The 72,089-nt window shown below is 40.9% G+C and overlaps 1 protein-coding gene across 6 annotated transcripts; it reads right to left on the reverse strand.

The window, feature by feature from the left end:
- Positions 1–23,712: 23,712 nt before the first annotated feature.
- POLD3 (DNA-directed DNA polymerase) lies at positions 23,713–54,249 on the reverse strand. Of its 6 annotated transcripts, none has more exons than XM_087679236.1 (9): positions 53,966–54,243; positions 53,716–53,824; positions 37,528–37,583; positions 25,876–26,000; positions 25,601–25,760; positions 25,091–25,482; positions 24,355–24,918; positions 24,159–24,276; positions 23,715–24,072 (listed from the first exon to the last, which is right to left on the reverse strand). In XM_087679236.1, exons 2-9 carry the CDS (start codon positions 53,776–53,778, stop codon positions 23,934–23,936), a joined length of 1,617 nt encoding a protein of 538 aa, XP_087535362.1. In that variant the 5' UTR covers positions 53,779–53,824; positions 53,966–54,243; the 3' UTR covers positions 23,715–23,933. The 6 variants fall into 6 exon arrangements, with proteins under 6 accessions (XP_087535366.1, XP_087535362.1, XP_087535361.1 ...); XM_087679235.1 differs by having other exon boundaries at positions 53,950–54,241; XM_087679238.1 differs by having other exon boundaries at positions 23,716–24,072; positions 24,355–24,900; positions 53,950–54,240.
- Positions 54,250–72,089: the final 17,840 nt, after the last annotated feature.

Here is a 72,089-nt window from a genome sequence, read left to right on the forward strand (position 1 = left end):
CCTAGAACCTCAATAGGCCCATCTAGCCAACAGGGGCAAAAAGGCCACACTGCCAAAACACATACGTGTTGCATTCGGACTGCATCTAGTCAAAGCGGAAAGCAACAACATCACGCTACCATAGCGAGAATGACTAGATATGACAACCCTGACGATAGATGCTCCTTGAATAGCACTACACTGAGGATCCAAGGCACCAGTGGAGAATCCACATCTGGCCATGTAGTTGGGGGCTCAAGGGCATTTGTCAGAAGGCTTAAATTTACAAGCCAGGACCCGGAAGATGAAGATATAGTACCACCTGCTTATCTTAGGGTCAAACTCACCGCGAAAAGAGAGCATACTATCGATGCTCTGATTGATGAAGGAGCAGATTTTAACATCTTGACCTATGAATCATGGACCCTACTAGGCCAACTAGAGCTCACATCGACTAGTGCAACTCTTAGCCCTTATGGGGGACACCCACAAGCACTCATAGGGAAGTGCAAAATCCTCGCGACAATTGAGACGGAAAGCTTGCCTATCCTATTTCATGTTCCTCCAAATAGTGCTAGCTGCAGGAAAGAAACCCTCCTAGGAAGACCCTTCAAAAGGGTGACCAAGTGTGAGGCTGACTATGTAGCACAGAGGATACACCTGACACTATCGGGTGTGAGGATAGTCACGACCTTTAGCAAGGGTGATCTCATCGAACCTCAAGGGAAAGGCAAGCAAGGTGCTGACACGATAGTCAAGCCTACTGACGAGAGCAGGGACTTGTTGGAAGAGTTAATACAAGCACAGGTCGAACAATGAGAACCAATGAGTGAGGCCATGCCGGAAACAAGAAGGTCAGGAAACAATGCCAAGGACGGCCTTTGGACTTACAAATATCATAGAAGACCCCAAAAGAAGCCCAAGCCTTATAGACCCAGGCATCAATGGAGGGTCAGCACAACGCCGCGATGGATATCCAAAGCGTTGCTATGTGCTCAAGGGTACTACGCAGGTAACCGATGGATTTGGGTACCAAAATCCCCTGCTAAACCGCCTCTATCAGCTGAAGGCCAGAGTACATCAAAAGCAATGACGCACAGGAGGGAATCTGAGAGAAACTCTAGGTCTCGAGGCAAGAAATCAGACATGATTGTTCAAAGGAAAGAGCCTCAGCCTAGCATGCTAAATAGACAGATGTCATATGTAGCCATTGAGCGTGCACAACAATCATTAGTACCCAAAGAGCCTTTGATTTCCCACGGGGAGAACAAGCATCATAGACACAACATTGCTCAAGGCAAGGCTGATCGCTCAACAAAACAAATGGCACAATCGTCTAATAGCCTCGAGCAAATCATGCAGCCAATGCCAAGTCCACCTAAGAGCCCTAGATCTACTACATCCTCTTTTTCCAAACGGACACAGGAAGCACAACAGCGGTTGTTAAGGGAAACTACTCAATTCCAATCTCTATCTCCATCTAAGCTTCCAAATGTCCAAGAGGTGGGACATGACGCCATCTATAGCTCTCGATCCCAAGAGCAAAAAACACGGCCACTTTCGATCGCCCTAGAAACTTGACACCGCAATCCACCAAGGGTAGCCAGCCCACTAAACTAGCTGCTACTACTTCCAATCAGGGATCACAGCAATTGCAACCCTTAGCTATGACAATGCCCCTTGTGGAACGTGTCCTTAGTAGTTTACCTATGGAGGGAGTGTCACAACCAAATCCCTCGACAACTCCAGCACTTTCAAAGTGCCTAAAGCCTAGGCTGGAGGAGTTAAACACAAGGGAGTTGGCTGGAAAGCTAGACTCTCCGAAAAGGGAGGTAGTGGTGCTCTCACAATCTAGCGAGGCTATTCAGTAGGCCACGGCCATGTCCCATAAGGAAACAGTAGAGAAAGAGAATGCTGAGGCCCAACCAAGCACATCAACGGTTGATCTAGTCCAGGGTCCTGAGTCGTGGAGCGATGCACCTTCAATGACCAGGAAAAAGAGGAAAAAACAACGAAGACAATAGCAATCACAGGCGGTTGTGGACCCCAAGAGCATTGAGACCAAGAGTGACGGAGAGCTGGGAATAAAGCATCAAGTCCATCCACCAAGGAACCCATTGATGCCTCTCCTGATAGTGGTGAAACCTCAGTCACATCTATGTGCTCTGAAAAATCAAAGCAGCTGTTGCCATCAACAATTGCTTTCAATACTCAATCCACCGACAATAGAACTCACATCGACCAATCAAGAGTGGATACAACACTGTCACGACGGGATGACGAATTCACACTAGTCATACCCAAGGAGAACCATGACACAATAACGAAGCCTCAAGAGAAACATGGAAACCCCAAGAGCATGAGCAATCCTAGCGTTGACCAATCTTGCTCATATAGGCCTGAACCCCCAGCTATGCTACTCCTAGAACCTTGCATGAGATAGCAACCGAGCAAGCCCTTGTTGAACATAGAAGTATCGCAGAATGCTTAGCTGAGTTGGATGCTAAGCTCAAGGTGTTCGCACAAGTCTACGTCCTTGCAGACGTGGACACAATCCCCAAGGAGTAGCTTGGAGATTACTTGCCCTTTCCTCTATCCTGGGAAGAGCAAGAACATCTTAACAAGCACTATGATAGGCTCCTGCATGAACGCATGCGACTCATCTTTGACGAGGAGGTTGACGAACTGCGCTTAACCGTCACATTCAATGAAGTGCTCTGCCGACCGAATCTCATAGACATAGAGCAACTAAAGCGACTGTCAGCAGGCCAGAGTCAATTTGAGCAGCGTTGGTGCGAACGCTGCGTTGCAATGGCCGAACTAGGGGCTCAAATCATGACAGTCTTTGAGGAACGATTGGCCAAATGGCGATCTCAAAGAGACCCAACCTATGTGGCACCAACTTCCCTTCGAGTGCTAACTGGCATTTGGGGTACGGACTTAGTTGGAACTAGCCTAGAGAGCCCTTTGATTGATAAGGTTCTCACTGAGGAGGAGTTACACATTGCCAGTAGACTCAGACAAGGTTCCATGCTGCTCGATGTGGCAAAATATCTATCGGTACTGAGTAAGCTGCCACGAGTGCTGGATGCGTGTGCCACGCTCCAGTACAACCTTGAGTTCTACAATTGGTTCTTATCCTCGTGAAGTGACATGGATTCATAAATATGTATATAAATAAACACTGATTTTTGTGTCACCATGTATAAACAATATCAACACACACAAGCAATGATAGTCAAGCGCAGGGAGAAGAGTTGGGTCTAACAGGCTAAGCTTCTCAAGTCCTCCTCTCATCACGCATTTAAAAGACGTGTGACCATCCCCACCTCCAAGTGAAGGGCATGCAACCCACATTACCGCCATAGGAAGCCTTGACCAATAACTCTGATGGTGTAGACAGGGTATAGTCCCTTTCTATACGCCTTCTTCCCTTTCCGGTCTATCCTTCCAAGGAGGAGCCCTGCCTAAATCCATGACCGCTAGCCAAGGTAACTCGGTGTGAACCAAGATCTGCTAATGGCAAGAGGCTAAATATACATCACGGGGGCCATCCTTCTACAACAAGCACTGCATGCCCCACCCCTCCCCTTCTCGTTCTATGTGCTTGATAATCTGCACTATAATCCCTTGCATATGAATGGTCTTATCTTGTGACAAATCCTAATCCTTGATTCGCATCTTACAGGCCCCCTGCGAGGAAAACATGGAAAACCAAGGGCATCTAGCTTGCAAGGACGCTCTCGCAGCCGACGGGAACATGCAGCACATGCCCCTCTGCCAGTGCGCTACGTGCCCACTCTTAAAAGGTACGCCAAGAAACGCGGCCCCAAGCGACACCGCCCTGGACGAAGGCCAAAGAATCCACGGGCTAGGGGAGTGGACGCTCCGAGAGGCACACAAAATGTGCCTACGCCAGTTGGACAGACCCCCAACGCATGCTCGGGCACTAGGTGCTCACGAAGTGACAAGGCGGTCAGGGATAGGGCAGAGTTTAATGAATTGTTTAAAGACATTCTGAAAACGGTAGCAGCCCGGGACTACACCATTCATGTCCGCCCCACACTAGCACCGCCCCGGTTGCCTAGCCAACCGGACTCACCCCACCTAGTACCTATCGACTAAGCCCCTATGCTGTACAAGTAGCTTGGCAAGTCATCATGCCATAACTTTTTGTTTTTGATGAGTAAAGGGGCAAGATCCCCACTTGTACACACTTCCTTCACCTACCGTTAATGTATGCAACCTTAACAAGTAATGGAAAAGGCATCATAACATTCTGAAAAACTATGTCTTAACATGATGGCATTGGTCCGATGTACTTAACGCAAGCTAGCATGTACTCTCACGAAGTGACAAGTTGATGCAGAATGACACAGGTCAATTTCTAGAAGCGATTGATATCCAAGTCACCACAAGACCACAAACCCCACAAAGAACCATTATGGAGGAAGTGACAGGAACACCAAGAAACAAAAGCCATGACGGAAACGCCACTGGATGAGAACCCAAGGACACCTCTGCAAAAAAAGCACATATTGCAACTGAGCATGGCCAAAGCATAATCATCGATTACCTCCTCCTTCTTGGCCAAACTCTATGTTCGGGCAGGAGCCACGCTCTCAACAAGGGCGAATGTCTCTTCATCATCCAGGATTCAATTTGCAAGATGCTCTGCCCTTGTCCATGCACAGCTCACTCCAAGTGCTACCTCAATTGTTCGATGTCTCACATGTTACAAAGAGGTTTGCAAATTCTCAAGTGTTTCTCTTCATCTCAACAATAGTTCCTCTAGCATCAAGGCTGGTGACACAATCATCTCTGTACTATCAATTCTTCATAGCCTTTGAATCCCAACATTTCTCAATCCAAATGAAAGGCTAACAGTCTCAATGTATGGCATTGATTGTATTCACTTTTCCCACACACAAAAAAATGAGAAGAAAAGAAAAGAAAAGAAAAGAAAAGAAAAAGAAAGAAAGAAAGAAAGAAAAAGAAAAAGAAAAAGAAAAACGCACACGATCACAGCACCACACCTAGGGGTCCTCAAATTAGGTATGCCCAGTGACCTTGGTCGGCTGGCTCCATCCCTAATTCCCTAGCCCTTTGTACATCCCCCACAATTGTTTAGGGCACATCAAGGGTAGGACATACCTAGGGAGCTCGCCTCGCCTATGGTTAGACCTGTCACCCTGAACCACTTGCCATTTCTTTTGCACTCCATCTCAATGCCATTACAATCAACAGTGGTAATCAAGGCATGAAGAACAATGGAAAAGTACACCATACTTTTCAAGCACTACAAGTAGTCACTAGCCACCAAGAGCTGGACATGAAGGAGCTCAATTATGCTACATGGCCTTGACAAGACCATAATGATGTCTCAAGCAATCTTCAAGTGTACTCCCCGTCTTCATCGACAAAATTTTACATCAACTTAGCCCCTTGCTTTACTGACCCAATGCTATACAAGGAACCAGTCCGACAGTCTTCTAACGAAGTAATATCTAAGTATGCACAAGCACTCACATAATACCTGCACCGAAGTATATTCCCAGTTTGGGTCCTCAAGTGCAGGACAATACTCTCAGCTTGCTTAGAGTTCGACATGTCTCCCAAACTAATTGCACTATGTCTTGTGCACAATAGAGAAGACTAGTACTACCCTTAGGAAAAGACCACATGAGAGGTTTTCAATTGCAGATGTTGAAGACTCCAACGAAAGTGTCGTTCGCTTTTCATCAACACCCAACTCTGAATGCTTATCCCTTATCATCCGACAAGCCCGCAAAGAATTGTCATGTGCAGAATCCCCAACAAACCAACACTTGTGCTGGCCATCAATGCAATCCCCAATACGGAATAGCCCTATCACCAACTCCAACAACTTTCCACCAGCCACCTTGGCCACCGACAGGCCCCGTTGACCTTCTGCCACACCACCACCAACACTACTCCATGGAAACCACAGGCGTCCTTGTCACCCACGTCTTCGATGCATGCTACAGCCTGCTACCTATGAGGGTGAGTGCCATGGGACTGGCACTCGCCTAGGAGGGGAATAATGTTAACCCTCAAACGAATGAAGGTGGAAAATCCAGAAAAGCTAAAGCATAAGACAAAGACAAAGGCCAAGGCAAAGAGAAACGGAAGACAAAGACGCACAAGGAGAAGAGTCCTAAATAAGGGAGAAAGGTGCACAAGGAAAAGCGCAAGTCAAAACTTTTGTAAAAGAGTGCAAGCGCATCATGGTTTAATTCAAGGAGCGCCAGGCTCTCACCCGCTCTCACCCGTGCAATTTGTAAATGTAGACGGGTGGTGAAAAGGAAGCTAGGAAGATAGAAGGACAATGGGAAAAAGGGCCCAAGCGGCCATGTAAAAAAAGGGAAAAGGGGATGACCACCCAAAAGGGATTTAGGGTTTTGTATATAAAGTTGAAAAGTGAATGAAAAGCTGATTCTTGTGTGTGGCCAAAAGTAGCTCTCCTCTTCTTCTTCTTCTTCTTCTTCTTGCTTGCTTGAGCTTGTGCTTGAGAGAGGGAGTGTGAGAGTGTGAGGGGGTGAGTGTGTGAGGGTGAGGGACCGAGGGGGAGAAGCTCTCCATCTTCTCCTCTCTTTTTCTCTTCTCTTCTCTTCTCTTGTCTTGCTCGTGGAAATGGAGCTTGGAGTGTGGAGCTTGAGGATGGAGAAGCTTGCACTTGGATAGTGGAGCTACCAGAGTGCGCGGGAGAGGAGGTAACTCGAATGGCACGGAGGTAAGCTCACTACACTCGTAGGATCAAAGGCGCGTCGGCTAGGTGAGAGATAGCCATTAAAGCTCGCTTGAAACGCTTGAAACAATAAGCGGTCCGTGGGTCTTGGCGGTTGAGCGAAAGCTCCCACACTTCTCTATTCACTTTTTGACTTTTATACATGCCGTATCTCCTCCTTGGGTGGCCATCCCCTTTTGGTCACCATCTTCCACTCTTTCTTTCATCCTCCTTCCTATTAACTAGGCTCACTTAAGTCTATCCCGCAGTGTGGAAGTTCAGGCCACTCCCACGAGGATCGACCTGAGTTTTTCTCGTCAAATCTATTACTAGCCACTAATTACTATTAGCAAATTCTAAAGTGATGTGAGTCAGTCTTTTTGGTTTCTAATAGTTCATGAAGTGCAATTTTTATTCCTTCTTAGAAAAGCTCTCATCTTACCAAGACCACCCATCCATAGGTTTGGATCCTCCGTCGGGGTTCCATCCTCCCACTTCCCTTGAGAGAGTAGTTTTAATTATCTAATTACCTACCACTTTAGGTTCAACATGTAAAAATAGCTTCTTTGAATTATCTCCTGATACAAATTCATTACACACCTTTTATTCACAATACAAAAAGAGAGTAAAGCAATTCATTACACACCTTTTATTCACGATACAAAAACAGAGTAAAGCAATTCCTTCTTAATAGTTCCTTTGAGAAAAAAAATGACCTTTATAATGTTTTCTATTCAAAGTATTATTCTCTCCAAGTTTCGTTCCCTAACTAGTATTGGAACTTCACGACACAATCTTAAAATCGAAGGGTAGTTGGCAATTCATAAGAGCCTAAGGAGTTTATGACCAAAGCCCCCTAGTATCCTCACCTCCTCCTGCCGACTAGAGTTCCCTACAACAAGACCTTTCACGTTATGATTGGTCTAAACTCACTAATGCAAAATAAAAAAATAAAAACCCCTTGGAGTAGGTTTTATTCATGCTAGCCTTAGGCAGGTCTAGCACCATCAAGAACACTACCTCACTCGGCATTTTGTGTTTACCGAAATACTACCTTAGTCAACGATTTGTACTCAATCATCCATCTTTTAACCTAATGATTTTAGGAAAGATCAGTACCTAGCTTACAATCACAAACATCTTATTTCGAATGCATTATACATAAAATTTTTAACAAGTTTATTTCCAAGATAAATCTTTTCTTTCCAAAAATAATAACATCGAGGCAAATTAGCATAAATGGAAAAATAACTTCGAGACAAATCAACAGAAGTGGCAATATCTTCCAATAGTCTTCCTGGAGTTCCTCTTTTCTGGGGATTAGTTTGAACTGAATTTAATCAAGAATTTCATACTTGAGGATAACTCCCTTAGAGTTTTGTGGGTCTTTGCCCGCAATTAAAAAAAATCTTGGCTATTTAAATTACAAACAATATCATTTGGAAATTACATCTCGAGGTCTCTTATATACTGAGGATTAGCGCATGTTATTACCCATTCGATATTTCATTTGATCAACACAAAAATCAAAAATATTAAATCTTTTAGGGATGCAGTACCTTCCCTATACTCACTTAGGTTTATCTTATATAGACCCAAGTTATCCCTTGGAATTCACGGTTAAGAATTCCTCAAAGAAATTATATGCAAGAATCGAATAAAATCTTATTTTACACATGCAGCTTCTGTTACCTATTCATGGGATAAAGGCATGCTAGTTGTTTTTATTCAAGAAAAATAGTACTTGAGGATCCATGATGGGTGCTTGGTTGATGATATTTGTGATTTTCTTTCTAATCCTTGTACTCGCCATTCCGCTTGTAGTAATTGTGTCTATAGCATTATTGGCAGCTCCTGCCTCTATTTTGTAGCTTTCTTCCTCGAGGCCATAGTCTTTAATCACGAGATTGCAAAAGGGGGAATTTGGCGAAGGAGCTAAGGGGTAATTAGATTAACGGAATTTTGATTGACGAGGGGGAAAAAAGTGATCACCAAGAATTTTGAGAAATCAAGAAGAGTCTTTATTTCACTGAGGGGAATAGGATAGAAGGGATGGAGGAATTGAATTCGAGAGCTCGCGGAGTATCCTCCTTGTCTTCTTGATGAGAAATTACAGTGCTCGCACTTCTCTTGCCCCACTCCCTCTTGCTCTATACTCCTGAGAGGGCCTCTCCCCTCTTGCTCGAAAGACTGCTCTCAAACGGCTCTCCATGCCTCTTATTTATAGCTAAATTAGAGAAGAAGGGTTGTGGCTAAGAAGAAGAGCTCTTTATGGAGGGAATCTTAACAAAATCAGCAAATCGAAAGCTTCTAAGATGCAATTTGATGCTCAGACCACAAATCTGATGGTTCCGTTGGTTCCAAAAGGGGGTAAAACCATAAGACACCTACTCAAAATTCTTCTAGATCACTCCTTCTTCTCCCTGTTTTGGAGTGTTGTTTGCTTCCTATAAACTAGGATTCGCGACGCACATGATTTTTCCAATTCTTCTTTTTTCATTAAATCTCCAAAACTGGTTGAAAAAACTAGTTTCTTTTTTTTTACATGACATCCTATTCTAGAAGTTTCCATAGCTTTTTAGGATATTTAAAACCTAGTATTTTTTGACAATCCATACTATAGACACAGACACTAATGACTAATATGGCTCATAACTCTCGTTCACGCTTAGTAACTTCCGTGACGACGGCTGGCTATAGTCCTTGTCAATCCAAGAAAATGTCATGTTACGATCCTCCGATCTTTTTTCTCAAGTTCTTCTCTATTTAACGATTTTAGAGTTCTTCAAGTCCATTTTGCAAGAAGTCAGAAAGATTGAAATTAAAGTCGGGATATCACATTCTCCTACATTTAGAATTTTTCATGTGCTTTGTGTCTTCAGATCTTTCTAAGTGCATCTTTGTCCTTCATCTTCCTCTTGCCTTGGGACTGTCTTCCACTTTCGATTTTCTAGATTTTTCCATCTTGGTCTTCTAAGGGTTAACAATGTGGAACCTCTCTTGTGCATCAAAGTCGAGTAGAGAAATATCAAGAGGACTAGCACACACAAATACAGGAATCACATGGGCTCTCACCATCAATAAAAGACAATGAACATGAGGTAAGGTCCCCTAACACTATTATTTCTTCAGGCCCTGCCCTTCAAGTGTTCCAAGCTCCTCTTGTCACAAAATTTGACTCTAATCCCATCCCTACAGCCACTTAGTACATCACCTCAACACAACTAGTTAGCCATATGAACAAACCACTCGTACCAAACCAAATTAACCTCCTAGATTAAGACCCCTTATTAAAGACCATCAATTTTATAGTTGGCTATCAATATGGCCTTGAAAACATCTAAAGATATCATCATGAGCATTTGAAAGCTAGATAATATCTTCACCTTGTTTGCTCCTAGCTACACAAGGCTAGACCTTAGTCTCTTAGATGATACCATTACAGAAGAGGTAAAATCTCTACCATGATCATGGGAAGAATCCAAACCCATTTTTACAAAAATAACTTCTATTACTGAAGAGTTGATCACAACTCAAATATCACAAGAGAAAGCCCTTCAAATATACCTCATCGCCTCGTTTAAGTGGAGTTATGTGGAAACTAGACCTTAGGATCTCATGGAACTAGATAAACTTGCAAAATTTGAGTTTGGAAGCTTGCAATGTTGATTCACTCTACATGTTCAGTGGGAGCACCTTGGTTGTCAAATTATGACCAATTCCAAACAACATTGTGTGGTTGAAACCTCTGAATGCGATCGAACATCACCTTTGCATCATGTTAGGCCCTTCCATTGACCCATAACAGGATTGAGGACAACGTTCTACTCTACCCTTACCTAGATAGAATTCTTAGTGAGGCATAGATTCATATTTCTAGCTAAATAGGTTCTGAACATGTCTTGAAAGATGTCTTGACCTATAAAATGCATGTCAAAATTTGCCCACATCACATGGATCATTACATAGCTTTTGAGTATAACCCTTACTTTTATGGCTGGTTTTTGCAACCCTCACTATGTGACACATCACCTTGTCCATAAATAAATGTGCTGACACACATGGTTTATTATTTGTAAATTACTTAATTCAAAAGAAACACACACATCATCATCATTTGTGATTTTGTGATTATATGCACTAATTGAGAGTAAAAAAGCTAATTTTGAAGTACCAGAGCTAGATCCCTTTTCATTACCGAAGGATCAAGTTCTTAATTTCCACTTAACCAGAAGATCTTCACACTAGCTAGATTCTCTGTGCAAATAGCAACTCAAGCACCACAACAAGGAGTCAAGGCAATCAGGGATACCAAATATGATGAAAAGAATAGTGTCTTTGCCCTGGAGAACAGCAATGGTTTATCTATCACCAATAGCATTGGAGAATGGGGAAGCTAAAGCTTCACCTTTTGGGAAATTTAGATTAACTGATAGAAAGCAGTAGCATGGCCCAAGAAGCTCATTACCAAACTATGGGCCTGCCACTTATGTCAAAGTAGTATATGGACCACCGCAATTATTTGGATGCTTGACCTTAATCCAAACCTTAACATCAAAAGCCAAGGTAGGCACAATCAATATTGGATAATAAGTTGGAAGATAAATTTGTCTAGTGGCCCTTACTCCAAAGTTGGTGGAGCTTGGCCTTGGCCTAAAGAAGAGAGAAGAAAAGTATAAACCAACAAAAAAGTAACATTGGTGATCTAGTGGAATGAACACATAGGTTTGAATAATTATGGCTTGTTGTTCGGTGCTATTCAAGACATGGAAACTTCATAGGCTACTAGTAAGTGTAAAATTTAGTCCCCCTAAAGGAAGTACAACCAGCACGACCACAACAACTACTCCCACACAAGATAGAGAGCAGGCCATAGGAGAACATGGCATAATAGGGACACACAAAATTAAACAAGAAAAGAGGAGAAGGGAGTGGGAATGGGAGGAAGAGGCTAATATAGCAACATAAGATACAGAGAAAGAGGCAAGAGAAGAGAAAAGGATAAAAGCATAGTATTCAAGACAAGAAAAATCCGATCTCACTCCAAAACTATAACAAAGGCTCTGATAAACTTACAATAAGAGCAAGCAGCACAACATGAAGACTTCCTCATAAGCTCACATTTATCTTGTCAAGAAGATCTATGAAAGAGAGAAGAAGAGTTGTATAGAAAGGAAGAAGATCTACACATGAGAAAATAGAAACTGGCAAGAATAATTGATGTGCAATTAGCAAAGGGAGGTGAAACTACAAGTAGGGGGAAGGAGAAAGTTAGTGAAGGACAACGAGAGCTACACCTAATGTTGACTACCCTTCAAATAATGCAAGGAGATTTATTGAAACTAAAGAAAGGATGATTTATAGAGGAGGTTGCCTCTAAAAAGGAGGGCAACAACCAAATGACTCCACAAACTGGCTCTATGAGAAAAGTGGTCAATTGGTATTTGCAAGAGGGAGCCAACTAGTGGTAGAGCAACCTTGTGATGTAATGAAAAAGGAGAAAGTCGGAGTACTTAGAGGCAACTCAAAATTACAAGCCATGCTAGACAAAGTACTATAAAAAATGTGCCAGGAGCATTTGACACAAACTACAATGCAATAATAGGACCTTCACAATCAAATAGAGGGTAAAAGCAAAGAAATAGAAGAGCTAAAGATACAAGTGCAAGGGATAGAAGAAGTACAAAAGTAGGCCAAGGAGACTAGAAAAAAATTAGTAGAAACTATAGTGTAGATGGAACAAGTATAGAATAAGGAAGGAATGAGGTGGCAAGACTTACCAAAGAACTTGCAAATGTTCAGTAAGTTGTCCTATTACAACATCATTATCAAACTCTAAAGCCTCCTCAACCTTTGATGAAGTAGCCAATTGTATATTTTTTATTCTTCATCCGCATCCATCCTTGCAACTCAATACCCCCTACCTTCACAAGTTGGCTAGCTACTCAATTGACATTTGTATGATTGATGATTAGCATCTTCTACTATATTACCTTTAATGCCACTTAGCTCGAAACACCTCCTCAAGCTTCCTAAGTATTGAATCCCCATGTGATATAGTGCTCTATCTCAACCCTACTCTATTTGATTTCCATTCTACTATTTCAATATGTATGCACATAACAAATTCAAAATTGATAAATTCTACTCAATTATCACCGCACTAGACCCTACACAAAATGTTACGTTTATGTCAGATTGAAAGTGACTTCCAATGTTCATCCAACGCAAACTATGAGCTCCTCCTACCATTTGATCCCTACCATAACTTCTAAATTTGATTGATGATTGTTAGCTTCTTACAAAACACAACCAAAATTGGCTTACTTATTTTCCTTTCTAGCTATGATTTTATGCATAATCCCAAATAAGGCAAAGAGAGTCCCTTCATTAAGAATGCTCCATTTTGAATCCCCTATTAAAAAGGGAAGTTCAAAGTCCTTCAAGAAATTGTAGACCTAGCATAAGCTTGACCATAATTGCATGTGCCCATACAATACTAATTGCCACCTCCAATCATGACTAGTAACTTATTGAAGGCTAGTTCTCAACCTTGACCTTTTTCCCCCAATCTTGCTCCATTCTCTCCAAAAACAGCCAATGTTCATGCAATGTGTTAGCTCCCTATGAATGCTTCTCCAGTTATAGACACTAAATAGTCATATAAATCTAGCAATCAACTACCATATGCTTGCCACAAAAGCACCAAATGGACAAAATGAGAATATGCTTGCTTCAGAACCAAATTTAGAAGAACATCATGTAGAAGCCTAAGAAATTATGGGATTTATGCTAGCAATATCTACCAAAATATAAGTTTCGCTCCTCCTATCTTTTCCATCATCTACAAATGAATTTTATTCTCCTTATTTAATGATCTACTATAAGGTACAGAATGAGAAGATGCCAGCTTAAGAATCAAATCTAGAAGAACATCATGTAGAAGCCTAAGAAATGATGGGATTTATGCAAGCAGTAGCTACCAAAATATATGTTTCACTCCTATCTTTTCCATCATCTACAAACAAATTTTATTCTCCTATTTAATGATCTACTATAAGGTTGTGCTTACTTTTTAGAAGGTACATGAAATTAGTATCATCAATTATAACAAAATAATGGCCTACAACATGATGCATTACTAATTTTACACAAATGCTACTTATTTACAAAGTTTTGTTATGCCATATGCATGGAACATGAGGGCCTTAGGACACACTCTTATTGTTTTCAAGAGCTTTGACGACTCACTAATATCATATGTAAACTTCTCACATAACCATGACAAGCACTCATCTCAACTCAATCTATGATCTACTATTCACATGCAAGAAATAATAAATGCAAACCGATAATTGTGTCATAGTGAACAAGAGCTTACCTCTTCATTATCCTTGCTCATTGAGGCTTGTGCCTTACTCCACGATCATGCTACTTAGTTTGATCCACACTCTCATTTTCACCTTCAAATGCAATATGGAGAGGAGGAGAAGGAGAGGAGAGAAGGAAGAGCTTCACAGCCCATTGTTCACTCTCTCTCAATTCAACCTCATATACACACCTTCAACATCACCTCTCACCATGAACAGATGGATAAGGAAAAAATAGAATGACAAGAGTTTCTCTTCACCAAGTCCCTCATTCTCACAATCATTCTCTCCCTCCCCTTCACTCTCACATAGACATGCAATAGATAAGCAAGAAAAAGGAGTGCCAAATTTTGCACACACATGAATAGCTTATTGTATTCTTTTTCATCCTTTTTATACATGAGCTTTAGTATTTCCACCCTTCTTTGGCAATCAACCCACTTTATGGCCTCATGATCAACCTTCCCTTATGTGCATGCTTATTCTATGGTTGATAACCCATCCTAAGGTGAAAACAAATAGATATCATTGTCTTATCCTTGGGAGTCTACCAATATTAATATATAATTTGGATGATGGTAGTGAGCTTAGCTAGTTATATTTCAAAATTATAATGCAACTGCTTTGTTGCAAGTTGCCAATGATGATCTTTAGGTTGTCATAGCACAATCCGAAAAGATACAACTTTGAATTGATGCTACTAGCATTTCTAAAAGCATCCCACCTTTCAAGCAATTGTTACAAGCAAAAATTCGACTGACAATTGGCAAAAAATAATGCTAAACTCATTTGAGTGCTTGGACATAAATGTCCCCTCTTCCATAGAAAGATCAATTAGCTTTTCCAACTTGTAAACCTAAGATAGCACTTTGCTTTTCATAGAGGTTATATAGGCTTTTTGAATTTCATATGCACCACTATTTATGTCCTTTACATTAAAGTAAACTAACTTAGAGAGCGTCAACATGATAGAAAAGCATGCAAGCTCATCCATATCATTCCAAACATCTTTATTCATACCTTCAAGCTTCAAAACTTCACACTTAATAGGTTTAACCTGTATTTTACTATATATTTATTCCTTTCAATACAAGAAGTTAGTATCATCTAACTTCTCACCATTAAGAAGATCGTTGTGTGAAGAAAATTATGAAGCCATGACCGCCAATAGTTGTAAACTAAGAAACAATTAAAATATTTTCAACTAGAGAACCAAGAAGACCAATACAACTACAATTCGTGTGCGACCACACTGGCCAACCAATTGTAAATACAATGCCAAAATAGCCGAATTTTGATGCCAAAATATAATCTAAATGCTCCTTAATGCATGTTCATTTTTTCCACTTTTTTGAGAATTTTACAAAGTAAAAATGTCTCAAATTTGCATAGATACATCTGTCGTGTCTTCTAAACAATCAGTTTTTTCTATAGTGTAAACATAAAATGACTAAACTAGTTCAGTAAAAGTACTAATTCAAGTCCTTCATAGTGAAAAACAATTTTTTGCAAGTGATTCTGAAAATAACTAATTTAATCCTTTGCAATGTGAACACAACCTTTTTCCAACTGAAATTCAAGTACCTCCAATGTAATTCTAACTTCAAGAATGACTAGTTCTTCATTTTGAAGTGTAAAAGCCCCTCTCCAAAAAGCCAATTCCAACCAATTACCAATGTGAAAAGGGTTTGGGTAAGGAAGTTCAAGTCAATTAAGTGTGAAAAGGGATATTGTGCATTAAGCTTCAATTAAAGCTTACTAGACTTATCAATTTCATCAACACGGCATTTCATTGTCACCAACAAATCTATCTAGGTCTAGAGCATCCATTTGTCACATTTGATTATGTTGAGAGCGTACTCAAGTAGCAAGAGATTAGATTTGATGAGCCAAGGCTAATAAATCAAGCCACAAAGCAATGCAACCTGAATATCTTCTCTCTCTATTTAATAGAGTCAAGTAGCTCCCCTACTTCTTCAACAAGCTAACCCTCTACTTGCTTGAAACAAGCTGCCCATGTGTTTGAAAGCCCCTATGCTTGCATACATCAATACATGAACCAAATATCTTCTCAAGAAAATAAAAAATTCAATTGATTTGCCTTGTTTCCAACCACTATTAACTGTCCAAACACTCAGAAATCGAGCTATGGCAATCTCGAAACTAAGCCTCAAGGACTTCCTTAATCAAAGTACTTGTTTGACTTAAATTAAAGGGCAAGGTCATAAGATTTATACCTATCTCAAATTCCAATAGTGAGTATCAATGTCATAGTAAACCTTGGCTCTTTGCACTCCTCGATCCAACCACAAGCTCCCACGGATGATGTTCCAATACTAGTTCAAAGGAAGTGATGGGTTGTAGAGTCCATGAATTTGAGAGAGCGAGAAGGGGCACGGGGCAGAGAGAGAGAGAGAGAGAGAGAGAGAGAGAGAGAGAGAGAGAGAGAGAGAGAGAGAGAGAGAGAGAGAGAGAGAGAGTCGCACAAGTTTTCTTGCATACTTCATTACCCTTATTCTTCCTTATATTTTCCCACAATTTGCATTGTCGATACGGATTGTGTTTGTACCTTTGGGAACCCGAAGCTACATCAAAAAAAGGACATTCTCAAACAAAATGATTCTCCGTGTTTAAGACACTCAAATCAACAAAGGAACTTATATATGATTGCATGTTATATACATGTAAAAGGGCTACCAACCTGACCTTTGGTCATTGGCGTTTACCCCAACAAGGAAAATCTCCTTACCAACACTTTAGCCAAGACTTTGTAGGCAATATTTAGGTAGCATATAGGTCCTAAGTTGCCCGAGTCATTATTATCATCCCTCTTGTGCATTAACTTTATTATCCCTCATCGATATTGAGGGAAGGGCCCCAAACCTAATCACTCCTTCCCAAAAAAACAAGCAAAGGGATTAAGATATCTGCCTAAACCTAGTAATCATGGCCTTGGCATTAGTCTTTTCAAGGCTATATGTCTTTTTACCTTTAAAAAGTCAAAGTTGATGTAACTCGACCCATGTGCACAATTTGGTTAGCTTAGAGCCATTTGGGTTAAAGGCATCAATCCTTTTGAGGAGTATCAATGAGCAACTCCTGATCCTTGCAAGCCAGCTTGAAGGAGCCTGCTGGCCTCTTCAACCTAGAATCCTTGCAAGCCAACTTTTAAAGAGCCTAGCCTAAATGGGTCTATGAGTTCCATAAATGTGACATTCCATGGCGAACAACTTGATGAGGCAAAGGACTAAAATTCACATGCATGAGGAGGGGATTCACCCAAATCAAACAAAAGGAAGCTCAAAGAAACTCCTAGGTCATTCCAAAGAGGCCTGACCACTATTCCCCTTTCCCCAGCTTCACTCCATGCTTATATTGCTATGATATCTAGTTTGGGAAATTTCAATGTTGATTGGGTGAGAAATTTGGGAGCAAAGCTAATTGTAACAATATCAACTCCTTCGTTAGAAGTGGGTGCAACCATGGAAGCGTAGAAGACTATAGACTACACAATACAAGAGAAAAAGAGAGAACACAAGAACACTGTAAGAAAGAACTTAGAGATATGCTCAATAAATTTTAAATCCATATACCAAATACAATATAGTCATGTACAACAGTGAGTCATGGGTTCTATGGGCACTAGCACGGGCTCCTCTCCAACAGAACTTGCATTGGAAGTCTGCAAGTGAAGATAATGACTGAGAAGGAGGCATGAATAAATAGGGATAAAATAATGACCAAAATGCATCATGTCAATCAGTAATAAAATAATCATAATATGATGGTCAATCATAAAATAATGCAAAAAACCACAAAAATTGGCACCAAAAAATGCCTAAAGTAATCCCATGTGCCTAGCCCACAAATACACATGCACAGACTTGCTCATGTGCTAACACTCTTAATCATGGGTGATCTAATACAAATACAATGATGCAATGACAATGACCATCATATCCATGCAACAAGGACTATCAGAATGGCACCACGGATACCCAAGCAATGGGTGATCAAGCCACAAGCAAGGTGCCTCGAAGAGAACTTGATGTCAATGTTGATCATACGAACTACTAAAAATAGAGAAGAATCATAGCAACTCTCAATGTCTATCAACAATGCCGCCCAATCGCATGCATGGCCAACCTACCAATGATGCATCAAAGTATAAATGACCATGGATAACCCACCAAGCTGCCAAAGTGTCCCCTCACGTGAGCTCAAACTAGAAGCCAATCTTGCTCTCCGTCAAGAAACAACCCATCATGAACCTAGAAGTTAATCCCAACTTCAAGATTTCAAAACTATCATACTTCAGTCAATGCGTCAAGAAAGTCTCTCTCTAGATCTTGCATACCTATATACCTGCATAGATAAGGCCCACTTGCCCCACCTCACCACCCTCTCACACTCTCTCTAGCGAAGTCATAAGGAATGATTGGATTACGTGCACAAGAAAGCATTCACGAGAGGCAATCAATCCCTTTCCCTTCTCTGAAAAAGATGACATATTCTATGTCTTGGTCCTCGCCTTGGTCAAAGAATCTAAGTCAAAGTCAAAGCAGGATGAGGATGACTCATAGAAAGAGTCTATACCATTCTTCCTCTCCTCTTCCTTCCTTGAAGCCACGTTGCAATCCTTGCATAGATGTCCCTTCTTATCCTAGTGAAAGTTTTGAGCCTTGGACTTGTTCCTGTTATTCCCCTTTGAAGCTACAAATGCTTCATTCTAATCACCATACTGAGATGGAAGTCTCCCCTATAATCTCAATGATACCTCATGCTCGAGCAACATCGAGGTGGGCCTGCAAAGCATTGGCTATTCCATCAAGCTCCAAAGGGAGTTTATAGAGTATAATCCCAACTAGATGAGCTTCTAAAAGCATAGACTCCATGTACCAAAGCTAATCATGTACCTTTGTAACACAAAGTAAAAAAGATTATATAGTATCCTTAGGCTCAAACTTCATATACTCAAGCTATCCATAGAGGGTAATGGCAAGCCTGGCCAAGGGAGCCTCGTATAGCATTTGAATCTTCTCACATATTACTAAAGCTATCCTACAATAAGCAATTGCTGATAGAACACTCAGACATCATCGTAACCCTATGTGAGCACAGCTTCCTCATGGTTGATAATGTCCCAATCATATGAAATAGGACTAAGGTTGGGGATGCTTAATAGAACCATGTACCATAATCACTTCTTTATAAGCCAAGCTTTCATGACAACACTCCATGTGAGATAGTCAAGAGCATGAAGTTTATAGGGTAGCAAGAAGGTTCCATTTGTAGAGAATTGGAAGAGAAGATTAAAAAAAGAAAAGAAGAGGAGAGTATAGCCAACCACAACACAAACTGCAATCGCATGAGTTATACACCATGTAAAACACAAAAGCTAGTCAAGAGAATAAGACATCTACAACACAAGAAAAACTCTAATAAAAAACACCCAATAGAGCATGCTTGTCCAACCTATAGGGAGAAACAAATTTGTAAACGTAGATATTGTACGGTAAATTGCAAACAAAAGTAGCATCAAATGTAGTAGGCAATGTTTATAATATTGCAAAAAATATAAACTGAGCAATCGAGCATAAAACACAACTTCAAAGGAAGAAAAAACAAGTCATTTTGCTCCAAACTAAGATTTCCTAGACAACAAGGAAAAGGATGATCGATAGCAAGAGAGTGTGAGGACCAATTCTCCATAATAGAAAACAACACCCAAGACCCGAACACAAACGTCTGATACCATATGCTACATAACACGAGAAAAAGAGAAAACAAAAGAATACTACAAAGAGAGAACTTAGCGATATGCTTGGAAAATGAAACTTTAAAGAGAATAACGTGCGTAACATAGGAGAAAAAGAGAAAACATAAGACTATTGCGAAGAGAACTTAGAAATATGCTTGAAAAATGAAATCCACATAGCAAACATGTACAACAAGGAGTCATTGGCTTTGTGGGCACTAGCATCACCTCCCTCTCCAATAGAACCACAAAAAGAAAGCCTAATTAAATAGGCACAAAATAATGCCCTAAATGCATCATGTCAACCAACAAATAAACAATCATAAAATGTTGGTCGACTATAAATTAATGCCAAAAACCACAAAAATAAGCACATGTCTAAAATAAGCCCCGTGTGCCCAACCCACAAATACACATTTACAAACTCACTTATGAGCTGACTAAACTCCAACATCCTTCACCTTATGAGCTCACATATTATCCAAGGTAAATGCAAAGAAGTATATGAAAGGTTGAATTTGGATGTGAAAGCTTCATCTTGATCAAGGTTTGATGTCAAGCCCACATGATCTCTTTCTATAATGTGAATTTGTATTAAGAGTAATATTTACTGTATTATAGTAATACTTACAGCATCACATAAAGGGATGCCCCAATTGCAATCTCACAAAACATTTACAGCTTTTTTAAGACCTTTTAAGGAACCTATCCTTTCTTAAACTCTCATTACGATAAATATCTGCTCTCCACCTCTCTCCTTAAGATCACCTAAATTCAGGCCAAATGGCAACTTCCCATAAACTTTGTTATTCTTTAAAACCCCAAATTAGCTTAAGGGAGTGACAGCCCTCAAACCATCAAAAGTTTAACTGATTCTTCATTGAGATCTCTAGGATCCCCAAACAAAACCACCTTTTCATTAATTTTGTTGTGAAATCCAGCATGAACCACCCATCTTGCCGTAGTCTACAAGATTTTTCACTTCTTGGTAGTCCCAAAAGAGGTGAGCAGTAGATTCATCAGCCTCTCTACAAAGTACACTCAAGGATGATATATTCCATCCTTTACTCCTCTCCTTAGCAGAAAACTTGTAAGGCACTTCTGCAAGGCCATGTTCAATTTTTTAGACGGAGTACTCTTTCCAAGTCAGTATCACCCTCCTCTTCAAGTCCTTATTTTGGTCTGAGGACATTCTTTTTCTCCACTGACTCCAGAGCTTAAACAGGGCTGCCCAGTGAGACAAAAAAATGCCAGTTTTTCCCGGCTCCATAGGGCTTTAGCTTCAACAGGTGGCCAAACACTTTAGAAGTGCATATCATGACACATCTATGAAGACAGCCAAGCATCTTCCCTTTTCGAAGATTCAGCAAAACAACCCATCCTTGTCAGAAAATTGAAAACATATGCACAGCTCATCTCACTACCTGAGCAATCCTGGCTCCCAAATATCATGTGAATGTCAGATGCCTTAAATATATACAGGTTTAGAAAGCTTGGGCTTCACCTTAATAGGAAAAAATTGGACCTTGAAGGTATCCTCAAGCAAATATATTACTTGCTTCAAGGTTAGATCTCCATGGCCACTAGCGATCCCAATCCACTGAGCATCATCACAAAATTGCTTCCAAACCTGAACTAAAGCCTCTGCAGATTCAGAGGATGGGATTTGGTGGAAAGATGCTTACATAGCATTCTATTCAACCACATTAGACCTGCCTGGAGTTCATCTGGGAGCCTACACCTGCTAATCTGCCATTTGACAATGTCTGCCCATAGTTGCACTGAGTTACTTCTTGTGAGCTGAGAGAATACATGTCTCTCAGCCTTCTCCTTCAACCTTTCAACCCCTAGTCCACCTTTGATGTTTGAGATGATTAAGTCCCTAGAAATGGCATGCCATCAAGACTTCCACCATACTTCCAAAAGAGATCCAAGCAGCCATAGTGAAACAGAATATGGCCATCACAAATATATCGGAACCACCAACATAGACCTAAGAACGACCGTCTTCCCATCTTAAGTAAGAGGCATATTGTTCCATTTCTTTATCTTAGAATTCAGCCAGTCAAACCTTTGTGGGTGATGCAAATTCCCAAAGGTCACCCCATGTATCCGGAAACCTAACCCTTTTTCAGCATCTTGAAACCATAAGAGCTCAACCAATCATGAGTATCATGTCCTGACAAGACGATCTCAGTCCTGCTTTTCCTGGGTACCCATCTTGCTATGTCAGCAAAGAGTTGGAAGGTATCCATTATGCATCCATGCACCCTTTCTCTGTATCAACTATATTGGATTTGTCACCCACAAAAAATGGTACAATATACTGCTTACTTAAAGGCAAATCAATACCTTTGACAGTCCCCCACTAAACCAGCCAATCAATTCTCTTGAGAAGGGAGCATCCTTGCCAAATGGGGGGGAAGGGTATTGACAAGGCACCATTCACATAGGCCTAGGCAGCAGCATTGCTAATGAACATCTGGACCATGCCAATAAATGCCAGTCCAAATCCAAGAACTTGCAAAGTACAAATAATGAGCTTCCAACTAATCTGGCCATAGGCCTTGTCCAAGTCCATCTTGACTAACACGATGTCTCTTTCAATGCTCAAAGCCAAATCCATAGCCATGACAAGGTTAAATATAGCATCTTACATGTTCACCCCCCACATCCCATTAGTTTTACCTTATTTATAAGACCTTTCAAGCACAAAAAGCCTTCAATAGATGTCAAAGGACTCCTGGAACCTTTTGAAAAACTACCAATAGAAAGGCACTTAGCTAAACGCTAAGGAGTCTATGCATTTGTCACACTCATGCATGGAAAATAAGCTGCACTTGCATAACTAGAGTGTCCTCACTCTCGCTAAAAGAACCCTACATTTCATGCTCACACGAAGCACATAGAGATTCACTCCCATGTCATTTGAGAGCGGATTGTGGATGCTGACTTAGTGGTGGCCTATTGTCCCACGAACGACAATGCAATGGATCTCTTCACAAAGCCTCTGTCTCAAACTTCCATTTCTTATTATATGAGATCTTTGGGTCTTCAAACACTCCCCAAAATCTGAGGGGGTGTTAGCTTGTATTATCAGTTTGTCAACTCCTGGTTGTGAGATCTGTCAGAGTCTGACAGAGCCATTGGAGTTCTCATTGTTTTCTGCCCATGTCAGAGTGTACATTATAGTGCATTTATACTTTCAGTGAGTATTTTAGTGTGTTCACACTGGCTGAGGCTATTTTCCAGCCCAATGCATTTATTTTTAAATGGCTGGAGGCTGCACTCACACTGGTGGATGAGGGCAACCAGCATTTTGATTGTGATCAGCATTTTCTACATTGTTTTATTGCACATTTCAGGTCGGTCAACATTAATGGCATGCTCTAGCAGCAGTCAGCCAGTTTCCAGCTTTTATGTATTTATAGCCCATCTCCAATGGCTGGTCGTCATTCTTCTTTTGCAGATTTGGCACACTCCGACATTCAAGAACTCTCCTCTGACATCCGGTGCTGCATTCTGTCACCAGCCTGATCTAGTGCCCTCATTGACACTTTGGACCATGTGTAGGGACTGATCAGTCCTCATTGTATTCAGCGTTCTCTTAGAGTTCAGTACAGATTTTTCTCGTCCATTCTGCTCTTTCATTATTGCAGTCTTTCCCCTCTCTCTCTGTGTTCTTGTTGTTTTTCTATTGTGCACTCTCACAATTCCATGGATTATATCATGGACGAGAGGTCAAAGCAGTGAAATAAAATCAACTAATGTATCATCAAATACTAGGATCAATGCTGGAGTTTATAACCTACATTAACAGACTGGCACTGACTACAAAGATCACAGACTAGCATTGTCTAATTGATATATGGAACAGGATGAATCGTTGACTAGCATTGTCTAATTTAGATGTGGAACATTGAGCGAGTAACAAATACACTTTGTAACGTTAGCATGCAACAAAGCCTAAATAGGGACTTCTTGGCTGCTCCCAGCACTCTAATTTTTCTGTGAACTCTCATTACAAACTCAAGTAGTAGAGGTACAACAAGCTTAGTATGTATGAACCCATACGACATCAGGTCTTCTTAAAGAAGGACAAAATCTTCCCTTTCTGAGAATCTTTAGATGCAGTCTTTCCAGACAATTTGGTATTCATTTTGCTTGGTGGATTTGAAGGTACATTTGCACCTTTGGCAGTACCAGAAGACAATGACCTGTCAAAAATGGTACACTGTCAGCTCAACTGTTCGCTATCTAGCAATATGACATTATCAAGAACACCATACAGAGACAGGTTTACCTTGCATTCAAAGATTTCAATGCCTCAACATGAGCATGAGCTTCTGCATCTCTGTTGGACTTATTATCTTCCTTCATACTCACTGCTGCATCATCATTCTCCCACACCACCTCTGACACTGCACGAAACAACCATGAGTTAAACTTCTGATAGTAACTAGTCAATCAGCATTAAGAAGTTTGTTCAGACACCTTACCTTCACGACCACGCTCATCAATGTGAGTTTTAATCACTTTTCTCTTCTTTGGTATTGGTGCAGCATTCAAACTTGCACATTTCTCAGTCACTTGTTTTGACTTATTTCCATCTTCAGTCTTGGGAAACCAATCTGCAGAGGGTTTTGGAGTTTCAACAACTATATGATCTGCCAGATTGTCTGCTTTTTCCCTGGGACTAGCTCCATTAGATGCCATGGGCAACTCAGTTGGTAAGGTATCTGCAACCTGCACCTGTCCTCTGGAGCTAGTTTTGGCCTTTTGTGCAATCTCTGAGAGTATTTTACCAGCTTGATCCTTCTGAATGGATGTATTGTCATATCTTTCTTTAGGTACCTCAGGTGATGCTAGACTAATAATGTTTTTATCATCATCCTCCACATCAGAAAGCTCATCCTCGAAAACCACCCGCCTTTTATGTGTACCACTGATTGGAGGTTGTCCACGACGAATATGAGCAAAATTTGTAGCATCATCATCATCACTGCTTGCATCTAAAGAAGTGATATGGGAATTTACATGGGCTTCTGCAGCACCTGAGATAGCTTCAGAAGTTGAACATGATTATTTCCAAGCCTTAAAAACCAATTTGCAAAGGCAAAGATAAACATTTTAAGACAATTCAATTCTCTGATTTGGTTCACAAACTGTGATTAGTAACACACAATTGTGAATGGCTTTCTGTATGCATGAACCATAGAGTTGAGAGAAATTTACCTGATAACAATTTTTTATCCTGAATGGTCATTTTCTCTCGTGCTTCAGAAGAGCTTGCCTTTGGCTTACTAGACACACGACCCCACAAATTTGCTAGAGCACCTTCACCAGATCCAGCGGTCCTTTTTTTTGCATTAACTGTGTTATTCCCTTTGCTCACAACTGCTGCAGATGCATCCCTACTATCCTTGGCACTTGCTTCAGCTGCACTTGGCTTGGATGCAATTTGAAAACCAGGTGTTGAACCAAGTGCCACCTCCGCTTGCACTAGAGAAGGTTTAGCCAAGCTGCTCGTCGAAGGAGTAGATACTTTTGGTGGAGCTGCACCGGCATTGCTTGACCTTGCTCCTGATACATTACGAGTGATGATTTCACAAGTAACTGCACTGAAACTGCAATAAAAAACGGGTATCCATTACTATGAGCAGGCAACAGCAATTCTGACCTGCAGGCTATAGTGCACACACAAAAATCAAAACACCCCATCATTTCTTGGCCTCAAAACTTTACCGGTTATCTCTAAGACTGTTACTGAGCTCAGGAGGCTGCTTGAAAAGCTCCTCTGACTGAATGTACTCTGCACTCCAAATCTCAGCAGAATCCTTTGGAATGCAGGGCTGAACACTGTACACATGGCTAGACACATGGCCCTCGAGCATATCCATACACTCTGTTAACTAGGAAAACTTCAGAACAGTGAAATTACACAAGACAACAGCAGGTGGCAGAAGGAAACAGACTCTATGCTGTAGATTCTGACTACTAAAACTTGAAATACACTATACCCTGCAATTTTGACTTCGGCACAAGTTGCACAGAATAGCAACGAGGTACTGTTTTGGACCATCCGGACACCACATATATGACATCTACATCAGTATTATGCTGCTCAACAAATTTTTGTAGCAACCTGCTGGGTGGCACAGGAACATTAGAATCAAACAGGAAAAAAACATGTGCCATCTTACAACTTTTCCAACCCTTTGACAGAGATTTGCATAAGCAGAGCCTAACAGGCAAAGTGAAAACTTTACAATCTCAAGAGTATCTGCTTCACACAAGGATGCAGTAAAGTACACAGCTGAATTATTTTGCTACAGGCACCTCGCAAAAGCTTCTCACAGAACACAAAGACTGAAATTTTTCAGAAGTGATAGTCATCTTAGAGTCTTCTCACAAGAGTTAAATTTTCACTCGAACTAAGATACCAGTCCTGGCATAACACAGCCAAATGTGAGGTAGCTACTGAGGATCAATGGTAAAAGATGTGGCAATGAAGCCTGTAAGTACTACTTGTAGTACAAATAGACCATAGGAAACAAATTATCCTAACACATGCAAGGGCTTTCACTTGGAAGACCATTCAAATGGATACATCCAACCAAATCCAAACACGGGGCAATGCAAAATGGGCCATGCTATGCAGTAATTTTCACAAGAGTAAGGCCCCCAATTCAACTTGCTATCTAAAAAAACTGGGTAGGCCACAATATGCTTCATCTAGTAGGGAAGATGGGATTGTGGGCAAGAGGAATAGCACTCTTGCTGTCCATATAGATCATTATAGGAGTCTGAATAGGTAAATAGATAATAGAGCTCTATTCAAAAGTAACAAATATGGATGATCCCCACAACAGCATCATAGAGGGTCAAGTACTTGGCCATGTTAGAATCTGTGTATCCTTGCAATGTTAGTCCATGACTGAAATGGAGACCTAGCATGTGATTGCCAATGAGCTACCACAATGCCAATAGAGCGAAGCTTCAATGAGATGCTTTAGGTGCATTAAAATATTAGTTCATGACAGAAATGGAGACCTACCATGTAATTGCCAACGAGCTACCACATTGCCAATAGAGCTAAGCTTCAATGAGATGCTTTAGGTGCATTAAAATATTGGCAAATTTAGAAGTTGAATGAGAGAAATCAAGTCACATGTTGGTAAACCAAATGAATTTTCGACTATCTGACAATAAGCATGCTCAAATGGGGATACTTAAACAGGCCTCTGTAAACCCCAAAGGGTTGTTGAAACCTGAAAATTGTATGCACTTAGTGAAAACCACAAATCAGCAAGCAAAAGAATACATAGATGGGAGCTAGAATGCTCCTACTCATGGGTGATGATACTTGTTGACCCAAACATGGGGATTTTGCAGTGTATCTTTAAATTGTTGAAGAGACTGGACTTGACTGTGTACAAATGATCAATTCTGATGATCAGCTAGCAAACCCTAGTAACATACAGCCATGGACTAGCAGCAAATTCCAGCCCTAAATGAAGGGCGAACACTTTGATCCCTGTCAAATGTATTCCTTTAGGCCTTGTCTTGCATTTCTCTATCATTCCCAAGATTTTCATGCAATAGAGCTGTGAAATTCCCACTTTCTTCATGATAAACCTGTCCAAAAGTGTTCTTGATGAAGAGATGGCTGAGGAGACAGAGAAACCAATGGTAAACTAATCCAATCAGTCAATCATCACAATAGGAAGGTGCGAACAGCATTACACAAGCTGATCACTATGCATTCTCTTGATCTACTATTCTCACAAACTTCATCTACCTGCCAGGTGTTTTCCAGCCCAGCACATGGCTGCTGTTCAAGAATTCTCCATAGTTGAAAATGAAAAAAACTAGTTACAGAACTTCCAATTTCTGCTACAGCCAACTTGTGAGATAAAGCTGAATAATAGCAATTCCCTCATTCCAAAAGCTCTCCAAATGTTGAAAACTCACCAGTTGCTCCACTGGGGCTGTGCTTGTCATAAATGAGCTGTTCACTGGACCAAACATAGCCCTAGGGCTGCTTATCAACCTAAGTGAGCTGCTCATTGGTCAAACTTGATTTCTAAGGTTCAACATTTCAATTTAAGAAACATTTCAAATGACACATTATGGAAACTCATAACAAAGCCTAAATCACATCCTACAGGGTACTACCCATTCTTGTGCCTTTATTCTTCACTATCAACAAGATGTACTTGTGAGAGAGTGAAATGGAAAAGAACAAGAACTTGAAGTGGGAAGACATGACGGAAACAAGAGAAATCCATGGAATCAAAGGAACAAAGCTGACTAATCATGAGGTATAGGGATGCAATTTTTCAAACCCTACATTTAGCAAGAAGCATCAATGAGGGTGCCAAGCACAAGACAAGAGATGGATATAACAATGATGAGGGGAGCTGGAATAATAATGACTAAGATGGTGGAGTGGGGGGCTGTAATAAATAGCAACACCCAAAAGAGCTAACCTACCTGCATTTGATGCAGGTCAAACCAGTCTAAAACTGCCGACTTGTCATAATGGTGCCACCTAGGTCTACCCACCCATGGAGAAAGTGTTCACCCTATCAGGTGATTCTACTACCCACCCGAAACTCAGATAAACAAGCTACTCAATGTTGCTTCCCATCATTGGCATGCACATGAGCTTAAGAAATGCCATATGTAGGAAGTACCTCCACCTAAAATGTTAGAGCTCCTAATGTCCTCGTCTAACATTATCAAAGTTCTTTGTATACTTGTAGACATCCTCCAATGAGTTAAGAGGATTGCACAATACCTCATTCTAGTACTCTGATGGCAACCCAAAAAGGTAACACATATAGAGAAGTGCTTGCATGTTGTCCAAAGCCTTCATCTTATGCAAAAGGTACCTAGACTCCTGTGAGTACACATCCAAGGACCTCTTGCCCATGTAGAGCTCCAACACCTTGCAAAAGTTCTCAATCAAATTATCAATCACAACCCACTTCCAAATACAGTACGAAACTTTACTCGACTTGCAAACCAGGCATATAGCCCTACTCATCTGTCCAAGGAAAAACCAGTATGCTCTAATAAAATGTCGAGAAATGATAGGGTTTACAAGGAGAAACACAAAAGGTATGGCAAACACTAGGACAAAGAAACTTAGAATCAATGAAGAATAAGATGAATGAAGAATGATGCATACCGATTCATGCCGAATGAATCATCCTAATACAATGGAGCGGAGCTCAAACGCAATTGCATTGTCCTCGTCAATCAAGCGGCATCACCTAGAAGGAATCTGCATTGTGAAGGGAGTGAAGCACAATCCTTTGGGCAAAGGTGTCGATGCAAGGAAAAGAACTACTCTATGGAGGGAGCGAAACGCAATTTTTCAAGTAGTGAAATGCCAAAGTAGACACTGGAAAATGAAGGCAACTGCAAGAACAGATTTCGCAAATATTCCAAGTGGCAATACACATATCTAAAATTAGAATCAAGGACAACGTTGCTCATGCCACTCTTGGACTTTCTCTTCAACTACCTCAAGAATTCTATCATCCAAGAAATTTGCCAAATTGCAAAAGAATTCTATCCCAAATGAGTAGACTTGAAAGAGGAAGGGTTACTTCCATTCGTCGAGGCTGAACGAGGATATCTACGATTCCAAGGGGTAATCATCTTGCCTTTACAATCAAAAGTAAGGCCCGCACATGGGTCCATGGGGTGATTAGTGGATACAGTAGCAGCTCCTGCTCTGCTCGGAGCAAGGAGAGGAACATCTAAAGAAATGCTATCAAAAAGAGATACACCCTTCCTTGGCACATATGTGCACAAGGAATCCTGGGGACTAGAGTGTTGAATTGGGAACGACTGAGCCTAAACCATTTTGCTCATTTTCGAACGAACCTTTGTCCAAGCACATGCTAACTGATCACATGAGTGCATGGGTTGTTTACCCTTACCAATAGCCCTCTGCAGAGGGTTTTCACCATCCTTTGGCTCCTCATCTAACATGTCTACATCCACCATAGGGGCAATGTTTCTATCCACTTTATCAGGACACTCAAATATAAAGTGACCCAACTACCCACAAGAAAAGCAATGGCCTGCAAAGGTGCCCCATTTGAGCCGAAAAAGCAATGGATGCATGCCAGAGCAATTTATAGGCAGCCAATTAGGCCTCTTGTGAGCGGTGTTCCACAACATACATAATTGGTTCTGATTGGCAACGCACAAGGTAGGTGGCACCAAACCAATTCCAATGGCAGCCATGACATCCCTCAACAAATACCAATATACCGTTGGGCAACCTTTGACTTCCACCCAAATGGGACATTCACATTGAAGCAAACATTATTAAGTCTCCAAAGGCCTCCCAAGGCACAACATGAACCAAGCGACAGTCGAAGAACAAAGGCAACTTTGCCAATAGGGCATCCCGCATCTAAGGAGAATGCAATAGTACTTCATAAAAGCCCCTAGGGCCTACAAAGATTTCATCAACACAAAATGTCTGCATCAAGGAGGACAACCATTGATAGATTCTAGCAAGCATTGGAATTTTGGGCCTACAAAGATTTCATCAACACAATATATCTCCATCAAGGAGGACAACCATTGGCAAATTCTAGCAAGCATTGGAATTCTACCCTTAAAAAACAAGATGACACCCTTCTCATTAAAGCCAAAAAATGAACACAACAATGCCTTGGTATCCACATTAGTATTCCATAGCATCCTCCTCAACCTTATCAAAAGCACGTGAAAGATTTTGGTGAAAGATTTTTGCCCATGGCTTCTTCCAAAGCATGTTTGGAACGCTTGGTGATCGGCTACTTATCAAAACAAGGCACCATCTCTTCCATGCAAGGAACCATTTCCTCTTCATCATCAGCCTCGAAGTCTGAACCAAGGTCTACCGCCGTTTGATCAATGAATGCAATACCTCCCTCCCCCCCCCCCCCCTCTCTCTCTCTCTCTCTCTCTCTCTCTCTCTCTCTCTCTCTCTCAAACTGAGCAGATACTTTGCAAGGCATCATGATCAAAGTATAAAAGAACTAGATGGGCTAGAGGAGAGCTAAAGAAACCGCAACATGCTAAGAAAGCAAATCCTATCTAGGAAGAATATTTGCCAACTCGATCAAGTCAAGCTGCCAACGAAGAAGTCCTTTCAAGCAGACTATACGACTCTGCACTCCTAAGGAAGCATCAAAGATGAAAGCATTTCTCATAGTCCATATGTGCCAACAACCCCAAAACCGTAAGAAATAAAAGAGCACTTTCATATCAACCTACATAAGATCCACGAACTTGGGATGTCGTCCAAAGACCCACTCTTTTGGAAGCATTGATAACCCAACCACTCGGGACCAAATGGCCAATAGTAGTGACCAAACCTTCCACACCACTAGGCAAGTAAGGGATCAATGGCAAGGTCTCTCTCTCTCTCTCTCTCTCTCTTTTCATTCAGCACTTTTATTTTGGATAGCTGGACCTCATCAGTTGTATCACAGTTTGTCTCATAGGCCAGTTTTGGTCTTTAGAAGACGTTAATATAACTTTCTTTCTTTCTCTCTCTCTCTCTCTCTCTCTCTCTAACGTGATGTGTCTAACGCAGCCCTGAAGTGATGTGTTTGACATAGCTCCAGAAGTGATGCAGCTCTCTGTTAGAGATTTAGTCATCCATTGGAAGGACTGGCATTGTCAGGCTACAATTGTACACTCAGTTTCTCTCGAGCATACTTACACATTTTCTATCAGTTTGTTGGGCGTTTTCAGTAGTCACCAAGAGCGGGCACTTTTTATCCGGCAGGTCAGACAGCTTTGGGAAGAGTGACAATGCCACGTGGCAACTCTACAGCAAATCACTGATTTTTAGGCATTGTTCCAGCCAGTCAGCCAGTTCTGGCTGGCCGTGCTGATCATATTTTGGCCATATTTCATGCTATTTATATCCAGCATGCAGCCAGCCCACACTTACATAGATTGGCTCGTGGAGATACTTCAGCAGCCTGTTTGTATATCTACCTTCTTCATTTCAGAATTCATTGACTACAGATTTCCACATTTCTCTCTCTTCCTTCTCTCGTGTTCATTGTCTTTCAGTCTTGTCCATAGACTTCCGCATTTGGTGCAATTTGACATGGTATCAAAGCAATGTAAAAGGGCTGATTGATCTTGGGCAGACCTGATCGGGAGGATTATTCGCAACAAAAGTTTGCAATTTCAGCATTTGGAGGCTGAGGCAAACAAGTGAAGTGTGAGGAAGGAGCAAGGTTGGTATTTTATGCAGGTTTTTGCTGTTGGTGAAGGAGAAAAGGCTGCATTTTCAATCTTTTGGAGCAGATTTCGAGTTTTCATCGCCTCCAACGGTTGAAACTCATTAAGGATGAGCAAAGGAAGCCCTGTGCAAAGTCAAAGGGGCTGCCCTTGTTTTTGTGCAAGTTATTCCATTGAAAATGTCTACCAAGATCAACACAAAGTTTCAAGCTATTATGGACTACAAGATCCCCGTGTTACTAACTTTTCCTTCAAATCAGAAGCTCGATGGGGAGAATTACCGCATCTGGCATGCACTGATGCTTGCCATCCTAGAGTCCTATGATTTGGCAAAGCTCATGAAGGAGGCTATAAACGATCCTACAACCCATGATGCCTCCAAGCTTTCTACTCATGAGAAAGCTGAGTTGATAAAGGCATAGGCACATTGGGACAAACAGAATGCCCGCATCCGCTCCTCTCTCTCTCTCTCTCTCTCTCTCTCTCTCTCTCTCTCTCTCTCTCTCTCTCTCGCACTCCAACTATTATTGCTCACACCATGCACTTGACCGTGGCTCAAGAGATACAGCTAGAGTTGGATCAAATGTACAATCAGATGACCATTATGAAGTGGGTGCCTCTGAAGGTTCAGATGCCGACTTTGAGACAAGTCTTTCTTTGTGCAAGAGCATGTCAATAAGCTTCGGCAATTGCAAATGCGGGTCCAAAACACAAGGAAGATGATTACCTCAGAGGACATGGTGATAACTCTTCTATCACAATTATCACCCCGATTCAGTGCATTCTATTCTGCCTTGATTGCTTCAGGGCGGCGGACCAAGACCCTTGCGTGGGAGGAGTTGGTTCCGATGGTCTTGGACCAAGAGGAACAACTCAAAGGTCAAAACACTCCCAAGTTAGAGACTTTGGCTGGTCAGTCTTCCCAACAAAAGGGGAAGAACAATAACAAGAAGAAGAAGGATGAGAAGTCCAAGCAAGACAAAGCCAAGGAGTCTACTTGCCACATCAAAAAAGGTCATTGGAAGAAGGATTGCCCCAACAAGGACAAGGACACCAAGAAGAAGAAGACTACAAAGGACCCAAGAGCATGTTAGCTTGCCCTATTTTGTATGTCAGTCTGTCATCTCCTAGTTGTGAGCTCTTATCAGAGTCTGGCAAGAGACAGAGGAGCTCTGTCAGTTTGGGGTATTGCTATTTTAGTATACATTTCTTTTTAGGGTGGCAATCTGCCCATTTTGCGCATTTTCTATGCAGTCGGCCAGTTTTAGGGTTGCCGCCAGCAGGTTGGCCAAATCTAGAGGTTGGGGGTTATGTATAACAATCCCCCCTACTCATTCTCACTCACTTCTTGCAGATTCAGCACACATTTCTCCCTCTCCTCTCCGACATTGGTGCTGCCATCTTTTCTAGCCTAATCCGGTGCCCTCACTGACGCTCCGGGCTGCCAGCAGGGACTGATGAGTCCACACCTTTGTATCCAGCATTCATTTCAGTCAATGCAGTCTTTCTTCCTTCTCTCTCTCTCTCTCTCTCTCTCTCTCTCTCTCTCTCTCTCTCTCCCCGTGTTCCTACTTCCATTGCACACTCTCACACGGTATCATTGCCTAACTGAGAGCACGGAGGAGAGCTTCCCTTGCATAGGACACCCACTAGCCAATCAGCCCTCTCTCCACCCCTTGCAGCCCAGGCGGTGCAGCTCCTAGCTGAAACGCAGCGCTCTACAAGCTCACAGCCTTAGCCACGAGGGCTTCCCACGAGCTTGGGCTGCTTTGGCATGCTCGCTATGGGCATCTAAACCTTGATGTGATTCGACAGGCTTCTCAGAGGAAGATGGTGGAGGGACTTCCTAATTTCCCTCCTCTTCACACTTTATGCCCCAACTACTTGAGGGGCAAGCAACACAAGCAGCCTCACCCATAGGTTGCTTTCGAGGAGGGCTGCTTCTCCACTGGAGTTGATTCATACTGATCTTTGTGGACCTATGGGCACAACCTCCCTAGGGAAGGCCAAGAATCTAATGCTAATTGTTGACGACTGCGATCGTTATGTGTGGCCCTATTTTCTGGAGTACAAAAGCAATGCATACTCTCGATTCATGGTGTCCGAGCTGATCACGGTGGCGAGTTTACTTCTCACCTCTTCTCTACGTTTTGCAAGGATCGCGATATTCAGGAGTATACCCATCCGAACACACCACCAAAGAATAGTGTGGTGGAGCGTGCGAATCGGACCAGGGTGGAGATGGTCCAATCAATGTTGGAGCATCAAAGACTTCCTCATTCCCTTTGGGGTGAGGCGGTGACTACTACGGTTCACATCCGCAACCGTTCTCCAGCTTCGGCCTTACAAGACACGACTCCCTATGAGGCTTTCTTTGGGAGGAAGCCTTCTGTGTCTCACTTTCGCATCTTTGGATGTGATGTTTATGTCCATGTGGACAAGAGGAAGAGGCAAACAAAGCTCGACTTGAAGTCGTGGAGGCTTATCTTCGTGGGCTACAACATGACCACAAAGGATTGTTGGCTCTACAACCCAACGATGCAAAAGATTGAGGTGAGCAAGGATGTGATCTTCGATGAGGCTGAAGCTTCCGAGGATCCTATTAATGGTTCTCTTACAAGTGATACTTCGTCATCGACTGACCCTCTCCCACCCTCTATCCCTCTTCTTCCTTCCAAGTTGCCTCCTAGCACTCCTTCATCCTCAGCTCCTCCCCCTCCTCACCCTCCTCCTCCTTCTTTACCCTCTACTTCGGCTTCCCTTACGCCTTTGACGGATGCAACTTCTTCTTCGTCAAGTTCTACTACCCCTTCTGCCTCCCTTTCAAAGACTTCTACGGATACTCAACCGTCAGAGGGGGAGCCTTTTTCCAATGAGGAGGATCTACCTTCCCCTGCTGAGGGGGAGTCCCTTTCTCAAACAGGTGCTATGCAGGTGCTGGAGACTACACGGTCTCCCTCACAACAGGAGGCATCTCTTAGGATTCCTAGATGGTACAAGCAACTTATGCAGGATTCCAATGTTTCTCACTTTCCTACTACTCCTCCAGGTCCACCCCAATAAGTTCACTTACTTCTTAATGGAGTATCTCAACACATTTTTTGTGCAAGTCATGAGGAGAATGGAGTATACAAGATACAATCTTCATCTACCTTTTCTTCTCTCTTCTTTCTTGTCACACTCAGACTTAGCTATGGCATGCTCAGTTTGGCCACCTCAACTACGAGTACCTTCAAAAGGCAGCTCATGTTTAGCTACGCATGGATTGCTAGAGATTGGGGTGAACCACCTGCCATGTGTATCTTGCATTCGTCGCAAGCAACATAGAGATGCTATTCCCAGCAAGGTTTCATGAAGGGCTGAGTCCTTGGAGCTTGTTTTGATAGACTTATGTGGACCAATCCAAACAAACTCCCTTAAGGGAAGTTTGTATTCTATGCTAATTGTTCATTATTTTAGCAAGATGGCATGGGCGTATTTCTTGGAGCTAAAGTCAAAAGCATTCTCAAACTTTAAGGATTTGTTGATCTTTGAGGAGAACAGGTCTGGCAGGAAACTCAAGACCCTGCATTCCAACAAGGGAGGGGAGATTGTCTCCCGTGAGCTCACTCGGTTTTGGGCAGATCATGGCATATACTAGGAGATTGCCAACACAAATACCCCTCAAGAGAATGGCATATTGGAGCAAAAGAATACCGATGTGATCGAGATGACAAACTATAATCGAGCATCAGCAAACACCTTAGTGTCTATCGGCTGAATAGTCGCCACCACTATCCACATCTTTAATTGATTCCCTATATTGGTCGTGGTTAGTATGATACCTTTTGAGGCTTACTTTGGTCTAAATCCGAATGTCTCTTATTTCAAGGCATTTGATGCTTATGTTCACATCCCATGTGTGCACACACACAATCACACATACACACACCCACACATATACACACCCGCACGCGCGCGTGTGTGTGTGTCTCAAAAGTTAAAGAATTGAAGGAGCACATCATCTAGATGAAGAAATGCAAAGACGAGACACCCAATAAATAGAACTTGGCTACCCTAGTCTACTACATTCACACTAGGTCACTTTATCACCCAAGGATGTGTCAAAAGCTATTGGCACCTATCCAGATGTCCAAGAATAAAACAATACTCAACTATTGCACTCGTGTTTCCCTGCCCACCCAACATAACTTGGAGAATGGTTGAGCACATCTTAGCCTAACTCGGCACCAAAACAAGTTGACTAGCTTCTTTTCAATGACTAACCCGCCTAATGCAAAATGAAGTTAATGGATGACGGATCCCACTATAGATGCACACATTGCTTATGAACTAAAAGATGCAAACCAAATGATTCTTGTCCTTTTATAATACAGAAGTGATCTTGGTAGTAAAGACACCCATTGCTGGTATGATAGTCCTTTAACTTGACTCATTCTTTGTTTGGGCTTCTGCCATGGGTTACCTTGGCCATCAATAGCTCACACTATTCATCATGGGGGATGGCTTAACATATAATCTCTAAGATAGGGTTGTGGAGTGTTAACACAGTTCTTAAGTTTTGCACCTCAGCAATACTGTTAAGGAATGCTTCTAGCTTAAGGCAGCTGCCTCTTTGTTGCTGCCCTAATGTGAGGCATGCACAACCCTCTCTCCCCTGACAATTAACCTATACTCTCATATCTTGAGCTTCTAACGGTAAGGATTGAGTTTTGTGTGAGTCTGTACAGGAGAATTGAATGTGAAAATGAGGAAGAAAACAAGGGTGCCAAGGTAGCACACATGAAAACCTGAAAAGAAAAAAGTTGCAAGTTGCCATGTGAAGGTGAGATGCCTGATGCAGGTTAAGCATTGCTTCAATGCCTTGAGTCAATAGAACAAAATATTGTCCATTCCTCCACCTCCTTAAGCACTCATACTATACTAGTTGAGCAAATACTATAACTTGTAGCGACCAGTTATTGCCACTGTATTGGTCATGTAACATTGTTTGTGTTCCATAACCATGAGTTTCCTGACAACCATTGCAACCTAATAAGTGCATGACAATAGAATAAAACACAGCCCCACACCATGAATTGATTTCTAACATTAAGGCCTAACAAGAAATTATGACATAGTTAGCAACACAAAAGATTTACTCCCTGATAAAACTATGACATATTTATTAACATACAAGATTTACCCATGACGGTCATCAATGTTACACTAAATGGTTCATAGGGCATAGAAACAATTGGGCAAAGCATGAGGAGAAAAGAAGTTGTAAAAGTTGAAATGGGTTCCCCCATTAAAAACTACAAACTCTTAAATACACAAATACCTCCAGCTATTTTTCACAACAAGTAAAATCTTAAACTGTAAACTAACACCAATTATCGTCTAGAGAAAGAGTATACCTTTTAGCTTGGTTTGAAGAAATGCTTAATTTCCTACTTAGCCATTTGTAAGATACCTATAAGAACAAAACTATTCAAAATAGTGCAACAAAGAAACATCATAATAGAAATCCCAATACTCAAACAGATAAGCTTTAACAATCTCACTTGTAATAACTTTAGTGCCTCAACAATTCAAGAAAATTCAATTCAAAAATACATGCACGGAGAAGCATCAGTCATCCTTATCTTAAAAGGAGATAGTCATCAAACATTTTCCACTTTTCTTATTTTTCTCTTGCAATCAACCTCTGTAAAGACTTGGGGTAGATTTGTGACATGAATCTCATAGAGCTACCATAAGCCAACCAATCATCAACAATAAGGGAAACATTATTGAGACCTTTTCAGAAAGGAATGACTCTTTTGAATAGATGAAGATCAGCAACAAAACCACTCTTCTCATCTAAATGTAGTTTTGCAAGGAGATGGTAGATCAACAATAATCAAAAATCAATTCCTTCATGGCCCTTCTTTATTTGTCTCCACTTTGGAGAGTGGACAACAATGATCAAAACAGCACTAGAAAATAAACAATTTCATGCAATAAAGTAATTTAGATGCGTGTCAAAATGTCCCAAGTCATTGATACCTGATTGGCCAAAATTTATCAACATCAAAATGGATCTAGACTGCCATTTTAATGGTTAGAAAGAGGCATATAATAATTTAACCCTCTTGAACTTGTTAGATGATTTGGTGTATTTGAAGATTTTTTGGCTATTTAAAGCCATAAATCCACACTCATCTTGTATACATTGATAGAGAAAGATCTATGGATTAGATTCTAGCCCTTGCACTCTACCAAATCTCTCGTTTCCTGCTGATAGCAGCAATCCTAGCCTTGTGCATCGTGTTTACTAAGTACTCCCACCCTCGAACGCATAGGATGTGTACATAAGGTTCAGCCCTTTTGTAGAGATTGCCTCTCCCCTTCATGCTTTGCAAAGGAAGAAAGTGCCTTACAAATGGGCTGAAAAGAGATTGAAGCCTTCAATCAATTGAAGAAAATGCTTTCTTCAGATCTAGCTTTGATCTGCCTAATCTCCAACAAGTTTTTGCGGGAAAGTTTGATGCATGTGGAAATAGCATTGATGTAGCTCCCATGCAGGATGGCCATGTGGTGGCCTATAAGAGTAGAGTTTTGTAAAAAGTGCTTTTAGCAATCATTCATGCTCTTACTATGTGGAAGCACTATGTACTAGGTGTTGATTTTGTTGTTCGAGCTGATCATTAGACTTTGCATTACCTTCTCACTCAAACCAAACTACCTAAGAAGCATATGAGATGGGCCAACTTATCCATGTTTGACTTTCAAATAGTGCATGTGGATGGAGCAAAGAATGTTGTGGTTGATGCTTGTCACGGGGACATGTATTTTTAATGCTTTGCTTAGCGTTTGGCTTAGGCATTAATTAAATGTGCACATGTGAGGTGCACACATGATGTGCAAGTTAGTCAAGTGACAATGACATTCCAAGGACACTAAATTTGGAATGGGTGTCAAAGGCAAAAGTTGTAATAAGCTATATCGGTCAAGTATTAGTGGATGCATGGGGTCAATTTTGGCATGAGGCATCTAATTGGTAAATAAAAATCCGTGGTGACATTCAATACTGCGCATTAATTAACAAAGTAATGCTAGTCCAAGGACCAATAAATATATAAGATCACTTGGGGGTTAAAATGGCCTAGACAATTTACTTGTGGATGGGCACTTCTAGGCAAGGACATAGGACTGAATTAATTATCAGCATTTTTAATTCTGAAAATTAATTAAAAATGGCTGAGAATCCATTTGGCAGACTACCAAGTGGCAAACTTTCCCATGCAAGGCTCAGAAAGGGCTGTTCGGACTGCTGGCTAAGGGTCATTCCAGCATTCTAAATTTGTTGGAGGTTAAGAGAGAGCTGTAGACAGCAGGTGTCAGCTGGGAAAGCCATTTCCAGCCAAGGAAGAGCAGGCCAGCAGTAAGCGACTGCCCTAGAATACTTTCTACTAGCAGGTGACTGCTGATTTGGCGCTCCTAGGGGCAGCTGACAGCATATTGAGCTGTTGTGGAGATTAGACTGCAGCTGAATCAGTCATTCACAGCATGGCAGAAACAGATTTCAGCCAATTTTAGTGAAAAAACTCTGAATTCTCTCTCCCCTCAGCATTCTTTTCCATTCTCCAGCCATTCTCAGCAATTCTCAAAAGCTCTCAGCCATTCTGAGACCCTTGTTAGTAGTGAAGAGCAACTGTGTGTTAGCTACTGTAAACAGCAGAATTTATGGTTTACCAACCATCGAAGTCCTATGCCAAAGAACTGAGGGCCTAGCACTTGGAATCGGCTGCTGGAAATTGGGCATTTTCAGAGATTCCAGGAGGTCAACCCATCCCAATTGAATTTGGGGCTAGTTTTGACCAGTCAAGGACCAATTGAAGGCCAATCCCTTGTCACATCAAGGGGCAAATTTGTTTGAAGCCTTGCAGTTATTCACGACAACAAGAAGCATTGGATTTCAAAGGAGATTGGAGCAATCTCAGTGTACTTCTTCAAAGTGCAATACAATTGAACAAATATCGGAAGGGGAGCCAGTCTTTGGGGCCAATCGAGTGTCTACTATCCAAGATTCATTAGTAACATTTGTACTTTAGTTTATGTGAATTTATTGCTTGCTGTAATTAGTGTATACTCAAGTCATTCACCACCACCGTTTCGGAGAAGAAAGACTGCTTTCAATGCTTATCCAAGAAATCAAAATCTCGTGTCTATTGCCTATCATCAAGAACTGGATGAGATGAAGATACAATATGTGCACGATGAAGACTTTGGAAGGATGTATGATCAATCGACTAATGGTCCACACATGAGCATTATATTGTCATGGATGGTTTCCTTATGATGCATGGTCACCTATGTATAACAAAACCACTGAGGTCAAAAGTGATCATTGAAAGCCATACACCACTATATGCAATACATCCAGATATGAAGGCAGTTGAGTCTATCTTTTATTGGCCATCTTTGTGAAATGATATTGATCCCTTTGCACATACATGCATTGAATGTCAAAAGGTTATAAGCCTAACCAATAGAAGGCACCAAGATCGCTACATTGATTGCCTATTCAAGATAGAACGTAGGAGAGCATAGCTACCAATTTTATATTTGATCTTCCTAGGATGCCAACATGGAACGGTGGGATTTGGACTATCATATGTAGGTTCAATCACCAAGCCCATTTTATTCCCATGAGAAAGCAGATCCAAGCAAATCGTATGGCAAAGTTGTTTATGTACGACATCTTCAAATATCTTGGTATACCTCGATTTATCATCATGAATTGTTGCAAAATGACAGCAAACTATGGAGGAGAGAAAAGAGAGACAATGAGAGTGTGTTGAAGCAAAAGAGTAGAGTGTACTTGCTGAATTGAAAGAATGAGAATGAAAGGTACAAGATAGGTCTAAGATAGGCCTAGCTCTAGCTCAAGTAGAGTTAACTGACTCTAACTCTAACTCTAAAAGTGGTGACACAACTTATAACTTTCGTTGTGTTCACACTAAGAACTAAAAAAGAACTAAAGACTAAAACATTGGGCACTGCCCATAGAATTGGCAAATTCTAACACCCCCTTATAGCACCAATGTGGTAAAGTACAAGCATGATCAATCACCAAAGGGTAGCAAGATTAAGGACTTGCAAAAAGCCTCAAACTTCTCATGAGGTAGTGCCTTGGTCAAAATGTCTGCAACATTTTCCTGTGTAGGAACATACATCAAGTTAATCTCTCCTATATAGGATCTCTCTCTAACATAATGGTAATGCACCTCGATATGTTTTATGCAAGCATGGAACGCAAGATTTTGTGCCACTGCAATAGCACTCTGACTGTCAAAAAGAATGGGTGCAAGACCCTCCAATGTTAAATGTAGATCATCCAACAATCTACGCAACCATACACATTTCACTATTGCTGTAAAGGCTGCCTTATACTCAGCCTCATAAGACGAGGTAACCAATGGAGGTTGGTTCTTGCTTAGTAATGAAATGCATGAACGACCCAGAAAGAAACAATGTCCACTAGTAGACTACCTAGTGTTTGCATCACCAACCCAATCTGAATCACTATAAGCTTGTAATTGCAAGCCTCCCCCCCCCCCCCCGGTAAGTAATAATGCATGTGACTGAGTACCTTGCAAGTATCTGAAGATCCGCTTAACAACTTGCCAATATATAGTCCGTGGGCTATGCATATACCAGCTCACTTGAGATACTGCATACTAAATGTCAAGGCATGTGTTGCAAAGATAAATAAGAATGCCCACAGCCTAGCTATAAATTGAAACATCAAACATCTCTTCACCCTCATGCATAGACAACTTTAAGCCTTGCTCCATAGGAGTGCACATAGGTTTGCAATCTTGCATATTAAAACTATGTAACAGCTTATCCACATACTGTGATTGTGACATAATGATAGAATGCTGATTTTGAGTGAACTGAATCCCCGAATAATAGTGTAGACAGCCAATATCTGACATAGCAAATACATGTTTCAATTCAGTAATAGAGTCTAACTCATCCTGCATGGCTTGTATCCAATGTACGTCTTGTTGAGCTTCATCCAAGGAAGTAGGCTCGTCATCATCCAGCAATGAGCTCATAAATACATGCTCATCACAATCATCTACTTCCATAAAATCAGTCAAATGGGCTTCCCCTGTATCATATGTTGCACGTCTAGCAACCCTTCTAGTGCGTTGACCTAAAGGAGCATCCATTTTACTCTCCTACAGAGTTTGTAACAGCCAACCTGGGACTGTTTTTGCTGCATTTACAGCAGCCTTTTCATGTTGTGCTGCATCTTCCACTGCATATGGCAAACCATCATCAACACCCTGCTGTTCAAGTACATATGCCGCAGCAACAGCTTGCTGTATTATGTCTATCCGGCCATTTACAGCAAGCACGGACTTCAAAGAAAGTGGCAAGAGAACCTCAAAGACATCACCAATGTCATGGGTGGCTAGCATTTGAAACTAATAATGTGAAAATGCAGCATTTTCAAGAGATATGACATCCCTACTAAATAAATCTTCTTTGTGCGTAGATCATACAAGCAATAGCCCTTGCGTTCTGAACTATAGCCAGTAAATATGCATTTTACAACCTTGTCATCAAGCTTCCCACAAAGCTCTTTTGGAACATCTGCATAGGCTATGCAACCAAACACCCGAAAGTAGTCAACCCTAGGTTTCTTACCATGCCAAGCTTCAAACAGGGTTATCATCTTTGGTGTCTTAGTTGGTGCACGATTCAACACATGATTTGCACACTGAAGGCTTTCTAACCAAAATTTATGAGGCAGCCCCTTGCTTTTGAGCATACTACGAGTCATCTCCATAAGAGTGTGACTCTTCCTTTCAACAACACCATTCTACTGAGGAGTCATTCTAACAATGGCTTGATGTGTAACGCCATGATCAAACAAATGTCTCAAAAGCACGAGACGTGTACTCCCCCCTCTATCTGTGCGAAGTGCCTACACTTTCAAGCCAATTTCAGCCTCAAGCTTTGCAACAAGATGTTTAAAATGCATAAACACATCAGATTTTGCTTTTAGCCCATATGGCCATGTATACAAAGAGTAGTCATCAATAAATGTAACAAAGTAAAGATGACCTCCAAGTGCATGTGTCCTCATGGGACCACAAACATCAGAGTGCACAAGCTGCAATTTTTGGACAGCACGCACTGCACCATCCTTTTTAAAGGCAAATCTACGCATCTTGCCCAAAATACATCCGTCACATACATGAGGAGGTGGAGTCTCTATTGGAGGCAATGCACCTACCATATGACACCTCTGAAGGGTCATCAAACTCCCAAAACTCATATGTCCATAGTGGGCATACCATAGCTCCACTTTCTGCATAGCGGGCAATAGAGTAGTGACTGCCACAGCATCATGAGACTGTGCACCATAGGTATCCAACAAAAACAAACCCTTATACACGAATCCCAAACAGCTTGAGTACATAATCCATCTCCTTGTCTCTGACAATGCATTTGTCATTCTCAAAGATGACCTGAAAGCCATGCTTGTTAAAAGCAGAGATAGAAAACAAGTTCTTTGTAATGCCAAGCACAAACAAGATATCCAAAGCATGAATCAGAACCATCTGCAGTAGTGATAGTGACTATCCCAATGCCACAAACATCATAACTGTTGTTGTTCGCACATGTAATACGCTTCCCAACAAGGGCTGAATGCAAAGAGGAAAACAAACACTTCCTAGAAGTGATGTGCTTTGAAGCTCCACTATCAAAATACCATGTTTGCTGCATTTCAGCAACATTAAATGCTAAATCAGCCATTGAAGAATCATAACTGCAAGTCAAAAATGCATAGTCTATTAGCAGATATGTCAACTCATGTGTGAGTCTCTGCATGCAAAGGCTAGGGACATTATTTAGGATATTTAGGCATTTTTATTTATGTCATTTTATGGTCATATTGAGCATTTATTGCTAGCCAACATGATCATATTGAGGACATATTTTTGTCCTATTTATTCAGGCTCTTCCTCCTCTGGCAGTCAATCACTCATCATCACTTGTGGATCTTTTGCTGAGGAGAGGAGCCAATACCGATGCCCATGCAACCAATGACTCACTATTGTATGCGATTGTCTCGTGTTGGATATATCAATTCCATTTTCTGAGTATACATTTGAGTCAACTGCAAAGAGTTAGCAGCTTCCAAGGAGGAGAAGAAGAAGACGAAGCAGGATGTGGACTCCGATGACGAGTCATCATCTGTCTCTGACTCAAACTCCAATCCTCCGGCCCAGGAGAAGTCCAAGGTGCAGAAAGGCTCAGCTTCTTCGGATAGCAAAAAGGGATTGCTAGCCCCTTCCTCAACTACTTTCTAGTCGTGATGATGATGGCATCTCTCACGACTCTCCAATGCCAGAGAGGGAATGTGATAGGGTGGGGAGATGGGGCAGTCGCACCTCCTCTATATATCTATACAAATGCACAAGATCCAGAGAGGGACTTCCTTGACGCATTGATTGACATTTGGCAGGTTAAAATCCTAGAGCTAGGATTGACAGTCAGGTTCATGATGGACTGTTTATTTGACAGAGAGCAAGCTTGGCTCCTAGTCTTGAGCTCACATGAGGGGACACTTTGGCGGTCTGGCCAAAGGCGGTGGGGAATCCATGGTCACATATGTTGCAGAGGCATTTTTGACGAGATGGACATGTATGCTACTAAGAGACATTGGGATAGACAAAGATATGCTATAATCTTCTCTATTTTCAAGAGCTGGTACAATTGACATCCACATCAGGTTCTCTCCAAGGCACCTTGGTGGTGGCTTGATCACCCACTTCTTAGGTATCCATGGTTCTACTTGGTGGTTCTATGTTATATGGTTTATGAATCATTATCATTGTACCCTTATATTGTATCAGATCACCCATGATCTAGAGAGGATGTTAGCACATATGTCAGCTCATGTGTGAGTCTGTGCATGCATCAGGTTCTCTATTTTCAAGAGCTGGTATAATTGACATCAACATCAGGTTCTCTCCAAGGCACCTTGGTGGTGGCTTGATCACCCACTTCTTAGGTATCCATGGTTCTACTTGGTGGTTCTATGTTATATGGTTTATGAATCATTATCATTGTACCCTTATATTGTATCAGATCACCCATGATCTAGAGAGGATGTTAGCACATATGTCAGCTCATGTGTGAGTCTGTGCATGCATCAGGTTCTCTATTTTCAAGAGCTGGTATAATTGACATCAACATCAGGTTCTCTCCAAGGCACCTTGGTGGTGGCTTGATCACCCACTTCTTAGGTATCCATGGTTCTACTTGGTGGTTCTATGTTATATGGTTTATGAATCATTATCATTGTACCCTTATATTGTATCAGATCACCCATGATCTAGAGAGGATGTTAGCACATATGTCAGCTCATGTGTGAGTCTGTGTATGCAAAGGCTAGGGACATTATTTAGGATATTTAGGCATTTTTATTTGTCATTTTATGGTCATATTGTACATTTATTGCTGACCGACCAGCATTAAATGCTAGCCGATCTAATCGTATTGAGGACATTTGGGCTCTTTTTCCTCAGTCACAATCAATCACTCATCATCACTTGTGGATCTTTTGCTGAGGAGAGGAGCCAGTGCCGGAGCCCATAAAACCAATGACTTACTGTTGTATGCGATTGTCTCATGTTGCATATATAAATTCCATTTTCCGAGTATACATCTGAGTTCTCATCTATATTATGTTCTTCAGTGTTCTTTCTTTCCCTTTCTCTTTTGTCTTGTGTTTCAAAAGTTTATTATAGCGTATGTTTACGCTTCCATTGCTGCTCCACTTCTGACATAGTCCTCCTCCACAAAGTTGGTTGAAGCATCACCATCAGTAGATATGTTGGCTGATGTCTCCTGGACAACCAAACCGGAGTTCTTTTTCTTCTCTTTGGCTAATTTCTTACGGCATTCATCAATACAGTGACCTGGTTTCTTGCAATAATGACATTTCTCCATTTTTTTTTAGACTTTTCTATGTCTTGGACAGCCTTATTTGATGGCTGTCCAGCATCACCCTTTTGCTGATTTTTTCATTTTTCTTGACTTTTCCTTTGCCTTTGAACTTGAAAAGCATAGCGGCATCTCCTAAACACAATACAACATTCTTCCAAGTCTATTCCTCTTGCAACAAGAGGCCTTCCAACTCCACAAATATAACAAGCTACTACCCCCCCCCTCAAAGACATCATCAAAGAGGTGTGGAAACCAAGATACGGCTCTGAAAGAGAGTTCAGTGTAATGTTTACCAATTCAACATTCTTAATGATTTCATCCACATTGAGTAGCTGCTCATGCAAATCCTATATGTGAATAAGGTGATCTATCTATCACCCTCATCCATATTCACATTGGCTAACTCTCTACGAAGATAAGATATTCTGGCCTTGTTACGTACTGCAAACATACGCTCACGTACATCCCATGTTGATTTTGAGGTCTTACAAGACTGGATGTGTGGAATGATCGATCTTTTCACTGACAAGGCAATCAAAGAAAGTGCATGTGCATCTTTTGAGTCCCATCTCCTCTGATCCGCAGTAGGGGAAGAAGGGGCAACAACACCAACAATCAGTTCTCTAGCGTAATGCTAAGGTGTTTGAGGTGCAAGACCTCCTAATTGCTACAAATCACCTATAACATAGTCCTACAAGTCCTTCGCTACAAGAAGGTTGTAAACCATAAAACTCCACAACGGGTAGTTTGATCCATCAAGTTTCTCATTCTAAGTGAGGACACCAAGGATGTTGCTCTGATCATTAGTCCCTTGACATGCCATGCTATCACTAATGGACAAAAATCTACATCCAAATACTTCTCTGCTGAAGTATAGATTGTACTCCTCAAAGTACCAAAAATCCCCTCGAGATTATGCAACAAGTACCAAACTATCACACAAATACCAAAGTGTGCCCAATTTGACCCAAATCAACACTCGATCAAGAAATAACAACAAAGCACTATTGTACCATACCTGCCTTGTAATGCATGCCCTCAAAAGTACAAATTACAATAACTCAATGCTGATTCTTGCCAAAATTTACTGAATTTTTTCAAAAAAACATTTGCTCAATCTAACTATTACAACAATTAAATATTGATATACCACTTGTTTGCTGCCTCGGAATGCGTGTGAGGCAAAAGCCCCAAATTTCTTCTTGGAAATTCAAAGACATTGAAGAAATTTGTACCTTACAACTTGAATTGCTGCAGTAAGTCACCTCCAGGTGCATGCCAACAGCAAACAACAACTGGAATTTGCCTCAAGATGCACCCAGAGCCTCTAGGACAAAAAGCCTCAAATTTCTTGCACAAATGTCAATGAAATTGTGCAATGTTGGCGTTTCCAATGAAGATTCACACATGGGACTGCAAATCAAGCAACCGCCCTAAAATTATCAGTGAGAATGTCACAAAATTGTGAAATTTCCTTGAACTGGTTGTCAATTTGAACACTGGGAGCAAATTTAACAAAAGCCCCAAATTTTGGACAGCACGAGCTGAGATTCGAAAAGAGATGGCCAAAATGGATGGAAAACTGCAAAAATTATGAAAATTAGGGTTTTTGCAATTTCTAGGGTTTGCAGAAAATCACAAGCAAGGCTGAGAATATGGCAGATAGAGGCGAGAAAATAAGGGGCATATGTGAAAACAACAGCAGCTCCTCCAAAACAGTAGCTTCTCAAGCTGCATGCGGGCTGCGTATGGGACTGCATATGACTGCGCATAGGACTGCGTGCTGGCTAAATATAACAGCAGCTTGTCCTTCTCTTCCTCGGGCAGAGTGCTGGCTGACAACAACAAGACCTTAGGTGGGGTGGCACCGGTTGACAGTGGCTGAACTGAATCTATACATAGAACCTGGTCTGATACCAAATGTTAGAAAATGACAGCCGGCTATGGAGGAGAGAAAAGAGAGACAATGTGAGTGTGCTAAAGCAAAAGAGTAAATTGTACTTCCTGAACTGAAAGAATGAAAATGAAAGGTACAAGATAGGTCTAAGATAGACTTAGCTCTAACTCAACTAGAGTTAACCGACTCTAACTCTAACCCTAAGAGTGGTGACATAACTTATAACTTTAGTTGTGTTCACACTAAGAACTGAAAAAGAACTAAAGACAAACATTGGGCACTGCCCATAGGATTGGCAAATTCTAACACTTGGATTGTGGGCAATGGAGCTACTAATCATGTGACCCTTGTCTCAAACATATCATCTCCCAAGCCCCTACAATCGAGGTAGTCTGTGTTCTTTACAATTTTTTGATTCAATCATTTTGTCCAATTGGGATCGTTGCATAGCATTTCGCATAAGCATAACCACACTTGCATTGCCTCTTGCATAGCTCTAGTGCATCGACATTATGTTCTTGTTACCATGCATTTGTACATATTTATCTCTTTTTAGACTTTGAAATGGTCGACTCTAGATCTACCATATTCGTAGCATTGCACTTGGTAGTCTCCAGCCATTCTCCCTTGCTTGCTTAGCTTGTCTAGCTTACTTTTCACACTTCTTTTTGCCTCTCCACATATCCCCCCATAGATGCTTCCCCTACTTAGCCTATTTCTTTCATCATTGACACCCAATAGTGGTTGGGATAGGTTGGTTTGTTTTGAGAAGGTCTTAGGGCTGACCATCCCTATCTTCCCTTAAGGCACTGTTACTCAATTGACCAAAAACTTTTTGAAAACATTCACTCAATGCTAAATCTTTTGAAAAACAAAACAAAACCCTCCTTAGGGGGAAGAAAAGTATAATCCATTGTATTTCCATTTACCTTTGCAATCCAACGCTCTATTCTCTTTGGGTGACCACTTCGCTCCATTGGTAAGATACCAATCGCCTCTGTAGTCTTAGTAGATCACTAAGCAACTGGTATGTATCTTTTGCCCAATGCCCTAGCTACTTTGAGATGGAACGGCTTAGAGAAAAAAAAAGAAAAAGGGCTTGGGCTTGTTTACAATCTCTTTGGGGTTCTAGTTTTGGGCTTGAGAGGGAACATCGAGCTAAATTACCATTGCTTTAATTAATCAACCCCAAAACTCAAGTTAATAAATGAATTTTTAACCATTCTTTTAAACCAAGAACGGTTCAAGAGAGTTTCATTGTCTCACATGTAAACCCTAATTTGGGAGGCCCCAAACTTTCATGAATAGATAGCATGCCCTCCCATTCAGCCAATCTCATTTTTACAAGTTTCATGTGATCTAGCTTTGCTACCCACACACCATTTGCGAATGACATCTCAATCAAGGCTGCCCGACATTGTCTCCATCCATCCAGCCCTCTAACGCTGCTTACACCCTTTGTTTGCTGCTGCCAACTATCACCATCTCCAAAGGCTGCATTTCAGCCTAGCAGCCTATCTACATGCTGCATTTGCTCAATTGCTATTGTACGGATTGCCACATCTGCATCCTCTTGCTGCATCTACTACTACATTTTCTACTCCCAGACAACTTGGAGGCTGCCTTGCTGCATTTTGGGATCCATCAAGACTACAACACACTCTCTAACTCATTACCTCACCCTGGTCCTCGAGACACAAGTTTGGGATACAATATTCATTCACTACATAATGTGTTTGCTACATGAGCATTCTATTATACAGATTCATTCATTTATGATATTCACTATGTTCATTGTCTCTAACTTATCATAACCCTAACTTTGTTTTGTTTTGTTTATGCCTTGTCATACACTTGTATTTGTGTTTATACATCAAGGTATGTCTCTACACCTTGTATATATCTCTTTCAAATTTTCAAACTTTAGCATTCTCATTTTTAATATCTCACGGATGATTTGTAGCAAACCATCAATACCACATGAGATTCTTAGAGCAAAGCTCGCAACACCCACTATGATGGTGGAGACCCTTTTCTAGACCATTAGCTTTATACACAAAGTACAAGGTATGCACCCAGACAAATTGCCAAGAAGAGCTTTCGAGTCTTTGAGACAACTAGCACAAGTAAGACATCGTGAGCGCTCATGGTATACACAAGTAGAACAATGGCTTGCAAGATATGGGATCAAAATGAACCACCTCCCTCTCCCCCCCTTCCAGTATGACCATGACTCCCCTTCCATACACCTCTCTTGCACTAAGACGAACTTGGTTATACGGCAAGATCTATCAAATGCACATTCAATATACATGGATCTCGCCCCAATAGCCCCTCCCACCAAAGATGTCATACTATAGGGACCACTTCATGAGGACCACGACAAATGGTTTTGTTAAGAGACCTAGATACTTGGACATATTCATGCCACACAAGATGCGAGTTGCCATCAAAGCTCGAGGTCTCCTCTCATCAACTCAAGATCAACACAAGGAAAGCAACTAGCATCCCTGGAGCAAAGAGGATTTGCAAATTAAGTTGACAAGTGGAGAGTAAGGAGTACTACATTTGTAGATGCAAGGCCTATAGTACTCAATCGAGATACCTTACTATATTCAAAGGTGACCCTTCCTTGAAACTACTCATGGAGTCCCCAAATCAACAATGCCTAGGCCAATTCCTACTTGACATCTAGAGGCCCTAAACATCACTTCTCTAGTCGAGCATAGAGCTGAGAGGGGGCAAACAATAGCAACTCACTTATTTTTTCCAAACACTAACCACACATACAATATGCACATAGAGAGGGGTGACAATCCAAAGAGCTGAGGAGATCAAAGTTGCATGTAAACTAAGGGTGCAAGGGTAGCAAACACAAGGACTACCCCAAAAAGTAATGATGGAGATCCACCAACGATACGAGCAACACATGAGAGAGCTATGGACCCTAGATGTTATCATTACTCTCTCGCATCAAGGATATATGGCATACTATACCAATCAATCCCAACCAGATGGAGCTAGATAGAATGACGCCACATGGGGATATCGTATCATTGCATAATCACATATCTAGTCATGTAATGCTCTAGCCACCCACCCACCCTCCTTTTTTTTGTTGTATCTCTATATGGGCATTTTATTATATATCACTCTACATTTCGCTTTGCACTACACATCACTGATTACTATTTAACACATCACACTAGAATATCCAATGACTATTATTGTTACGCATAGTTTTATCTCGTGGACCGTTTTCTTTCCCCATAGATGCTACTCTCTCTCTCTCTCTCTCTCTCTCTCTCTCTCTCTCTCTCTCTCTCCTATCCTAGTGGTAAGCCACTTGTTTTATCAACCTACTAAGTTGAGTTCAAATCTCCCTTCCCCCCCCCCCCCAAAAAAGTAATTGACCTTGCGGATGTAGGAACGGAACTCAAGGCCATCCTTATATACATAAATGGATCCAACCATTGAGTGTTGCTTGTGTTCCACTACACAAAAAACATCCCAATTACCAACAAAAATGGTATTCCACATTCTATATTGTTTGCTACTGGATGACGCTCACCCTCAAGCCTACCATCATGCAAATCCTTATTCCTATTGCCGCTAGTACACACAAGAGGCAATATATATTGCTGCTCAACAAAGATTAAGGCTCATGCACTTGCATATGCATCTCAACTTCAAGATCCACATAATATTGTGATACCTTAGGATCATGATTAAATGCTTTGTATCCCATGACAACAAGCTCTATTTGTATTACAAGATTCCAAGCAAGGCTCCACCAAAACCTATTGCAAGAAGAAGCTAGAGATGAAAAGGGAAGTTTACAACTTCCATCCAAATGGGACATGCTTGCCTTAGAACGTCTTGAAATTCCTCCATGGGCCTCCATGAGACAACATGAACTAACTAACCATCCAAAAACAAAGGGATGTTTTGCATTATTTGAGCATGAACTTTTGAGGTGCAAAAGAGAACTTCAAAGAATCCTTTCCGCCCATCATAAATCTCCTCAACTAGAGGAACCTGCTCCTTTCCACTATCAACTTCCTTACACAAATCGTGAGGTAAAAGCAATGTCTCATGTTATGCCCAAATACTAGCAATGAGGGGAATTCAATCTATAAATTAGAAGATGGCAGCCCACTCATGGAAGGCTGCAATTTGCTACAACACAATATCCAACCACAACACATGCTCACCATGTGGTGAAGCAAATGCCTTGCCTTCATTTGCATGAGCATACTCACTTATCAAGCTATTAGGATGAGCTACCATATACTAGAGCGTGTCACCCTTCTCCTGTGGGGAAACATGTACCCAATTGTGTGAACTCCGAAGTGCTCGTGCCCATCGAATCAACCACTAACTTGTGGTGCTTACCTATTTCATCTCCTTCTACATCCTCATGCATGTCCTCAGCTCAAGATTTCACATCTAAATTCACAATGTCCTTTTTTCCAACCCCACCTATGTGCTAACAAAGGAAATCCACATCGATGTTACAAGAGGTTTACATCATCTACTTCTCACGATATGCCCTAACCGAGTATGCCATATGCAAATTGAACCCGATTGATTGTAGGTTTAATGCTACGCACTTGCCCATATCAACCCCAAAGCACACCAACTTTAAGACTCTCTCTCTCTCTCTCTCTCTCTCTCTCTCTCTCTCTCTCTCTCTCTCTCTCTCTCTCTCTCTCTCTCTCTCTCTCTCTCTCTCTCTCTCTCTCTCTCTCTCTCTCTCTCTCTCTCTCTCTCTCTCTCGCAAGTCACTACCTATCTACAATCCTTGCACACTTGTTGCAGGTGGCTAACCCTTCAAGTCTATTTGTGTGGCCAAGTAGTCATCTTTGCAAGGTCTACAAAATCATGTCTTGGCTATTGTGGTCACAGGTCTGCATTATTCTATATTGATTCTATGAGCTAGTCATGGGTCTATAGAAGCCTAGACAAAGCCCCTGTGAACTAGTCATGGTTGAGCAAAATAGTAGACAAGTCGACAGTGAACGAGTCATGAACCATGTTGACTAAAACTTGTGTGTGTGTGTGTGTGTGTGTGTGTGTGTGTGTGTGCACGCACGTAGGTTTACGCTATCTAGAAGGTCTAGTCTCCATGATCACAATTGCCTACAAGGTCATGCTAATATACAACCCTAATTCGTTGCATCTATCCATCTATCTTCTGACATTTGGTCACTTGGTGTGATTGCTCCAAAAAAGTTTTACAACTCATGCCATGATTTTGCCCTATATGATATGGTTTATTGTGTTTAGCCCTTGGGTTGCCATCACGTTTCTGCAAATCCCATGCTAGCTTTTGAGCAGCACGAGAGCTTCACAAAGACTCCATAGCTGTAATGTGTTTCAAAAAGTCTTGGCAATGTGCAAAATCTTTCTAGTAGTGGTAAGAAGTGCACAATAGCATGCACAAGAGCATTGCCCTTTTGTTCCTGCCAAGATTTTGCTTGAAGAAGAAAGAGAAAGTTTAGGCAAAACTGTGATCTTAAGCTGAACTAAACCAATTCTTAACCCAATCAAACTAGGACTAATTTTTGAATGATGATTCGCCATGCCATGGTACCATTGTAAAAGCATAAACCATAACAAGGAGTACTAAAAAAAGGAATGGAATTCGCAATAGCCATTAAGGAAAAACCTTAAGTTCCCTTACCACTTGCAAGTTATCCAACACAAACGAAAGGATTTCCGTAATATGTTCAGACATCATGCTCATGCAGCTCTAAAACGTCATCGAATGCCTATCCATATGTGAACAGAACCTGAAATCATCAACTATGCGCTCGGAGTTAGTTCTGCGTCACCGAAACGGCACTGTTGTGCGAAAACTTGAGCCCTTGAGACGAATAATCATACACGAATTACATACTGCAGGGAAAACCTTGACCTTATCTACGGCGCACCCGGAAGAAATAAATAGTTCGCGTTAGTACGCAGCGACCTTCGCAGGTTTGCAATGAGAGCCGCTGCATCTCCATGAAAGTCCAGAGCCGCGCAACTTTGTGATGTGCTGCTGCATCTCCGCGCAAGAGAGAGAGAGAGAGAGAGAGAGAGAGAGAGAGAGGAGAACACGCGCGAAAATGAGTGACCTTGAGAAGATGTTCGAACTTCTGACCTCCTTTCACATTGCTTGACTCAAAGGTGTGGGCTGGACGCCGCTGCAGCTCGCATTTGCCCATGATCTTGGCACGTCATCTTCGTCGTGTTCACTTTGACCCACATTTCTCCTGAGTCCTTAGCACGAAATTGGAAAAATGTCCAATAAAACCTTTAAATTAACTGGGTAGACCTATGGTGCCAGTAATATTTGGCTTTTGTCCAAGTCTTTGTTCTTGAATATTTTGGTAAAGTTTGGTTTGCTTTCCATTGCTTGAAAATAGCAATTGAATAGAAAATGTTTTTTTTAAGGTTTGAGTAGTTTAAAAAGTACTTACAATCAAATGAAGGTAATAGATTCAACTCATGGTGAATACCACTCACAAGTATTTAAAGCTAACTAGATTTAGCTAGAAATCTATTATCATATAGTCTATCAGGTCGTATTGATGAAGAGTACCTTATAAAACATAAAACCAAAAACCAAAAAGTTGATTGGTCTAATTTTGAGATGCGGTGGCTTTGATATTTCACTATCTTTTTAGTTAAGAATTAATGTATAAGTTCATAAAAGCATAGCAATAACATAAAAAGCACATGAATATGTAAGCAACATATCAAAGAGCTGGCACAAGTCTATTTGTTGTTATAGGGGAATGTGCTATTTCCTTGTCTTTCAAGAAGATGTGCAATTTTCTTTCCTTTTCTTTACTTTTCTTTATTAGTCATTTTCAAAAAAAACAAAGGAGGTAGATTCTAACCTTATGAAAGATTGTAAGGGCACTTCAACCATTGTATCAACTCGTAAGATATCCCTATCAACCCCTTGAAGGGCACCTAGGCTAGCATCCTCATCCTAAAGGCCTACACAATAATAGTAGCAACAAGGCACCCCATATCCTCCACTTCCATGGTGATGGCATATGCACCAAAGGACCCTTTGTCCCCTTCCTTGCCTCGCCACCCCCCTCCATGCATTCCAATCCTCCTTGATCTCGATATCCTTGCTTTCCGCCTCACTCCTAAACACCGATTGCCTATCTAGTACAATGATTGCTTGGACTCCCTCTACTAATTGCACTTGTTGTTTGCCATCACCACAATAACCTCCTTAGTGGGAAAGGAGGCATGTTTAAAGGGATCTATAGAGAATGAGACATGTATGGAGGGGCTAATCTTGGCAAAGGGGAATAAGGGATGTGTAAAAGAGCAAGCTACTTCCATTGAGGACTTGTGAGGTTTGTTTGATCATCTAGATCATGCTATTTGAGATCAATGACATCTCAGCTTGTCTTGACCACTTTCCTCCCTAGCAATGCTTAATTTCAATACATGGTCCATCTATTGTTGATCAACCCTCTCCTGTGCTTGCTTGACCTCCTAGCTACCACCCAACTTTCCATTATTGTCCTCCTACAATTAGTGCTTAGCCTTCCCATGCTTTAGCCCCATCATACTCCATCTTATTGGCATCACTACTTTCAACTACTACCATAAGGTTTTCTTTGTGTAAATTTGCTAACATTGTCCCACCCTCATCCAATACATCTAACCATACTACATAGTCTTGTTGTAATAGATGTGCCTACCATCAGCATTGTAGTCTACATAGTTTGTTGTTGTCATCATAGCTTCCTTCACTTCTACTTGCACGAAGCCTTGAATTGACATTAATCATAGCCTTCGAGGAGGAGGAGATCCATGAGGCAAGTTATGACCACCCAAATTAAGAGAGAGTTGATGCAATGTGAGATAAGGAGCACGACACTAACACCAGGCCATCCTATCTATTGTAGTAGATAATGATCATCAATGCTATACTAGTTATGTCACGGACTTGATCATTGAGGAGCACCAAAACATGCAGGTGGCTACCCTCTACTTGTGGCTCACCTAGCTAATCCAAATTTGTTTCCTAACACACTGTATGTAAATGAACCGGTACTTCACATCATTGATTACTATCTACACATCCTGAGTTAGAAGAGATGGTGGCTAGCAATATAGGTAGGCATGCATGATCTTGGAGTATGTTGGAGAAGAGACCTAGAGAAAAGGGTAGAAAAGAAGGATGGGTTGAAGCACAACACTACTTTAGATTGTTAGTGGTGGGGACTATGGACTTTTGCCATAATTGAGAACCTATTCCAACTAGATGGGCGATCAAACCTCAAACATGGCGATTTTAAGCTTAGCGGCCTATGTACCTAGCTCTTAAATACCTACTTCAAACACTTGCCAAGGAGTAAGAGAGAGAGCTAGAGCAAAGAAAAAGCAAGCACTCTATTCTTATTTAGTTCTCACAAAAATCTTAAAATTATAAACAAAAATGGTTAAAATTGTAGATAACAAATACTTTTACTTTCATAAAAAATGAGAAAAGATAAAGAGAAAATGATCTTATGTTGCAAAATGAGAAAATATATAAAAAGAAAATGATCTTATGTTGCACACATAATGATTACATTTTTGGTGTGGCCTTCTACATCTTAGCCCAATGATGTAATCTTCTATATGTTAGCCTAAAACTGATGCTTCATCTCTCTCTCTCTCTCTCTCTCTCTCTCTCTCTCTCTCTCTCTCTCTCTCTCTCTCTCTCTCTCTCTCTCTCTCTCTCTCTCGTGCGCAGATCGGTCGCTGTATGCTCACATAGTGAATCCTGGAAGGTCCCCAAGAACAATGAACTCTACTTTTTGCACAAGTTACAATGTAAAAAGCATGAACGACAAGAGCAAGAGACCAATTGGGTTCAATCTCCCCCCATGCCTTGTGTGAGCGCTTCACAAAGCATGTATTTTATGTATATTTCTTCTTCATGCTCAATAATAGCCCAATTTACAAAAATATATCAAGCTTTTAGCTTTTGAGTTTGCTTTTACAAAAATAGGAGATAAAGCTAATGGACGGTGCCCATAGAGTCTGGCACGCCCAATACAATGTCCAAATAGAAATAACATATCCGTGCGCATAGGCACATACAAAATAATAATAAATAATCGATGCCTCAATAGACATGACAAAATATAGGCGTGGCGCCTATCAAAATATAATCCATAGATCGAATACTCGCTAGACTCCAATGCTTTCCTCCGCCACTGCTACTATCTCTACACATCAACTGAAGCATTCACAATCGTTAGTAAAATAATACAATTAAACCGACCAAAGTGAATACCTAGCAGTCTTCAGCTACATAAATAAATCAACTGGTTAGGAATAAATCCTAACCTTAATTTATTATGAGTACGCACTCTAAACTCATAAACGTTTATTAATTTAATATCACCCACTATGGAATCACCCATGTACGCACTAAATTAATGAAACGCCCGAAAAGGACCGGCGTCCCCATCAACTTATGATGCCAGGAGGCATATTTCACGGTGGATTCCATGCCACGGTGGATTCCGTGAGGTTTTACGGTGGATTCCGTAAACTTTGATGACCGGGGCTCATACACAAAGTGGATTCTTTGTGCGAGAAGTTGATGGGGACGCCTGTCCTTTTTGGGCGTTTCATTAATTTAGTGTGTACATGGGTGATTCCATAGCGGGTGATTCCGCAAAATACATATTAAATTAATAAACGTTTATGAGTTTAGAGTGCGCACTCGTAATAAATTAAGGTTAGGATTTATTTCTAACCAGTTGATTTATTTATGTAGCTGAAGACTGCTAGGTATTCACTTTTGTCGGTTTAATTGTATTATTTTACTAACGATTGTGAATGCTTCAGTTGATGTGTAGAGATAGCAGCAGTGGCGGAGGAAAGCATTGGAGTCTAGCGAGTATCCGATCTATGGATTATATTTTGATAGGCGCCACGCCTATATTTTGTCATGTCTATTGAGGCATCGATTATTTATTATTATTTTGTATGCGCCTATGCGCACGGATACGTTATTTCTATTTGGACATTGTATTGGGCGTGCCAGACTCTATGGGCACCGTCCATTAGCTTTATCTCCTATTTTTGTAAAAGCAAACTCAAAAGCTAAAAGCTTGATATATTTTTGTAAATTGGGCTATTATTGAGCATGAAGAAGAAATATACATAAAATACATGCTTTGTGAAGTGCTCACACAAGGCATGGGGGGAGATTGAACCCAATTGGTCTCTTGCTCTTGTCGTTCATGCTTTTTACATTGTAACTTGTGCAAAAAGTAGAGTTCATTGTTCTTGGGGACCTTCCGAGATTCACTACGTGAGCATACAGCGACCGATCTGCGCACCAGTGGTATCAGAGCGAAGCTGAGATCAAGAGCTTCCAATCGCTACCCATCTCGTGCGAAGGCGGAGCTCCTAGAACGATCGGGCTCTACGGTCAATCTCGTCGCGAACCGTCGATACAAGCAGACTTCTGGCGATCAAGAACCCCTGTTTCTGTCATCAGATCGCGAAGGACCGGGCTATCCAGGCAGAGGACCACTCCTTCCTCTCCATCATCAAGTCGTGGATAACTAGAGAGATAAGTCATCAAATCTATATTTTCAAGCTTCAAGCTTTAAAGCTTAGAGACTCTAAGTGAAGCATAAAATCTTCGAATTGAATCGTGAAGCTCCAGAAGATGCCCGAAAATCTCGCGACGGCAAAAAACGGCCCCTCCCCCCCCCCCCACGAATTCGACGTTTTCTGCCATAAGCTCCCCCCCCCCACTAAGCTTAAGCTATTAAGCTTAATCAAACTAAGCTTAAGCTATTAAGCTTAATCAAACTAAGCTTAACTCTGCAAGTCACCTCTGGTCAACAACTCCAAGTCACGCACCTCAGAAATCAAGTTCTGCAAGTAATCTGTGATCAAGTTCTGCAAGTTCACTAAGTCGGCTAAGTTCTGCAAGTCTGCAACTATGCAAGTCGCATAAGTCTGCAACTCTGCAAGTCAGACTAGTCAACTGGAGTCAGAACTGACTTGTGCTCAAAACTCCTAGAAGGATTGTTCCTGCGCAGAAACTCCGAACTGCAAAGTTGTTCGTTGGAAGGTACTCTACCTATACGCAGGTTTGCTGAAGCATATTTCGCATACGAAGAAGGAAAAATCGTAGATTTTCTGAAGATTGAGAAAGATATATCCCAAAACACATAAGCCTTGTAACCGCGAACTTGAGCTACGCTCATCCCGCTAACTTGATTTTGAGTGAGAAAGGTCTTTTGAGTTTTACAGGATAACGAAACCACATATGGATGATCTTATGGCTGAAGACGACCTACCTGAACCTACGATGGAGCAAAAGCTGGACTTAATCATGATGCAATTGGAAGAAGAACGAAGAACTAGGCAAGCATTGCAAGCGCAACTAGTAAAATTACAAAGAGCGTCTACCGACAAAGAAGAACCTCAAGCTGAAGATCTGATTCGACGTACCATCGACGCCACTCTTGAAGCTCAAACCATTCGCAAGGAATCAAAGATAAGTAAACGAAGTTTCAAATTTCGTACTTTCAATGGCATACGAGAAGGAAAGACTGTTATAGCATTCATTAGTCAGTTTGATGACTATTTCCATGAGGAAACCTATCCAAAAAAAGATAAAATCAAGTGTGTTACTAATCATTTAGCAGACAGAGCATCACTTTGGTGGACTGTAGTATGCAAGAGCATAGAATGTCCTGCTACTCGGGAAGATTTCAAGAAGAAGTTCATGCAGAATTTCCTTCCACCGCAATTTCATGAGAAGGCTATTAAGCAATGGGATCTACTCCAGCAACGGGATCATGAGCCTATTCCTCAGTATACAGAGCGTTTTTGGAATGCACTCCTCCAGCTACGCATGCTTGAAGACGTACCAGAGGCGACACATAAGCGGAAGTATATGTCTGGACTCCTTGGGCATTACTACGCTGAAGTTAACATGTTCAAGCCTACTACTCTTGAAGACGCTATTTCACTAGCTCACGACACTGAAGATAAGCTACGAGGTAGAGACAGACGACCACAGCAATTCCAAGCCAATGGTAATTATGGATCTAAACAATTCAATTCCAATTTTAGAAGATTTAATCCAGGTCATTTCTCTTCATCATCTTTCCGCAAGAATTGGACAAAACCACCTGCATTACCATCCAATGTCAATCAAAATCCTAAGCCTATTCCACAGCCAAATCCAAATGTACCTAGACTTCTCGCAATTGCAAACAATGTAACAAAAGCCAAGCCAATAGTATGCTATAAATGCCACTAGCCTGGACATTTAGCAGCAAATTGTCATTCAAAGAAGCCACCAGCTCATATCAACTATCTTGGAGCCATGGACGAAGACGAACATGAGGATATGCCTGATTTCACTGAAGATGAGGACGACACTACTACTACTTCCGATACTTTACCAGGTATGCCTACTCCACATTCATTATTGACTATGAAATGTTTGGTGCATGGAAAGGAAAAGACTATTTTGCATGATGACGGTAGTACTCATGATTTTATTTCAGCAAAATTGGTAAAAGAATTGAAATTACAGACTGTACCTACGCATTATCGCATCAAAGCTGCATTTTTAGGCACTAGGTATAATGGTACACAGGAAGTGCAAGACTTAGAGATTCAAATTGGCCAATACACTGAAAGAAGAAATTTCTTAGTTGTTCCATTATAGTCGAGTGACATTATTTTAGGTATGCCTTGGCGTCACCAGCATAACCCAGATATAGATTATTCTACACACACAATGAATATTAATTTTCAAGGAAAATCTATTACATTATATGGTATGCATGCATCTAGTGTTTTTCCACTGCTTTCGCATACTCAAGCTAAACGTGCATTACACAAGAGTAGTAAATCCTATCTCATTTGGGTGAATGAATTGCAAGTAAAGGAAAATCATATGCACCCTAGGCATAAAGAATTTCTTGCATATTTTAAGGATTGTTTTGCAGAAGACCTACCACCAGGTTTACCTCCTTCACGTCTAGAAGACCATAAGATAGATTTGATTCCTAGCACACAACCACCTTGCAAAGCACCATATAGGCATATAACCAGATAGAGCAAAAAGAAATTCAGAGTCAAGTTGAGGAATTACTAAATAGAGGATTGATTAGACCTAGCAGTTCTCCATTCGGTGCACCTGTACTATTAGTCAAGAAAAAGAATAATACTTATCGAATGTGCATTGACTATCGAGCTTTAAATAAGATCACTGTAAAGAATAGGTATCCTATTCCTAGAGTTGATGACCTTATGGACAAACTGCAAGGATCTTCTATATTTAGTAAAATTGACCTTAAGTCTAGTTATCATCAGGTGAGACTAGATAAGTCTGACATATTCAAGACTGCATTCGGAACACAGTTTGGTCATTACGAATTTTTGGTCATGCCATTTGGATTGACTAATGCACCTGCTACCTTTAGTAGAATGATGAACCGTATCTTTTTGAAATATCAGTATTGTGTAATTGTTTTCTTTGATGATATTTTGGTGTTTAGTCAAAATGAGAAATAACATTATGAGCATTTGTCATTAGTTTTTCAGTTATTGAAAGAAAATCAAATGTATGCAAATCCTGAAAAGAGTGAATTCTTTAAAACGAAAATTGAGTATTTAGGTCATATTGTATCATCTGATGGAATTAAAGTTGATTCTAAGAAAATTGATGCAATATTGAATTGGCCTGTTCCTAAAAACGTGCATGAGTTACGCTCATTCCTTGGTCTTGCTAGTTTCTATAGGAAGTTTGTACGTAATTTTTCATTACTTGTTTTACCATTAACCAAACTTCTGAAGAAAGGAATTGTTTATCAATGGACCGAAAATCAATAGAAATCCTTTGACTTACTGAAACATGCATTAACCAATGCCCCTGTTCTACAGTTGCCTGACTTTAATAGACCATTCTTTCTAGTAGTGACCGATGCTAGTGGATCAGGAATAGGAGCTGTACTTATGCAAGACAATCATCCTATAGCATATTCTAGTTGTAAGCTGAAACCTTCTGAGCTAAAATATTCCACATATGACAAAGAACTATTAGCAGTTGTACAAGCATTAAGACAATGGAAACACTACTTAATGGATTCAGAATTTATGATAAAGACCGATCAGCAAAGTATTAGACATTTACTTAGCCAACCTCAAATTTCTGACCGCCATATCAAATGGGCTTCCTTTATTCAAAGTTTTCATCCTATCATTCAATACCAACCTGGAAAAGAAAATGTAGTGGCTGATGCATTGAGTAGAAGACCTGCCATTCATAATATTTCTGTCATATCTTTTGATTCTTTGATTGCTATGAAAGATACATATCACCAGGATATTACTTTTCATTCTGATTGGAATAAATTAGTTCAAAATAATTTCATTCCTATTGATTCATTGTCATATAATGATGGATTTATGTTTTATGAAAAGAGATTGTGTGTTACAATTCCATTCCGATCTTTTGTTTTGAATGAAATTCATTGTCTCCCATATCAAGGTCATAGAGGTATCATATCTACATTACGTATGTTAACTGAAGATTTTTATTGGCCGCATATGGATGCTGATGTATCTAACTTTGTTTCTGAATGTTTGATTTGTCAAAGAGTTAAGAGACATCATGGTAAACAGTATGGATTACTTATGCCTTTGTCTATTCCATCTAAACCTTGGGAACAAATTTCTATGGATTTCATTACTGGTTTACCTAATACTAAATCTAACCATGATATGATTTGGACAGTTGTAGATAGATTTAGTAAACAAGCATATTTCATTCCATGTAAGAAAACTTTAACATCATCACAAGCAACACAATTGTTTTTGAAAACTGTTTTTACTAACCATGGATTGCCAAAAGTTATTATTTCAGATCGTGATTTTAGATTTTGTAACAATTTTTGGATTACTCTATTTGCTAACCTAGGCACAAAGATTGATTTCTCATCTGCATTTCATCGAGAAACTAATGGACAAACAGAAGCCACAAACAGTACCATTCTAGATCTTTTACGTGCATATACTATTTCTAAACCTCAGACATGGGACACTCATTTGCATTTTTTACAGTTTGCATATAACAATACACCACACATATCTACAAAGAAAGTAGCATTTGAAGTGATTTATGGATATAGATTATCTACACCTATTGCATCTTTGTCTAATAGAATTCAAAGTGCTGATGATATTGCTAGTATGCATAACAGTATATTTGATGAAGTTAAAGATATGATTGCTAAAGCCCAGCAATCATATACCAAACAAGCCAACAAGAAAAGACAAGCCATGAATTTCAAAGTTGATGATTATGTTTGGCTGAGAATAGAAAAATGTAGACTGCAAAGTGTAGATAGACATCCAGTTGTCAAATTAGCTCCCAGATTCTATGGACCATTTAGAATCATTCATAAAATTAATGACAATGCATTCAAGTTAGAATTACCATCTCATTGGAAAATTCACAATACATTTCACATTAGTTTATTGAGACCATTTAGAGGCCAATTATCGGTACACCCTGTTTATGAAAACCCACCTTTATTAGAGGAAGAGACTGAAATACTTGAACCAGAAGCTCATAGACACTGACTTTATGACCACTAGAACTGGCCGAAGGTATTCTAGATATCTAGTTAAATTTAAGAACCATCCTGTAGAGGAAGCACAATGGATGCATGCTAGAGACTTAAATGCTTTCCCCACTCTGTTAGCTCCATATTGAGCTAATAGCAATTGAGGTCAATTGCTATCCCACCCCAGGGGTATGATGCCAGGAGGCATATTTCACGGTGGATTCCATGCCACGGTGGATTCCGTGAGGTTTTACGGTGGATTCCGTAAACTTTGATGACCGGGGCTCATACACAAAGTGGATTCTTTGTGCGAGAAGTTGATGGGGACGCCTGTCCTTTTCGGGCGTTTCATTAATTTAGTGTGTACATGGGTGATTCCATAGCGGGTGATTCCGCAAAATACATATTAAATTAATAAACGTTTATGAGTTTAGAGTGCGCACTCGTAATAAATTAAGGTTAGGATTTATTTCTAACCTATTGATTTATTTATGTAGCTGAAGACTGCTATGTATTCACTTTTGTCGGTTTAATTGTATTATTTTACTAAGGATTGTGAATGCTTCAGTTGATGTGTAGAGATAGCAGCAGTGGCGGAGGAAAGCATTGGAGTCTAGCGAGTATTCGATCTATGGATTATATTTTGATAGGCGCCACGCCTATATTTTGTCATGTCTATTGAGGCATCGATTATTTATTATTATTTTGTATGCGCCTATGCGCACGGATACGTTATTTCTATTTGGACATTGTATTGGGCGTGCCAGACTCTATGGGCACCGTCCATTAGCTTTATCTCCTATTTTTGTAAAAGCAAACTCAAAAGCTAAAAGCTTGATATATTTTTGTAAATTGGGCTATTATTGAGCATGAAGAAGAAATATACATAAAATACATGCTTTGTGAAGCGCTCACACAAGGCATGGGGGGAGATTGAACCCAATTGGTCTCTTGCTCTTGTCGTTTATACTTTTTACATTGTAACTTGTGCAAAAAGTAGAGTTCATTGTTCTTGGGGACCTTCCGGGATTCACTACGTGAGCATACAGCGACCGATCTGCGCACCACTCTCTCTCTGTCTCTCTCTCTGTCTCTCTCTCTCTATATGTGTGTGTGTGTGTGTGTGTGTGTGCGCGCGTGCGTGCATGCATGCGTGTGTGTGTGTGCGTGTGCGTGCGTGCGTGCGTGCGTGCGTGCATGTGTGTGTGTGTTAACAAGGCTGTAATTATTGTCCAAGCATGGTGAGGAGAATGAAGTATGAGCAAAAAAAATCCAATCTCTTTTGTCATTGCGCATGAATCCTATCTTATTTGGATGGATCTGCAAAGGAGAATATAAATTTCCTATCTACTCAATTCTAGTTTGCTCTTTAATCCTAATATTGTGCATGCATACCTCTCCATAGACAAGTCTAATGCCTATTTTGTGAAGATTAATGGATCAACAATACATATAAGGAGGAGAACTCGAGTTTTTTGTGGAAGTATGACCTCTGAAACACCATCGTGGCCATGTTGATCCACATGTTCAACCTCTTCTAGGATTGCATTAATGCCAGTCCCACCCATCAATACATTGCAATGGTGTAAAGCTTCATTGGTTTATGGAGCTTCTAAAATAACCTTGATACTTCACATGGCATTCCTCAGAGATGGAGACTAGTATGCAAAGGTTTTCTTCTAAGAGGTAGGCAATTGGTCTATTAGTGATAAAACAAGTAGGCAACTTGTCCATCAATGATACCATTTGTGGTCTACTAGGACACTTTTGCCACTTGTTGACCATGAAAAGGACCATCTAAGAGTGGTTCAACAGTTATCACAAACACTAGATTTATTGTGGGTGGCCTAACTCCGATGTCTCTCTCTCTCCTTTGATTGAGAGAACGAAGAAGGGTTTTCTTTCTCTCTCTGAGATTAAGCAAACATTTCTCTTCATCTCTCTAAATAAAGAGCGACGAGAGAAGAGAGAGGGGATCCATTCTCTTTGCTTTTCTCCCACTTGCCCTCTTCATGCAAGGCTACCATTTTGAGGGCAACAAAAGGATGGAGACCAGTTTGACGAATACAATCTGCATCCAGTAACAAGGAATAGTCATGAACCAATAGTGGGACATGCTAAACCACTATTGATAGGGATGCCATTTAGACTACACAAGATATACAACACACACACACACACACACAAACTAGGAAACAAGAAAGGGAATTCCTAACCAAACCAACAAAAAGGAAGGACACATATCAACACGACTAGACCAACCCCCAAACAATCCATAGTCTACAAAAAAAATTGACATGACCTACGCACATATGCGATCGATACTTCATGATATGCAACACACATGCATCCTGAAACCTCATAGTCAAGCACACAAAAGAAAATAATAGATCAAGCATACTAAGAACCCTGACACTAGACTAGAGACCAAATACAAATGACAATAGACTCACAATCGGACCACAAACTGGCAGACTGAAAAGACTGGGACTAAGAAGACCAACCTTGACCAAAAACCCCATCCTTGTAAGTGCATTTCATCAACCTATGATGTGGTGAAGTAAGTCAGTGGACTGCTATTCGGATTCCTTTTGTAAGTTACAAAATTATATAGTAGTTGATTTTAATGTAGCCTATTAATGCAAGGTGAATCAAGTTTTGTAATCTAACCCCACTCAAAACTTTGACTCAACAAGGATATCTAAAAATGCATTTCATTTTTACATTTAGATTATATTTGACGCATATATTTCTTGCCATTTTTAAATTTAAAAATCGTGTATTTTTTAAATTGGTTATTGGCAAGAAAAAGATGGGTGCCCGGATTGTGATTGTATGTGAACAATAGCTCCAAAATCTACAGCACCAATAAAACCACACGCGCATCCACGTGTACGAATAGTAGCAAAGAAAATGCATGCATATATGAACCATGAAAATCCAAATCATACACATGAATGGGTAGTAATACACAAAAAAAAACTAGCAAGCCTTGCGTGGTTCATTAGGTTGTACATTTTTCCTTTTCATCACCCTCCATTCTGACATACAGATTTCTATTATTAATTCTTAATCATGTTTTCATATGTGTTTTTTGATATTTTCCTATGTCAATATGTCGGACACATCATTTGCATTGTCTAGCCTCCTATCACCCAATCCACTTTTCCTTTTTTCTACTCATCAATCTAATGCACATATTTTTTGAAATTAAAATTTCCATGATTTTTTGGGTGCATTACCCCTGCATGAACGCTTGTATTTTTTTCTGTGACACACGCCATTGTGTTTGACGTGTCACATCCACCCCAACCATGCTCTTGCATGATATTTTGCTCTCATTTCCTCTCGTCAGTGCAATTTTTTTTTGCCACGCCCTATGCTCATGCGTGGGACAAAGGGGACATTTTTGTTTTTTTATTAAAAAAACATAAACAACCAACACAATATTTAAAAGAAGTCAATCTTTAAAAAAAACGAACAAAACCCTCCCCACCATCCTTCACCCCCCACTCCCTTACTCTCTCCTCTCTCTTTCTCTCTTTCTTTCTTTCTTTTTCTTTTTTTCTTTCTCTCACCTCTTCGTACACCTTCCCCTCTCCTTCCCCCTTTCTTGCGAAGTACATGTTTCACCCCCTCCCCCTCTTTACCCTTTCCTCTTCTTCTTCCTCCTCCTTTTTCCTCCTCCCCTCTTCATCAATCTCTTTTTTTTTCTCCTATTGTTCATATGGTTGCCAGCGCTACTACTTGCTGGCCACTCCAAACCCCACTTGTGGTCCCTCTCCACCCTACAGCCACCACTGCCTATGGTGGCCTTGTGGATGCTAGCGGCCTGCCGCTCGACACCCAACACCCAATGCTGCAATGCTCTTTCCCCCTCCTACCTCCTTACCCTCCTTGTCTTCTTTGCCTCCTCCTTCTCCTACACTTCTTCCCCCTCCTCACCTTCCTCCTCTACCACTTGCCCTTCTCCCTGCTTCCCACCACCACCTCCCCTCGTAAGCCCCCCTTCCTACCCCCCACTCAACCCCCCCTTTCCCACCATGTCCCATCACCTACTTAGCCCCCCTTCTCGGAAATCCTCCATCCCACAACTTTTTTTATTAAAAAAAACTCATAGACCACCGTCTACCGCCCATTTGACATCCATCCACATCTGCGAGTCCACACTTTGTCATTGACCTCATTCCATGCAGGCATGTGTTTAATGAGAATTAGACACGTTCACGTGGATAAAGCGCCAAAAATACATAGGCAAAATCCTGAGACCCATTAAGGGTTGTAAGCTCAAATCATGGTATCCCATGATACCATGGGCATAAGAAATCAATGCCACATTGTTGACAAGAGATCCGTAAGCTGGGAGAGATAGCATGACTCTCATAATCCATCTGCAAGCATCTAGGCCTACTACCAGCAGAATCCATAAACTTGTCAAGCATAGTAACATCATCCTCAATCTGTACCAAAGGGTAAGCCCAAACATGGTGGGTTGTATGATCCATGAAGGTCACAAAATACAACACTCCACCAAGTGACTGGGAAGGCATAGGTCCATATATTGCAACATGGACTAGATCTAGAGGAGCATGCCTCACACGATTGCCATAAGCCAAAGAGGCTTTGCACGGACCATGAGTACAATGAGAGTAAGTAGCATGGGGAAGAGCAGGCAATAAGCCCATATCACATAAAGCATCCATCTCAGTGTGTCGTACATGGCCTAGGGGACAATGCCATAACAATGCATGTGGTATCTGTGTAATTGCAACCATAGAATCTCCCATATGAGGGACATGCACTACATAATCACTGCCACATCTAGCACCTTTGGCCAAAACCAAGCAACCATGACAGATTTTCCATGAAGTATCCCTAAGAGAGACAATATCTTGCACCATACAACTGACCGCCGACAAAGATCAGGCTCTTACTGAGTGTAGGTATTAGACATCACGGAGCATAAGAGAAGACCCATTTGGCAAAGCCAAGTGTATATCCCCTGTACCAATAACATGACAATCCTGCTCAAGGCCCAAAGAAATACATCCGTTAACCTCCTTGTAAGAAGAGAACCAAGCTCTATGCGGAGTAACATGACAAGATGCCATATTGTCTAAAAGTCAATCAAAGGTATAGGCCGTATCACTGAGCAAGTAATTTGCAGAGTAACACGATGCCAAGAGTCTAGGCTCAGCTGCATCATCATGGGTAACTACATGCACCATACCACTATCAACAATGGTCTCACCTACTGTATCACTAACTCTGCTCTCATGTCTAGTGCGGTGCAATCTTTTCTCCTCTCTAATCCACTTGAAGCATTTATGCTTCACATGCCAGGATGTCTTTCCATAATGAAAGCAAACAAAACCTATAAAACCTGTAGAAGAGGACAATTGCTCTATAATAGCATGAGTAGGGCTATCCAATACATCCAAGGAGCTCAAAGAACCAGGGGAACTCTCATAAGAGAGAACAGGCTCATCAAGAGGATTGTCTGCATGACTAGAAGAGTTGGAAGTCATCATAACATACTGCAAAGGGGACTCATCCAAACCAGAAGGGGAGAACACAAAGGCATCAACCACGGATGCAAAAGCTCCCACATGGACAAGCCTAGCAGACAAAAGCATGACATATCCAACCACTATAGCTCGTAGCCACAAAAGCATAAGCATGCCTCGGAGCCATAAATGCATAAGTATCCTCGAAACATAGGAGTATACATAACTTTGTAGTGTCTCATACTACGTACTAACATACATGTCCAGCCAAGAACGGCAAGTGGCAAATAAACCTGCAAGAATCAAGCTCCAATAAAAGCCCAAATATCTGTGTAAAAGCATCCAGGTAAGAGGCTCTGCAAAATACATAGTAGCAGACCAAGTGCATACATGAGTGGTCATAAAGATCAACTGCTCCTTGACATACATGGGCAATAGCAGCCCAAATAGCATAAATGCCATACAACAGAGAAGCAAGACAAGCATAACTGTAAATCCCAAGCACTATCCAAGTCCACTGATCAGTAAGTATCCCGCATATCAAATGAAAATGAGCAATCATAGCTCAATAGGCAACTGCCAAAACAAGGGGACAATTCACTGCTCAATACCTGTAAGTGCATCCACCCAAGTAATAGCCAAGATCAATAATCATAGCATCAAATCCCATATAGCATCCAAGGTCGTAACAAAAAAAGCCAAGTCGTAACGGAAAAGTCCGAGTCAATGTCCAACTGCTCAAGGGAATACTCAAATGAATGTCGAGACGAGCTCAAACAACTACCATCCACAACCAAATCATAAAGCATTCACCAAGACATCATAACCCGTACTGGGTAGCTTAGGTATAAACCATGTCATAGATGAAATGCATGCTACAAAGAAGTGACATTCAAACCCAAATCGAGCTCTAATCTAAGCTCAAAAGCATTCTGGAGCAGAAACAAGACATGTGGCATAGTCCAAATACATCATGACATCATACTGAGTAGTCGGGAGCACCCCATGACCAATAGGCATAACCCAACTGTAGGATAAATAGCTTCAACCCTGAAGTTTTCATCAGTAAATAACAATCCAAAACTGAGCAAAATAATGCTCAAACCAAGCTCAAATCAAGTGCCAACTCATAGGCATACATTCCCTAACATGTAGGCACCAACTGTGCATAATTGGGCATCAAATGCCAAGACTGTAAGCATAAAATTGAAGTAACAAGTGGCTGCCCTATTTTGAAAGATCTAGGACTGTTCAAAACAGTCAATGGCTGAGCTAAACCAGCTCCAAATGCATCTCACATAAGAGGCATAACATCCACAAGTGATCCAATATCAATAGACATCAGTAGAAGCATCGCATAAGCCATAGGCATACAAATACATGCTGTCTTAGACCTGAAATCTACTGTAAAATATTTTGACATTAGAATTTGGCAAATCTGGCATCACCATCATGTCCAGAGCGTGCCAAAACCCCAACTTAGACTTTTACCTTGCTTGAATCAGGTTCCGAATGCTCGAGATATGACAAAAAGAGTGATTTTTGAGCCATTTTTGCAAACAAGCGCAAATAAAACGTGAGCATGCTGTTGTACTTGAGGGGTCAAATCAGGGTGGGTATGGGATAAGCAAGAGCCCAATGAAGACTTACAATAGGCCTACACAAGCCTAGGACAAGTCCAAGCAAGAGGTGAAGAGAATAAGCTTCAATGATGGAAGCTATGGCTGCCTCTTCATGAAACCCTATTGTTCATGTCAAAGAATGACTGAGAACTGAGTGAGAAGCAAGCTCTTATACCTCATGTAGATGCCGGGAAGAGCTCGTGAAGGAGTGGCTCTAATACCAGTTGAAAGGGATGTAGGAGACGCGGGAGAGAAGAGCACGCACAATGTAGGTGCTGTCAACAATGTTATGACAGCCTTATTGCACTTTCATATATATATATATATATATATATGAATAAAGAATATGGGCTGTCACTGTACACGAGCAGGCCCAAGGGCCTTTTATCCCAACAATAACATCCTTGCTCACTTTGAACTCACTTGTGACATGTTATAACAACAATATACTTTGTGCTCTAAAGAGTATTCGATAAAAATATATTTTTTAGCCTTTGGATCAAGCTTCTTTCATAGCTTATCTGGCACATGAACATATGCAATACAACCAAATACTTTCAAATGTGACTCATCGAGCTTCTTGCCTGTAAAGCATTCTTTGAGGATTATCCCATGAATTGCAGCTGTGGGAGTTTTGTTCATAATATAGACATTAGTATGAATAGCTTTAGACCAAAAATATATTGGCATATTCTTTTCAGCCATCAATGCTTGTGTAACTTTTGCAATATGCCTATTTTTCCTTTTTGCAATCCTATTTTGCTATGGGAGCTTTATCTCATGAGACCTCAAGAAGTCACTGAACTAATTAGAGAGGTACTCTTCCCATCCATCTGACCTCAAGCACTTAACTTTCAAGCCTGCTTTTGTTTTAAAAGTAGCCTTGAAAGTTTTAAAGTGCTCAAACACATCACTCTTTTCCTTCATGAAATATACCCAGAGATTTTAAATAATCATCAATAAACATGACGAAATATCTATTTTGGCTAAGGAATATGTTCTGTGTAGATTCCCAAACATCTATATGCACAACATCAAATATATTCTTGCTCATATCTTTATTGTGTGAAAATGGTTATCTTTCTTACTTACCAAATTGACATGCTTCGGACACTTCATGAAAATTTGCAACTCTAAAAACATGCAAACTTGTAACCAACCCTTTAGACTATATTAATTTCAACATTTGCATATCCAATATGTTTGTGCCATATTTCAATGTGTACAATCACTCCTTTGCCTTTAGCATACATAGCAATATCTATAGCAAGCATTCTAGCATCTAAAGTAAACATGCAACCAACT

The sequence above is a fragment of the Lygodium microphyllum genome, chromosome 6 (genome assembly GCF_053477565.2).
Source record: "Lygodium microphyllum isolate KBCC chromosome 6, Lygodium_microphyllum_v1.1.10, whole genome shotgun sequence".
In the NCBI taxonomy this organism is placed as follows: Eukaryota; Viridiplantae; Streptophyta; class Polypodiopsida; order Schizaeales; family Lygodiaceae; genus Lygodium; species Lygodium microphyllum.

Bases quoted from the DNA above. Each gene is read 5' to 3' on its own strand.
- POLD3 (XM_087679236.1), bottom strand. From the start codon at position 53,778: ATGAGCATGATGTCTGAACATATTACGGAAATCCTTTCGTTTGTGTTG. The intron at 37,584-53,715 runs GTAAGGGAACTT...TTGTTCTTATAG, and splicing joins TGTTGGATAACTTGCAAGTG to GTATCTTACAAATGGCTAAG. The intron at 25,483-25,600 runs GTAAAGTTTTGA...TTTTTATTGCAG, and splicing joins AACAGTCTTAGAGATAACCG to TTTCAGTGCAGTTACTTGTG.